A 72,089-nucleotide genomic window follows, 5' to 3' on the forward strand; every position below is an offset into this window, starting at 1 on the left:
CAGTTTTGGTCCGTGAGGCAGACACACTGTCTACTTTTAAGACTAGTCTTAAAACTTTCCTTTTTGACAAAGTTTATAGTTCATGTTACCCTGAGCTACCTCTATAGTTATGCTGCTATAGGCTTAGGCTACTGGAGGACATCAGGGCCTATTTTTCTCACTCTACTGATTTCTACTGTTCTCCAGTTTTGCATTGCATTACATTGAAATGACTGTTGTCATTTCACCTTTAAACTTTTTGCTCAATCTCTTTTTTCTATATAGCAGGTACACCTGGTCTGACGTTCTGTTAACTGTGACATCATCCAGGGAAGACAGATCACCCGCTATTACTATCTAATGTAGAATAGATTACTGGATCAATGTGTGCTTCTGTGCTTTTTTGTCTGTCTTGTTGTGTCTCTGCTCTGTCTTCTGTAACCCCAGTCGGTCGAGGCAGATGACCATTCATACTAGGTTTTAGGTTTACATAGGTTTTTTCTCCCTGATAATGGGTGGTTTTTCTTTCCACTGTCGCTTCATACTTGCTCAGTATGAGGGATTGCTGCAAAGCCATGGGACAATGCAGACGACTCACTGTAGCTCTACGCTTCCTCCAGAGTGAATGCTGCTTGTCGGGACTTTGAAGCAATCAACTGGTCCCTTATATAGGAATTTTTTGATCAATCTGTATAATATGATTGAGTTTTGACTTTGTAAAGTGCCTCGAGATGACATGTTTCATGAATTGGCAGCTATATATATAAAAAAAAAATAATTGAACTGAATGAATAGATAGAAGAAAGTCTTTAGAAGTCCCTGTTTGGGTTGAAACATCCATGAAAAGGACACAGCAAACATGAAGCAAGAATGAGCTCTAGTCGAATAGACCAAAATGAAACATTTAGGCACTGTGGTGGCAGCATCATGCTGTGGTGATGTTTTTCCTAAGCAGGGACATGGAAGCTGGTTAAATGGGAAGGTGGAAAAGACGTAAATATAGAACCATAATTGAAGCAAAACCTGTTAAAGTCAACAAAAGACTTAAGAGCGGGTTGGAGGTTTACCCTTCCAGCAGGAAACACCCCTAAACATACAGCCAGAGCTACATTGGCATGGTTTAGATCAAAGCCTATTTTGAGTTCAGACCAAATCAAAGTGAGAGTTTGTGCGAGACTTGAAAATGCTGCCTGGGCAGACTGACAGACGCAAGGCTGTTATACAGTCGACACCCTTGACAAAATCTCTATCAATCTGGAGTGAAGCTTAAAAGGATAGGTTTCAAACATCCATGTAAGCAAGCAAATGTGTACCAAACGATTACAATCATACACAAGATAGAATAGTTCTCACCGATCCAACAAGCAACTGTAGCATCATATCTCCTGTGCTGGCACTAGTCCACCAGGACTGTTGTGGCAGACCCTTGACACACAAATAATAAACACTTTTGCACAGAGATCAGAAATAACAACCTAGATAAAATGCTAAAAGAGGAGCTTTTGATGAGTGTCTCACCTTTGTAATCCAAAATGTCTTCTGTAAAAGCCAGCATGGAGGGGAACACACTGCTGATACAAAGTCCCAGCACACAGGTTCCATGAAAGAAACACATGGACTGGTGTAGAAGATCAGCAGCAGGCTGTGAACCAGAATGACCCCACCTGACAAAACAGGCAGAGAAAATTCACCGTTATGAATGCTATGGTGCCTAAGGTCTCGTTAGTGTCTTCAAAACGATGGGCAGGAGGAAGTGATGGTTTTGGTTATCAACAAAGGACCCTCTTCATGGATTATTCAGACAATATATACAGGTTTACAGCCAGCAGACATGTCCTAAGCAATGAGGCAAAATACATGGCTGTCTCCATCTGTTAACTCTAACCAACATTACATAACCAACCAACCAACATAGCCCATGACACAAAGTGCGACCATTGTTTTTGACTTGACCATGCAGTGAAGAAAAATTATGCTATCAAAGAGGTGCTGATTTTTATGTTGCTTAGGATGCTTTTTGCTTGTTTATTTTTACAAGCCCAATGGCTCCAATATGTTGAGGTAGAGGGACCATGTGGTTGTTTGAAGGATTCTGACTGGTTGACATTGCTTATAACTTTGCTGTACACTGCTCCCTATCTATTTGACATGTTTAAAACAACACTAATAGTGCATTTGTGTGGGTTCATGCGGATGAAAACTTTTCTGATTCTGTGCGTACGGTCCTATTTTAAAAATGACATGGGTGAGATATTTGTTTTTATGAATATTTGGTTACGTGTGTACAAGGCGTTAGATACAATGCTCTCTGGAGAAAATCAAGTAAAAATACATTTATTGAAACCAAATCTTAGCTGTTTGTATGCATGCTTGTATTAGCACCAGTTGTAGGGAACAGATAATTGCAGGGCTAGCATTTTGTTCTATGCATTAGTGTTACCGCTAAGTTTAGAATTGTTTGCAAACTGGTCAGCATCCATTTTATTGGGTTTTAGTAACTAAGCACAATAACGTTCACAACAAGATATTCATGTGCCTTTTATGTCACTGTCCTGGCTCTCAACACAGACTTCTCTAAGCAGTAACAGTGAAGGCTCCACAAAAAACATTGTTAATAGCGGTGCTGTTTTCGTCTTACTTTTTTGTTATTATGATGCAGTTGTGGGGGAGGAAGCTGGTCAGACCTGGTTGACCCAAACATATTGTGAGGGTTTGCTGGGAACATCTGGCAGAGTCCCCCGTGAGACGGAGCTTAACTCCCACCTCCGGGAGAGCTTTGAACACGTCCCAATGGAGGTGGGGGACATTGAGTCCTGAGTGGACCATGTTCCTCGCCTCTATTGTGATGGTGGCTAATCGAAGCTGTGGCCACAAGGTTGTCGGTGCATGTCGCGGCGGCAACTCTCGAACACCCTGGTGGACACCAGCGGTGAGGGAAGCTGTCAAGCTGAAGAAAGAGTCCTATCGGGCTTTATTGGCCTGTGGGACTCCAAAAGCAGCTGATGTGTACAGACAGTCAAACCGGCAGGCGGCTCGGCTGGTCACTGAGGCAAAAACTCGGGTGTGGGAAGAGTTCGGAGAGGCCATGGAGAAAGACTTCAATGCGGCTTTAAAGCAATTCTGGTCCACTATCCGGCGTCTCAGAAGGGGGAAAGCAGTGCAGTACCAACACTGTTTATAGTGGGGGTGGTGTGCCGCTGACCTCGACTCGGGACATCATGTGTACCGACACATGATGTCCCGAGTCGAGGTCAGCGGCACACCACCCCCACTATAAACAGTGTTGGTACTGCACTGCTGGGGCGGTATACTTCGAAGACCTCCTTAATCCCACCAACATGAGGAAGCAGAGCCTGGGGACTCTGGGTAGGGTTCTCCCATCTCTGGTGCTGAAGTCACTGAGATGGTTAAAAAAGCTCCTCGGTGGCAAGGCCCCGGGGGGTGGATGAGATTCACCCTGAGCACCTTAAGGCTCTGGATGTTGTGGGGCTGTGTTGGTTAATGCAACTCTGCAACATTGCGTGGCCATTGGGGGCAGTTGCCCTGGATTGGCAGACTGGGGTGGTGGTGCCCCTGTTTATAAAGGGGGACCGGAGGGCGTTGTTGTGCAATTATACACTGTTTAATGTTATTTAATGTTTATTAAATAACCCTCTGTCTGTTAAGTATTGTCTGGTGATGATCAGCTCTTAAGCTGATATCAAGACAATGGTTGAAAGGGATGAATTCGAGCACTAGCGATCTTTTAACAGCAAAACCTGCACACACATAGAATAAAGGAGTGACAACTTCTTTTTCAAGTTGAAGAATTTAATAACAGAAATAAAATGAACATCCAGAAAACATCACTATGTAATGCTGTTTATCCGAATTAACACAATATTTCGATTAGTAAATTCTTGCTACTAGGCTAGTGAAACTTAACTAAACTACCAAGCAAAATGAAGATGAAAAGAAGCTAAGCTAAGAAACTATTTTCATGCAAAAACAAACAAAAGACAAACAAGAGTGGTTGATTATGATCAGAATAACTTCAGTGAATCCTGGTTCACTGCAGGTATGACTCCTAAAGCATGGAATGGAGTTAAAAAAAAACATTTGGCATGTATTTCAATCCATTCACAATGCAAAGCCCAAGTTAAACAAAACATTATTTGTTGAAATAATATTCTGAGGACCGGTTTGTCCTGTAAAATCATTTAAACCCTTACGACCGAGTTTGTTAATGCGATTCTCCCTCCGGGCGTCTGGGGTCACTGTAAGCAACTCGGTGGCTAAGAGGTTACAACATAAAGTTATCAAAATTACCTTGAAAACCACCATTAATATACCATATTGATGCAGGAATAAGGCTCATAACACTATCGGAGGATGGCGGAGCAGAAACAGTTACGCTTTATGCTTTAAAATGTACTCCTTTTGAAAGGTCCGAAACCGGATGTTAGCAAGGCTAATAGCAGTTTGGCTAGCGCGAGCTACCGGTTAGCCCTTTTGTTCTAAACACCATGGTTTACAAACATTTCCCAATAAACCTTTTAACTTCACCCTGCCCTAACCTGTCATTTGTCCTCTGTCAGTTCTGTTCAGTTTTGGCCATTCACGGACGGAGCGTTGAAGAAGGAAGTGGTTGGCTAGCGTTAGCGGGCTAGCGCTTGGCTCTGCTGCCACGTGGTCGGGTTGGAGGCCTGGTATCCAGGAGACAGTCTTTGACGCCGTTGCAGTCCGATTTAAGCAGATTTCTCCTCGTGACCATCCAACATGGGTTCTGCTGTTGGCTCTCAGCAGAATCTGGGGTTCTCTTCCCTGTGTGCTAAGGAGAAATGCAACAAAACTGTTTTTGGCATGCAGGATCCTTCTTCCTGCATCTGATTCTCAGGTTAAGACAGCAAACTTAACCTGATCTGCCCGGACATGTTCTCCGGGCGACGAGGGGCTCTCTCCAGATGCTGGATGTGCGTCAGTCAGGCCTGTGCAGGGCCCATGGTCCGAAGCAGCTCTTTCCTTGTCTGAGCAGGAGGCGATCTGTGCAGTCTGAGAAGTGAAGAGCTGAAGAGAAGAGAGCTGAAGAAGAGAGAGTCTGTGTCTGTGCTGTGTCTTTTATCTGTAAGGAGGGGTCACAGCTGACCTCCTGCTGAGAGAGGCCCTGAGGAGGAGAGAGAGGGGAAGAGAGGCCGTCCTTCCGGCCATGTCTGCAGGAGGACAGCGTTCCTGTTACCTTCCCCATATTACAGTTCAGAATTCAATCAGAATTCATCATGGCGTTATTGCATAACAGCGTGTTCCACCTACAAAGGAATAACACTCTTAAGCCTCCCTGGTAAGGTCTATTCCGGGGTTCTGGAAAGGAGGGTCCGTCGGATAGTCAAATCTCGGATTCAGGAAGAGCAGTGTGGTCTTCTTCCTGGCCGTGGAACACTGAATCAGCTCTACACCCTCAGCAGGATCCTGGAGGGTGCGTGGGAATTTGCCCAACCAATCTAAATGTGTTTTGTGGATCTGGAGAAGGCATTCGACCGTGTCCCTCGGGGGTTCCTGTGGAGGGTACTCCGGGAGTATGGAGTACCGGGTATGGAGTACCCTCTAAGAAGGGGTGTTAGGTCTCTGTATGACTGGTGTCATAGCCTGGTCCACATTGCCGGCAATAAATCTGACTCATTTCCAGTGAGAATTGGACTCTGCCAAGGATGCCCTCTGTCACCGACTCTGTTCATAACTTTTATGGACAGAATTTCTAGGCGCAGCCAAAGTGTTTCGTCCGGGGATCCGTTTTGGTGGCCTTAGGATCGCGTCTCTGGTATTCGCAGATGACGTGGTTCTATTGCCATCATCACGGCATGATCTACTGCTCTCACTGGAGCGTTTCGCAGCCGAGGATGAGAATCAGTGCCTCCAAATTCAAGACCATGGTCTTGAGCCAGAAAAGGGTAGAGTGCCTTCTCTAGGTTGGGGAGGATGTACTGCCCTTAGTGGAGGAGTTTAAGTATCTTGGGGTCTTGTTCATGAATGAGGGGAAGACGGAGCGGGAGATCGACAGGTGTATTGGTGCTGCGTCTGCTATGAAGCGGGTGCTGTACCGGTCCATTGTGGTGAACAGAGAGCTAAGCAAAAAGGCAAAGTTTTCGATTTACCGGTCAATCTATGTTCCTACCCTCATCTATGGTCATGAGCTTTGGGTCATGACCGAAAGAACGAGGTCCCGGATACAAGTGGCCGAAATGAGTTTTCTCCGTAGTGTGTCTGGGCTCTCCCTTAGAAATAGGGTGAAGGAGACTAGACTAAAACAAAGGGCCCTGTGTTGCCATGCAGCAACACAAAAGCTCAGCTACAACACTTTCATACAAAACACTACGCGGCACTCCCTGTGTGCCCTATGGTACTCCTCGACGAACGTTTAACCAGGATGTATAAAATAGGAAAAACTTGTTGTAGCGATGTAGTTTCTTGTAGCAATGATGAAACCAATGTTCATCTATGCTTTCAATTATAAAATAGTAGACATTAAATATATATGATATTATTGATGTTATAACAAGATGTAACCCAAAACGTCATGACTTATTGCACATTTGTAAAATAATGACCATTTCTAGAGGGCAAAAGGAACCCCCAGAAATGCTCAGCACTGTACTCCAGGCTTCTAGCTGTGTTGCCAGGTCCATTTATTATCAGTGACTTTGGGCATGATCATTTATACTGTTTATAAATTAGAGGTAATACAGCTGGTTGCTTGCAGCTCCCGCAAAATTTGGCAACACTGGCTTCCAAAAGCCAGGAAATATCAGGGCTCAGACGTACCAAAACGCTGGCGCACAACTAATGCACCGGAAACGCCAGGGGGAAGAACAGGCATACTTACGCCAGAGGGAAAGACAGGCGTACGAAAATGCCAGAGGGAAGGACAGGCATGCGAAAACGCCAGGGGAAATGCCGGGGTGCAAGGGAAACGCCGGGCGCATAAAACGAGAACATCTAAAACACCAGGGACCAGAGGGCGTCCTAACACGCCAGGGACCGGAGGGTGTCCTAACACGCCAGGGACCAGAGAACTATCAAAAACCGAGGGAGACAGAAAAAAATCCAAAAGGCTGGGAACCAAAGGGCGTCCAACACGCCGGGAAACCGAGTAAATCTAAACGCCAGGGTAACGGAGGGGGTCTAATACGCCAGGGAACAGAGACAATGCCAGGAATCAGAGGGCGTCTAATACGTCAGGAAAAGAAAAATCTAAACACCATAGCAACTAGGAGGACTCAGGAGAACTAGAACAACTGGGAAACAAGGGGAAGCCAGAACAAACAGAAACTACGGAGAGCTAGGACGGAGCAGGACGGGGTCTTTCAGCGGCCAGTGGAGCAGGACGGGGTCTTTCGGCGGCCGGTGGAGCAGGACGGGGTCTTTTGGCGGAGCAGAGCTATGCACACCCACGCAGGCTTGGGCCGCAGCATGTGCAGCGGGATCTCCTGAGGCGGCCGGTGAAGCTGGAGTGTGTGCACCCACGCAGACTTGGGTCATGGCGTGCACAGCTGGAACTTCTGAGGCGGCCGGCGAGGTGGTGTGCACCCGGTCCTCGTAGGCTGCGGGACTCTCGTCAGCGGGAACAGGGGCGGACCAACACGTCCCTGTCCCCGTAGAAAAAGTCCCACAGCTGATCTTCATGGAGGTGGGGTGCTCTATCCAGAAAGGAAGGTGACATCGGCCGCAGTTGGTGTGGTTACAGCAGAAGAGCCAGGCTGCATCTCGGAAGAGATCCTGCGCCGGCGAGCCCAGCGTTTGCGTCAGGAGGACCCCGGCGGCAGAGTTGAGGCTGGTGCGGTCAGTGAGGTGGCGGGAGCTGCGGTGGAGACAGTAGCAGCAGGTGCATCAGCAGGTGCAGCAGCAGCGGTGGGAGAGGCAGGTACTGCAGTAGCGGTGAAGAAGGCAGTGGAGGTGGACAGACTAGTGGGCGGAGGTCTAGGTGGTGGCAGCCTGTGGAGAGACTGGGCGCGGGCTGTTGCTTGGATCCATTCCATTCTCTTCTTTCAACACCCAGAGTGGACAGAAGCGGGATTTTGTCTCCCCACTGGTTCCACAGAATCTCCACCGCTTTCAGCCGAGCCCATGGCGGATCAAAGGCGGCACAAATATCCAGCACCCTCCTGAGCTCCATAAACAGAGACTCAAGGCTCAGCGTGTGTGTCGGGTTCATCTCTGGCCGGTCTGTAATGTCATGTATTGTCTTCATGAACCCGGACACAACCACACACACTGAGCACTGTTAGAGATTTTTTTAAAGAAGGTGAGTTGTGGAGGATGAGAACCTGAGTCTTTACTGGGCTGGAGCAGGTGGAGAGCTGTAGAGCTGCAGGTGCTGTGCTGCAGGAACCAGGAAGCCTCCAGAGCAGGTGAGAAAACGCAGGGGTAGCAGGAGAACCAGCAGCTCAAAACAGAGGTCACTTGGAGCACTGGAAAGCTTGAGGTTGCAAGAGAGTCAGCAGCACATCAGGGAGAACCAGCAACATAGCAGAAAGCTTACATGGTACACTGGGGCAGAAGGTTCAGGGTGCAGTAGGCAGGATTGCACCCTGACACTAACATTCTTTCTTTAAATTAAAATCTTAGAATTTACATATGCAGCAATATCAACAACATAAAACAGTTTATACAGTGCAGTCATGACCTTTAACAAGCCAGCACAAAACTTGATGTCCTTTGTGAAATTGTAGACTATGTATGTTGACATAGCGTTGTATCTGATATGGAGGTTCAGTTTGAGTTGTTGCTAACGTCAGCTCAAACAGACAGCTTTTACCACTCCAAGCATTTTTTTAGCCTCCAACAAGCTGACAATGATTTGACATGTTTCTGCCACAACGATAACTTGACAGAATCTCACTTAATAAAATGTCCAAGCTATTTTAAGTTTACTGAAGCACACACCTGTACCGTATAGTCTTTGTGCCTTGGAACAATCCACCACCGAAATGTCACTGTGTGACTGGCTGACATCTGCTCATTAATGAGTGACTCAGCCACTATCCAGGTTTTCAGCAGTTATGAGAAGAAAACAGATATGGCTGGGACAGGTGTCTTCTTAATAAGATGCTGAGCCTGTATGTATACACTGTTTAGCTCAAATATCACATCCTGTGACACCTAATTCCAGTATTTACATTCCCACCCACTTCAAATATTTGAGTTTAAGTAGCCTGCCAGACCTTTGCCGGACTTCATATTAGCTTTGTGAAGTCAAAAGTTACTTTGCTTCATTCCAGAGAGGATTTCAATGTGTGGTCATACCAGGCAAATTGAGAGCAGCAGAGGTGCTGTGTATTTGTAGGAGAGGAAGATGAAAGATAGTCTTCCTGCTGTGACTGAGGCCCAAAATACGCTGTCCAGACAGCCTGCTGTCTTGTGGCCCATCAGCAGAGGAGGGGAGACCGCGTAGGTGTAGACAAAACCAGCATAGGAGCCCTACAGGAAAAGAAACACAACAACACAGTGTAAACAAGAGTCTCGATTAATTTCCACAATACCTGATGACACACAAAAAAAAAGCCATGTACACAAAAATGTTAACGTGGAATAATAGAGACAGTAAATTACAATTTGTTATTCTACAATTTTCGACCCACCTTGAATTTTCTCACATTACATTCAGAAACTTCAATGTATCTCCTTGGGATACACAGTTGCCCTTATTTTTCAAGTAGACCAAAATAGAATCACCCTGAACACCCCATCCATATATATATATATATATATATATATATATGCAGTGTGCGATTTGGAAAAAAAAACAGAGGGGCGGATCATTTCAAATGTTTTGTTAATGAATAACAGTTTTATTAATAATGGTTAGCTAGCGAGATCCAGTAGGTTAAACTATTGTTTTTAAACTTGCGCGATCTACTGTCGGGATTCGGGAGTGGGTATTAGATTACTTAAACTGCTTTGAGCAGAAAACGTAATAATACTCTTTAAAAACAAACAAAAAATTAAATTTACAATTGTGAAAGACACAAGACATGTTTTAATATAAATTTTGAAAAATCCATAATGTTCAGGGGTTAAAGAAAAAATTATCAATTTGACTGAAAGTCAGCCCATATATTCCTGGGCCGTGGATGTCATGCCACCTTAGTAACCTGATTTGCTTATTGTGCAATGTCCTCTTTAACCAAATCTGGTAGTTCCATTGACAATTCCTGTATCTCTCCCACCTTCCAGCTTCAGAGCCTTGGCGCCATCCTGGACAGCCCTGTCCATAATCTCCTTCACTTTCCACATCCATAACATCACCTGGTTAACTTTAATATTTGCAGCATCAAGCAAGTTCTTCATGCGCACTTTTGCCAAACTGTTCCACAGTCCACTCACCTTTCCACTTTACAATTTCAAAACCCTCCATAAACTGCAGCTAATTCAAAAGACAGCAGCTTGCATCATTACATCATCTACTTCACACCTGTACATTAACTCCACTGTCACATTCAATATAAATCAATCCTATAATCATACAAGGCCAACAACAGCCATGGACAAAGAGGGACACAAAACCAACACTATCATGAGATCATACATTTTAATTTGGCACAGATTGCACATTACAATAATCAGTCTCTGCTTTGCCCGTTATTGCTTACCAATTAATTATCACAACTCATGAGTTTATAAAAAAGGCATTAACTTTTTTTTAAGTTTAATAAAACAGTTATATTTTAGCCCAATGACATGTCCAGGATGGATTCTGTGTCCCCACCTCTCGCTTACTGACTGCTGGAGAGTCAGCAGCTCCTCCACGACCCTGTGTTACGTCAAGCCGCGTTTCCCCATCAGATACGGCATGACGTAACACCTGTATGGAAAAGCAGGTATAGAAAATCCATGGATGGGAGGTTAAATTTTTAAAAGGTTTAGTAAAATTGCTTAAAGTTTATCAGAAATTTTTTTTAACTTGCTTTTAAAGATGAACATTTTTTACTTCTGTGTTAAGGTAAATGTTGTTGAAGGTAATCTTGGTGTGTTTTTGGGTTGGAGTAAAATTAGTCCATAGGAGGCTTTTTCACGTTTCTGGTGCAACTTCTAGTGTCGCTTCACATCGCTCTCCACTCCACTATAAAAATAACAAATAACTACAAAAAACTCTCTGAGAATCGCCTTTCTCTGGTCTCACACAGTTAGAACCCATTCTCCAGTCCATGTTGTAGCTGCAGTTTATTTGTTTTATTTTTGATGTAGTTCACTTAATAATCTGTATGCATCCAAATCCTTGTGTTTTAATTTAACGAGTGTCCTGGTTCAGCGGCTCATGAGGTGAATGCTGCTGCTCACTGTCTGACAGCTGCTCTGAATGCAGCTCTGCCTTCTTTGTTACAGAAAAGTGCAGGTGGAATAATATTTATGATTTTTTTTTTACTTTTTCCGAATCAGACCCAGTCAAAGCGGGACATTGGTTCACATTCCGAGCCTTCTTCTTCAAAAAAAAAAAAAAAAAAGCGTGTCATGCTAAATTAGCCGAGCTAGAGCGTTTTAAATAAAACATGACAGTGAATCATGGGGAGATCCCTGGTTAGTCGCTGGTTAGCTAAATTAATGGACGCGAGGGAATGAACGCTGATAGGTGACATGGCCACAGGTGGGATTAATTCATTAATTAACTGCTGGAGCAGATTGACATGCTTACCGAGGGAAGTCGTTGTCAGCTGTTCTATCCGCTGAACTTTCTGACCTGGTGGTTCACATACATCCAAAGACAACCTTTGACCACCACTACTCTCATTCATGTCATCCGTGGTCAGTTTGAGATGGTCTTCCAAAAGTTAAAATGATGAACGATAAACCTCAGACTGGCAGCTCTCTGCTTTGCAAAGACCCGCCCTACTCTCTGTCTGATTGGCTAATGTCCCGGCTCTGCCAGGATTAATTTGTTAGTGCAGCTTTTGTTTAAAACCTTGAATAAAAAAATCTACACGGAACATCTTCCGCTCATTTTCCAAATGACAGAAATCTATTGTAGCGATGGAGAACTTTAACCCCTAATAATATTACTTATTCAGATCAGAGGGGGGGGGGGGGGGTAAATCCCCCCCCTCCAGTATATATATATATATATATATATATATATATATATATATATATATATATATATATATATATAGTGAGAGAGTGAGATTTGAATCATTTCCACTTTATTTATTTATAAAGAGGTTGTCTTTCAAACAAGCCTATGTAAATGTGGATTTTTAAATGTCCTCACTATAATTCCGTCGGTAATGAAAACAATTGCTCCGCCTAGGGCATGAATGACGAAGAAAGTAGCAGGTTGACCTCGGAGAATTTCAGGCCTACAGCAGTCGAAGACTCCCCCATGTCCTGCAGGGAGAGGGATGCTCAGATCTGTTGTCTTGAAATGGACAGTTCACAATCACAAACACATTTATGATTCCGATATGTCACCTTGAACATCGTCCTTGGCTGACGTGGAACTGTCAAGTTCCTTGTCCAGCAGAGGGGGGCTGCTCCTGGAGCAGGACACCAGTCTTTCATGGAACACCAATGCAAGGACCGCTGTTGGCACAGGGAGCTGCCCCCCAACAAAAAAACATCCTTGTTTAATGTACATAGTGAGGCTCGAATTTTAACTTCCATAGACTTCCATTCATCTTCAAGCCTTTCTATGGCCTAACCCTCACCCTAGCCCTAACCTTTACTGGTTCATACCTAACCCTAACCTAAGCCTAATTGACACCTTGGTCCTAACCCGAAGCCCAGAAAAAAAGTGAGAACATTTTTGCAAAAAATGTTGTGGCTCAGCTGTAAGTACCAGAACACACACACACACACACACACACACACACACACACACACACACACACACACACACACACACACAAGACAGCTGTTTACTTTGGTAACTAGCAACACTTCCTGTCACCTGATATCACTTATTAACTCCCTCTCACAGAAGTAGAATCCATACTGTCTTTTCTTGTCTTCTGCACAAAGCAGATCCTGTTCAAGCGGAAAAGGACATAAAATATAACTGTCTGGGAGGTAACTATCTGCTTTATCTGGCTGTTGTTCAAAATTGACACAAGGACACAGCTCTGAACAATACAGCAGAAGGACTCCAACGTTTTGAAGTAATTTATACTCTTGCTTGGGTGAGCTTTTAGTGCAACGGCATGTCTTTCATCTGTGTAAATCTGTGTAAATGATATATAGCTAACACAAAGCTCCAATGTCTTTAGCATATCCTGAGAATTGTGTTCCTCAGAGTTGTTTTTAAGTCTAACCAGCCACTTGCACAGCTATAATAAAGGCTTAATGTAATGATCCAGAGACTGAGGATTTCAGCCAAACAAGCAGAATGTGTGATAATTAGATTTATTAAAGGCTGACCGAAAAAAAAAAAAAACAGCAAACAGGCAGGTTCAGAAGTCTAACTTGTCCAAAATGGTTCACAGATGAACAGACTCTCAAGCAGGGATCAGGCAAAACTCTAAGTCCAATAGTCAGAACCAGGTCAGGCAAAAACAGACTAGCAGTCCAAAAACAGGCAGGAACAAACAGAACAGGAACAGGCTGGCTCAGAAATCCGTGAGACAAACAGGTCAGGATCAACAGGCAACTGAAAGCGCTGGATACGACTCACCGACTGGCACACAAAAAGGTCTGGCACTGATGTCTGGCTTGAACGTTGGTTAAATACTGGCATGTGCAGGTGGATCAGGTAAAAGGTAACGAGAAACCGGGCGGAGCAAAGCAGGTGTGTGCAATAGGAAATCAAACCATGCATCAGTGAGAGATCCAGACAGAACTCAAAGACGGAGAAAGAACATAAACAATAACAGAAATTGAACAAGAGCAAATCCAAAACAGAAAACTAAACAGTGCACAAGCTAACAAGAATCCAGACAAAACAAAACCCAAAACAGAACCTGATGCAGGAGAAAGGACTAATTGATCAAATAATAAACATAAAACCAAGACAGAACCCAGACTATTACACTCAATGTAATTATCCATTTTGCCCTTTAGTGCTTCAGCAAACTTAGACTAAGCCGACTGTGTTGCTGGTACGGCATTCAACGAAACAGAGCCTACTGTACCGGGGGAAGAAAAGATAAAGAGAAATCTTGAACTTTAATCCTCTTGGTGAAAAAGTCAATCATTGCTGTTCTGTTTCTTAACTTAATGATGACTTTTGTCTTTGAACAATTTAATGAATTGCAGTATGAATCCAGTACTCTTGTGTGCAGCACGTTCACCAGATCCAGACCATAAAAAGAGACAATACACGTTGTGGGGCTCACGAGACCAGACAGGATGTTGCTACATTTTTGGGAAACCTGAGAAATCTCTTTTTTTCCCCCACAAATAAAGCAATGGTTTCACAAATGACAAGCTTATTTTTTAAGGAATCAGTAATCAGTGGAGAATTCAGTCCAGGTTTGAATATTCCATATACCAAAGTTTTAGTCCTTGTCTGATAAATCAATTCTAATACCAGAAAGCCATGAAAATACCCAATTTGTCTTCCTAAAAATTAAATAAAGGTTTCATTAAATGAGCAATACACAAAATGTCATTATTGTAGATAGAAAGAACTAAAAAATAGTTTTGTGAAGAACTACAGGCATCTTTTTAGATATGGTATGATGTCACACACCATCTCTCTGTATTGCTCTCTTGTTTACAAAGCCAGGCCTGATCATCTGTTTTCACCCGGAGACAATCAGGCCCCATTATTAGCACAAAAAACGGTCTTTGGAAAAGAAGTGTTATGATAAAGAGAGACAAAACAATGATTAACATTGGCCTCACATTTCCAAGGTGGAGACCATTTCCAGAGCAGAAGCAGCTCCAGTTTGACTCGGAGCTAGCTTTTCTCCTCCATACAGGTGGACAGCATGAAGTCAAATGTTTGTTTTTGCTGGTGTTACAGTCTTGTTAGACTGGAGCCAGATGGGTCTCGATATTCACAAATGCACAAATAAATCCACACACACACAGGACAAGATCCACGCAAGCACAGGCCCGATTCATGCAAGCACAAAAAAATCCACACGTGCACAAAAAAATCCACACGTGCACAAAAATATCCACACGTGCACAACAAAATCCACACGTGCACAAAAATATCCACACGTGCACAACAAAATCCACACGTGCACAACAAAATCCACACGTGCACAAAAAAATCCACACATGCACAAAACAATCCACACACACACAGAACAAGACCCACACATCCACAGCTCTAGGCTTTAAACTTCACAGCATTTGTGTGTGGATTTTTGAGACTGTCCTGCCGTCTTGGGATTCACACAAGCATTTTTTTTAAACAGAGAGTGGTTTGCAACCAATCAGAAGCCTCCCTTGTATAAGCCAATCACTGGAAAGTACTCCACGTGGGCTGACTTACTCATAAGCCAATCACATTCAACCTGTTCAGGAAGCGCGTAGTATGAACACAATGTGCTCTCAGGCTTCAGCGGGCAGCAGCCGTTTGTCTCCCTCTCTCTCCGCAGGTGTTTGCACATGAGCGGAGGCGCCCAGCTGCAGGTGTCCGCTCCCCCCCCCGGCCTTAGAGCCGACGTCAAAAAACGCTTCTCTGCTCCCTTCAAGTCGCTCCGGATCCGCCCGCAGCGCTCCTTGGTCTCTGAGCTCCCAACATCTAACTCCGCGGGCCTCTTCCGTCTGATCTCCAGCCGGCCAGCAGTGATTCCCTCCGAGCTCTCATCGGCCTCGCCGTACAGACAAAAACTTTTGTCTTTACAAAACTTTGTAAAGACAAAAGTTGCGATTTTTCTTCAATAGCTCCCTGGTCATGTGACTCATTAAATATTTCACTGACTCCAAATCTGTGTGAAATTGTTATGTCAATGAAACTGTCCTTTGTTTCAACATCAAGGTTGTGCCTCATCTAGCTAATGTAGAACAATTTCACACAGTAGTGATGGGTCCGGCAACACCGATGCGTCGGCGCATGTGTCGGTCTCATAGAGCGAAACCCGTGTCGATGTGTGTATTGCTACGGAAAAGTCACGTGACCGATACAGGAACTGTTTCGGTCACGTGACCAATACAGCACCTGTTTCGAACTGACTGACGCGCCAAACTGTTTCTGTTCCCTCTAAGCTGCACGCGTGTGCATTCGCGCACAGTAGCGCGCACAGCAGAGCTATGCTGCGCAGTAAATAAAATCCAAGCTGAACTGTAAACAAAATAACAGTTAATAATGGTTAATTTTTAACTATTTTGCAACTCTGGTGTGATGGTGTTGTACCACAGTCTCGCTCTGTGAGCGCCAGGTGCTGATCGGAGCGCACCACTGATGGATGGGTTCTGCAACGCTTTTTTGGTTGGGCGGGTTGCGCTGTGCGTCTTTGTTCTACTTCTGAGCGTCGTTTCAGAAAAAAAAAAACGGCTGATCTACACTGAGTAGAAAGTTGCTACTCTGAGTAGTTCTTCCTCCCTTTGTCATACTCAGCATGTCCGATTTCAGAACAGATGATATCAGTCAGGTAACTAAACACAGCGCCCGATCAACCATTTGTAAAAAAATAAAAAAGCCAGTCCACAAGCATCCTCCTTCACATTATTTATTGACTGTATCAAAAAAACAAAAACAAATATATGTTTAATTCAAATGAAAATATAAAATAATACAATGCAACATACAATGATTTAAATTGTATTGTGTATGCTTGGTCATCAAATCAGTGTCAGTTAACTCTGTCAACCAGGTTGCCTGTAGGGATTTTTAAGGTCCAGCAGGTGTCAGTATTCAGTGACACAGTATCGGCACAGTATCGGCACAGAGTTGCAATGTGCCGAAACGTTTCATGACGCCTCATCGACCCATCACTATCACACAGATTTGGAGTCAGTGACCTGGAAGCTATTGAAGAAATATTTAATTATAAATAAATCTTAAAATATAAAAAGGCTTAAAATGGAATAAAAATGTGTGGCCCATCAGGCTAATATAGAACAATTTAACACAGGTTTTGAGTCAGTGAGTCACATGACCAGGGAGCTATTGAAGAAAAATCCCAACTTTTGTCTTACAAATATCTTTAAAAAATTAACAGATTAAAATGGAATAAAAACAGTGTGCCTTACAGATGTTATTTATTGGCATGATTTTATATTCGTTTTATCTTAGCTGATCCCAAGAGATGAAATTTATTGATTTTTATTTCTCAAGAGTGCTTAGTTCCCACAGCGTGTGAGAGGAGGGAGCAGCTGAGAGATGCTGGCTGAAATCGGGGTCCATCAGCCGGATCAACCGTGAGCGAGATGCCGCTGATTCCGCGGAGCTTTAATATCCAACTTTACCGCCCTATCCGCCAGAGGGCTGGCGGGACATGGGCGCCAGAGGCGAATCGTCAGAGCACAGGAGAAGCAGGTAACGGCGAGGCCGATGAGAGCTCGGAGGGAATCACTGCTGGCCGGCTGGAGATCAGACGGAAGAGGCCCGCGGAGTTAGATGTTGGGAGCTCAGAGACCAAGGAGCGCTGCGGGCGGATCCGAAGCGACTTGAAGGGAGCAGAGAAGCGTTTTTTGACGTCGGCTCTGAGGCCGGGGGGGGGGGGAGCGGACACCTGCAGCTGGGCGCCTCCGCTCATGTGCAAACACCTGCGGAGAGAGAGGGAGACAAACGGCTGCTGCGCGCTGAAGCCTGAGAGCACATTGGCCGTTTCTCAATATGCGTTCTTGAGCGTTCTCGTGTGCTCGTGTACTCGTGACACGTCATCAGCCTCAGCCCGAGCACTGTTCCAATGCTGAGAACGCGAAATCGAGAACGCGCCGAATTCCCCGGATGTTGTTCTCGCCCGCCCTCTTTATCGAGCATGCATCAGAGCAGACTTGTGCGTTCTTCAGACTGACCGCTTGCCCAGAATGCACCGCGGCCGCAGCTTGATTTGAGACAGCGCAAACAGAGCTCACAGCGGTAAGTTAAAAAATTCCCTTTTCTGCTGCTGTTGTTGTTCAAAAGTACGTTTTAAGATCGTTTGAGGCGAGAACATTATACTTTTAAGCTTCACTATGTGGCCTGTTTACAGAGTTAGTGCGTAATTAAAAAAAAGTAGTGTGCATAATACCGCTGGTTATGATTTATTTGTTTTGTGTTTATCTGACTGACGTGTGTTGCTTTATTAACTCAATACTTGCTGGAATAAATTGTAAATGTCTCCCTAGGACGGCAGCAGCATATAAAATAAATAAATAAATACATTCTATAAATGTTTTTCCTATCTAAGTGAGTTTCTTCTGAGTCAGGACACAAATAATTGAGAGGAGAAAGAGGGAAAGAAAATAATAGTAATAATAGTATATGAAAAAACAGACATTTATTTTATACAAATGTTTTATCTTTGGAACAGAATTAAGGTGTAATATATTCAACAAATTATTAACAGTTACTAACATGGTTTAAAACAACAAAATAACTCATTAAGATCTTATACAAACAGACAATGCCTATAAACTTACAATTAAAAATAGTTGGAATGGAAATTAATTTACGCATTATTTTATGGATTTTTCCAGGTGGTTAAAAAAGAAATGAAGCAGCATGTGAACATGACTCCAACTGATCTACATAAGGTCAGGTGTAGTCATGGTCACTTAAACATGCAGCCAGCTGGAGCAGCATTCTGTCTTCAGCCGCTGGATGGCCATGCTCCTCTGGATCAACCTCCTCGTCCTCCTCTGGATCAACCTCCTCGTCCTCCACGTCTAGCTGGTCACCTGCCTCTATACTAATATTGTGGAGGATGCAGCAGAGGGCGATTACTTTTGGGGCAAACGTGAGGCGGACCTCCAGCATCCTGAAGAAGATGGAACGCCACCGTGTCTTCAGACCATCAAAGGCACGCTCAATGATGTTTATCAGCCTTGGCATGGTGTCTGTTGTAGCGTGCCTCCACTTGACCTGTACCAAATATAAAATTAACTTGTAATTTAGGTAATATGCTGATATGTCTTTATCTTCTATCCAATTTATATAATCTATGTATCAATTGTGTGTCATTGCTGGCTCTATTTAAGGACAAGAAGGTAAGAGATCTTACTGGCAAGCTGTTTCCCTATAGGATGCACCACAGGCCAGTCAGTAGAGGGTCACCAGCACCTCTATCTCCTGTGGCCATCCATGGACCTTCTGGATGGGCAGCAGCTGAAGGAGGAGGACGATGGTGGCCCTTCTTAGCCTGAAGGCTGGTTTCAGGTCCCCTTCATTAAAAAAATATTTGGAGGATCGGCACAGAGGTGTTTATCCTCACATATTTTGTTTCTGTTTCTTCCTGTAAATAAAAAAAGCCAAATGTTACCATAATTGTTTTTTGTCACCTTTTCTATGCATAAAACTATAACTGTTTAACATGCAGATTATTATAGTTCTCAAGAAAGAAAAGGTAAAATGTATAGTAAATGTAACAAATGGCTTCCCTTCTCTGGTATTTTTACCATTTCACTGAAAAAATGGGCTGAACTAATTTATAGATTAATCACTGTAAAGGTGGACAGACATAAAAATGTTTTTTTTTCCTTCCTTAATGATCAATGCTGTGAAGGTCAGGAGGTGCAATAAAGTAGCTTAACCCTACTGTTATTAATGTTAAAACTGGGTCTTCATTTTTATTAATATAGGAAAAATAGTCACAATTTCAACCTGATCACGTTTTTAATATCATCGTCAATGGGTTTTTTTTAAGATAAAAGTAGGAAATAGGCTGTCAATCTTAAAATGCCTACCAGTTGGCAATAGATGGGTGAGCAAAGCCTGCCTTGTGAGCCTCCTCTGCTGCATCAATCTTCTCCTTGCTCGGATTTGCCTCCTCAGCTGCATCACCTCCTCTTCAGCCTGCTGGTAAAGCTGACCAACGACCGAAGCAACAGCAACATTGCTCGTATTCCTCATTTTGCTTCTACAAAGTGCTGATTTTTAAAGAAGATTAAATCGCCTCTATAACTAGAACAATTACAACTCCCCACAAAGAAATTCACGCTATTGCTGGTTTTATACCCACAGTTCTGTAATTATTTTAGATATTTTTTATACTTTTTAGAAATTAATTTAAATAAAAAACGTTTTCAATAAGATATGATGGTGTAGTGTATAAATAGTTTTGAACGTTAAAGGAATGCTCAAGCGCTGTGGGTGTGATGACGTCACGAGTATCCTTCTGTTCCAATGCACAATACGTGCTGCGTGCTCGCGTTCTCGTCAAGTCCGATCTTCCTGTGTTCTTACCGAGAACAGACTTGACGAGAACGCGAGTACGGACTCGCGTTCTCGTGAATTGAGAAACGGCCATTGTGTTCATACTACGCGCTTCCTGAACAGGTTGAATGTGATTGGCTTATGAGTAAGTCAGCCCACGTGGAGTACTTTCCAGTGATTGGCTTATACAAGGGAGGCTTCTGATTGGTTGCAAACCACTCTCTGTTTAAAAAAAATGCTTGTGTGAATCCCAAGACGGCAGGACAGTCTCAAAAATCCACACACAAATGCTGTGAGGTTTAAAGCCTAGAGCTGTGGATGTGTGGGTCTTGTTCTGTGTGTGTGGATTGTTTTGTGCACGTGTGGATTTTTTTGTGCATGTGTGGATTTTTTTGTGCTTGCATGAATCGGGCCTGTGCTTGCGTGGATCTTGTCCTGTGTGTGTGTGGATTTATTTGTGCATTTGTGAATATCGAGACCCATCTGGCTCCATACTAACATAGTTAGCATTGTTTAATGCAGCCTGGCAGGCTTGTGAGCTGCCCACCATGATCCTCGCATACATTCAGGGCATTCTCTTTTTGAGAAATGTAAATCTTCTTCAAACTCTAGGGTCACTTGTGGAGTACTACAGGGTTCAGTCCTTGTACCAATTCTCTTTACTATATATATGCTTCCGATTGGCAAAATTATCAGACAGCATGGGATTAATTTCCACTGTTATGCTGATGACACTGAGCTATATTTAAATCCTGATGAGCCCAATCAGTTACTTCGACTGCAGTCATGTCTTGATGACATTACAAGCTGGATGACTTTAAATTTCCTGCATTTAAATTCTGACAATACAGAAGTTGTAATCTTTGGACCAGAGTCCTCAAAAAATAAACTTCTTAATGAATCACTTAATCTGGATGGCATTAACTTGTAACCTGACTCCGCCAGATAGATTTGCTACGCATATCCATCTGGAAACCTTCCGTTGAAGTAATTTTGGGAAGGGGCGAAAATACTGGTTAGCTGATTGGCCTATGTTGGTGATAGACGGGCCAAATGAACCAATCAGATTCGTCGTCACTCTGTTACGAGCGACGACGAAAACACAACCACAGGCCAAGCTACTCTTGCTGCTGCAGGTAAAGGCTCGTTAGCTCAGCAAAGAAATACTCTGTAATGCCGATAAAACTTGCTCGATAGCCACGCTAACGCTAGTTTCATCGGCTGATGCCGCCATGTTCTTTAGACTGAACTGTCGCGCTTCTCGTTGCGTCACACCTCAACCCGTCTCAAAGCCAACGCTGATTGGACGTTCGTTTGGTGAACGGCTCCAAATTTTCTTTAACGGAGAGTAGCCAGACTGATCTGCGAGTGAAACCTTGAAAGCTCGCGAGATCAGGATGGTCTCACGAGGCTAATTAACTTGGCCTCTGGTAATAAAGTAAAAAATATTGGTGTTATTTTTGACCAAGACATGTCATTTAAATCCCATATTAAACAGGTTTCCAGAGTTTCCTTTTTTCACCTCAGGAATATTGCCAAAATTAGAAACATATTGGACATGTTTGACCAATCTGTATAATCTGACCCAATCTATATAATATGATTGAATTTGACTTTGTAAAGTGCCGTGAGATTACATGTTTCATGAATTGGCGCTACATAAATAAAATGTAATTGAATTGAAATTGAGAAAAACTGTAAAATAGAAACAGATAACTGGTCTGGTGCTTAGATTTTGGAGGTAGAGAGAGACATGCCTTTCCACACGTCTTGTTTTGGTCTACAGACCGAGCTCAGCAGCCCACCTAGTGGGGAAATTTCACTTAGTGCTCCCTTAAAGGGCTAGTTTGGATCTTTTGAAATGCAGTTCAGCAGAGGTATATTATATCCCTGCTGAACTGCATTTCAGCACAGATTATAATATATAATAAACTATTACAGATTATAATAATCTGTAATAGTTCCCTTAACAGCAGTAGGAAGATATCACTGTGAGCTTGTTGAAAAGTATAAAAGCGAACAAACTAAGTAGATCTCAAAGTTTTAGATGCCTTTAACCATTTAAAATAAGTCAAACTGAGCAGGTTCAGATCTGTAGGGTACAACAGTGTGTCAATACATATTAACAGTTTACAAGTTCCTGTGAGACTGTTGCTAACTTTGGTGCCCTTCTGTTGAGCTGAACAATGTCCGCGCTCCTGTTATTCACCAAATCAGATGATAAGGTGAATCAATAGAGTCTGTGTCTGCTCAGCTCGTTAGCTTCCACAACTCCAAGGATGTATTTAATTTCCCAACAAGCCCACATTGATACGACATCTTTCTACTATTAGTAAGGGAACTACAGCAATAAACTATACAGAAGGTCACTTCCAAACCTCTGAACTTCTATTTTAAAGGAGTTGGCCAGGTCAGGCTTGCAAGGTCGAAGTATTTTAGATGACTGCCGATCAAATGTAGTCCAGACTGTTTAAATAGCAATAATTAATCACACAACCCCCAACCCTGCAGTTTTATGGCAATCTCATCTTAAAGAGACAGTTTAGATTTTCTAAAGTGATATTCATTAATGTTATCAACAGTAATAGTCCCTTTACTGTTACAGAAAATAACTTGATAGCACTTCACTTCTGAAAAACAGGTTAACTCAGGTTAGTAAGACATATTGCATGTGTAACCTACAGTTGCTGCCAAACTGTATGACAGACATTAATGTTTGTCCAAAACTCGAGAAGTTTCTATTATTCAGAAACAAAGCTGTATGGCTCGTGAAATGGTTTGACCTGCTCAGCTTCACGCTTACAGCTGTAATATTACTTTCACTCGAATTCCCCTGCAGCACCTGCTACAGATAACATAACAGCTGGAACACTAAGGAACATCTGAGCCAACATCTACACACCCCACAAATGGTAACACAATGAGGGTAAACACACAATCCACTGACATGAACTAACATTCATAATGGCCATGATCCAGAAAGCATACGACACCCTGGTGACGACAACACCATCGGTGTATAGTGGGTACTGGGAGGTGTTGTGCAGCGCAGCCCCGTGCCCAGCCAGGGTGTTTCGCAGGTGCTCGAGGTCTGGGGATGATGAGTTGGCAGTCCAGTTGGCTGAAAGGACACAGCTGTCATCGGCCAGGAATGGATCAACCACGAGGGGGCTGACCAGTGCTCCAAGGCCTATGAAGAAATGCAAAGCCTAAAGAGAGACATGAAGGTGAAGATGAGAATGGGAAACAGAGTTCATACCCACTGAAACAGCAAACATTCATTTTAATGGGATTTGATGCCATAGATCAACACAATGTAGTGCACAATTACGAAGTATAAGAAAGACTTTACATGGGTTGCAGTATTTATACAAATTAAAATCCAAAATGTGTGGCACACATTTGTATCGAGCCCCCTGAATAAAATCCAGTGTAGCCTTTAAAACCTGCCTAACAGTCCAGTTACAGCTGTTCTGTTAAGGCCTCAGGGATCGCTAGAGGTATTTAATCAGCAGTTAATTTTCTTTGACTAACAGCTGGATGAAGATGAAGAAACATGGCAGACAGGTCAGGGATGAAGTTTTTAGGGGGTTTAAAATCTGAAAAATGTGTCGTGCCCATTTTAACAGTTCATAACTAAACTGGATCTGTGCTTTAAATAGAAAGAAATCCATTCTTTATTAATTTTAATTTAAGAGATCAAGAAAATCAATAATTAAGATTTGATCTTGTTCAAAGGCCTAAAATAAGCACTCCAAATAGTCAAAACTATGATACATATATTTCTATTTTTACCAAATAATATAGCAATTTAAAGCAGATTTTCACTCCAAAACAAAAATTGCTATACTTTCAGTGTTCACTTTCTAAAACCAAAATGTTATGCTGCTATTGCCTGCAATTGCCTTATAATTATAGCTTGAGAAGTCACAAAAGTGCCCTTTACACCAGCTGAATAAGGAGTTAATGGAGGCTAGCCTCTCGCAGCGCTGGCACAGCACTATGGTTAGAAATCGCCTCCTTACGAGTCAAGCAGTAAAAACCCCCGTGCCACTCAACACTGGCCACTGAGTGTGGCCTCTCACCTGGCTCCACTTAAGACAAAACAGAAAAATATTGTGTGACCTCAGAGTCGCTTTGGCTGCGGAACCTTCACTTTATGGCTCTAGTCAGCAGTTAAAAACCCACAAAGCTGTTCCATTAAATGTCATAGCTACAACTTTGTCATCAAAACAATAAATTTCTCAAAAATAATACATCCTCAGAACATCTAGAGTGGTGCAGAATGAAATTATAAATTTTTACTGAAAAATTAATATACAGTTTGTAAATAATAGTTTTATAAATTTTGACTGGTATATAAATATCTATTTTTTTTATGACGGCAATGCCGACACAAAAGGATTCTGCTCAAATAGGAATAGTAAGCTGAAGTCACGGGAGATGGAGCTCAGGCGTTGAAAATGGCTTCTTCTTGACGTTACATTTCCCAGATTCAAGCAGACCAAAAAAAGAAGCAAAATGAGGGTGAACGTCGGTCAAGCTTTTGAGCTTTGGTGCCGACTTAAGGAAGCAAAGGGTTTGCTAATGCTTATTGTTTGCTAAAGCTAACCTGTGGACCTGGCAACCAGCTGGCAAACAGTACAAGTATGAGTTGTGAAATTTCTTTGACTTGGGTTGCAGCTTTTTAATAAAGCGTGATGGCGGGTTTCAAAGCCTGACCAATTGAGAACTGGTAGTTTAGATTGGCCCAGTCAAAGTTCAAACCTACGTCCAATGAATAATTTCTGAGAAAAGTTAAGAGTTGTTGCTCTCTTTCTAATGTGACTGAGCTTTCTGTTGTTCACCAGCTGAACAGAGGGGCAGAATAGAAATGCACACCACATGTTTCAGATGTTAATTTGCAAACATTTTGAAAACTGTGCACAATTTTCTCCTTATTCCTGTCCATGCCCTCCTTTGTTTTGGTCTCTCACATAAATTGTGAGATACCAAACTAATGCAATTATCTGTACTTTCTACTCCTTACATTTTGAAAATAGTCTTGTTACTTCTATTGTATTTCAGCTTGTTTTCGTTATCTGAGGCCCTCATCAATTCCTGGAGCTAAGCTTAGACGTTCATTTACATTCCAATAATAACAAATAAGAGGTTATTGATAAATGTCTTTGAAGTTTGACTTTTTGCAACAATACTTATAGGCAACCACTCATCAGATTTTCTGCTGAATAAAAACTCATGTTGATGCTCAGTATTGCACCTATATGTTCCTTTAATATTTTTGCATTGATCTAAATGGTTGATTTTCAATGGACATACATGTGAGTGAAACAGCTTATTTCAACATTAACTTCATAATAATATACTATTAGTGATTTTTCTTTGGGGGGTTGTACATTATAGACATCTGTAGCAAGGGAGGTCTAAGCTTTTGTCCTTAATGGCATTTTTTACCTTAAGTTACTTTTACTTTAATACATTAAGTAGTTTTGAAACTGGTACTGAGACCTTTGTATTAAAATGATAGCCTCAAATAGTTTGTTTATTGCAACTTGAAAAGTGTCCAACAATAAATTGCTTTTGCCCCAGAAGAAGGCTTGAGAAGAAGGGGAAACAGGCACATTCACATCTGACCGACCTGCAGGAAGACGGCTGAGTCCTTCTGGTAGAGCTTCACCAGCTGCAGGTTCCCAATGGTGTCTATGACACCCATGGCTTTTCCAGCCACTCCCATAGCAATGGACAGCAGGATCACATGGTGGCACAGTGGTATGATGGTAAATACAAGTGAGATGATCAGAGTGGAGGTGAAGAGGGCTGACAAGGAGGACAGCAGGCTGAATAAAGAAGAAAAAGGCACAAAATGACATGCTAAGAAACATTTCTCCCCAGGTTACGTATCAACTTTGAGTCCTTTTTTTCTCCTATCAGTGGAAGGGGCCTGGTGATTTGTGTTTAACTGTGCCTCTACACTGGACAAGGCCACAGAAGAAGCTGTTGCTGCCAGTAACTATGTCAGCCTTGATAGTAATACTGGTCAGTGCCTCTCAGTTATTTATTCAATTTAACTGTTTCTTTCCCAGATGAAGCCACTAACTGAGCTATTGCTGCCATGTCCTGCTCCTTGTCCTTGATGTTTCTTGTCTGTAGAAAGCAGTTCAGGTGCTTCTGTTTTTTTCCTTCCTTTTACTTTGTCTGTTTTGTGTCTTTCAGCCTGTCGCTAGTCCCGACATTCATGTTTTCGGACTCTGGGAGGAAACTGGAGTGCTCCGAGAGAACCAACGCATGCACAGGGAGAACAGGGAGGATTTGCAACTCCATGCAGAATGACCCGAGGCCGGGATTCAAACCCAGGACCTTCTTGCTGCAAGGCAGCATTACGAACAACTGTGTCATTGTGTACCCCTGAAGTAAAAATAAACCATTAATTTCCACAGCTATGATACAAAATGCAGCCACTGCATTAGATTTTGAGGTCAGGCTTCGTTAGAAAACTTCCCACACTTGAATTTGGACATCAGACAGATCTCCAGTTCAACATCTAAGCTGAAGCTTCAAAATTACGATTTAGGAGGGATAAACAAATGCACCAGTATTACCATCTTAAATGTAGTGTCAGCTGACTTTACTAGCCATTGTTTTCATCATAGGTCCATCCAGAAGCGATTAGTATCTTAATGGTAAAATTAAAATTAGGAGATAATATGAATACTTCTCTAATCATGATAGAATTCTTGGCAAGATCATCACTCACCAGAGGATTTCTTCTCATTGGTATTCAGATAAGACGCAGTTCTACTACATCAACACAGAACCGCCACTGTCACGACCTGTCTTCAGGAGGTTACAGCCTGGGTGGACACCAATCTTCTCCGACTGAACACGTCAAAACAGAAGCTATTGTAGTTGGTACCATGCTTCAGATTCACTCCCCGTCTATTTTCCCTGCGGTCTTCTCTGACCACATCATTCATGTTTCCTCTACAGTCACTAATCTTGGTGTAAGATTTGACACTCACCTTATATTTGAAAGTCACATCAAACACCTCAGGAAGACCTCCTTTTTCCATCTCAAGAACATTTTCATACTACAGCCGTTACTCTCCTTTTCCGACGCTGAAAAACTTGTTAATGCTTTCATTTCCTCAAGACTAAACTACTGCAAAACAATTTTTTTACAGGATTCCATACAAACATATCCTAAGACTTCAGTAAGTACAAGCAGTGCTGCTCGTATCCTGATGAAGCAAAGAAAACATGAGAAGGTAGTAGGACATCATTAGTTGATTTCTGTCTTGAATTGTGTACTAAATGTGAAATTCTGGCCAGAAGTTGCAGCTACTGCAAAGGAAAACAGCAAAATCAGAAACTTCAAGAAAGGAAAACTGAAGATGCTTTTTTTTTCCAGCACGAGCAACAAATGTGAACATTTCAATAAGGGAGGCATTTCCAATATCCTGACATAGATGGAGAGGGATTTCACCCAAACATATGCTTTACTAATGGAAATATGACATCTTCTCTGAAGCGCTCCCTTCCTGGGATGTTTGTTGTCTTCCGCTTTATTGCTCTCTTTTATCATCTTAGCTGTTATTCATCCAGCTCCTCCAACAGACTCCAAACAGCTGACTTCAGTTAGCCTTATTCAAACCCAGCTCTGAACCTAAAACTCTCAGACCTCTCATGGATCATCAGTTACCAGTTGCACAATTAAACCCGTAACTTGTCATCTGGGTTTTAAGTTTTTGTCATGTTTTACTTACTGGAGTAAAACATGACAGATCGTACTGCCAGTGTGAACAGAACAGACTAGGAGTTACCTTGATACTCCACTACCTTGTATTTACCTATCTGGCTTATCACAGCCTTCCAGCTGCTCTGCCACCTCGATTTAATCTTCACTTTGTGTACTCAGTCATCAGTGCCAATGTTCTCCCTTTCCTCTTTTAACTTGTTCCTGATAAATTCTATCCAACATCAGTGAGATTCAGGTTGAACCTGCGGGAAAATAGCCAGATTAAAGGCTGCCTATCTGAAGTTACTACTGGCTGGCTCAATGAGTTTCAATGAAGCTCAAACATATTATTAATTGAAAAAAAAATTAAGACTGAAAACTCTGCAGACTTATACAAGATAATGTCAAGTAGAAACACTGCACTGCAAAATCGGAGCTAAAAATAAGTAAATTTTTCTGAAAATTAGTGTATCTGTCCTTGATTTGACTGTAGGGATTAAGGGGAAAGCATTAGGCTGGTTTAAATCTTATCTGTCAGACAGATTCCAGTTTGTTCATGTTAATAATAAATCTTCCTCAAACTCTAGCGTCACCTGTGGCGTACCACAGGGTTCAGTCCTTGGACCAATTCTCTTTACTATATATATGCTTCCGATTGGCAAAATTATCAGACAACATGGGATTAATTTCCACTGTTATGCTGATGACACTCAGCTATATTTATCCATAAATCCTGATGAATCCAATCAGTTACTTCGACTGCAGTCATGTCTTGATGACATCAAAAGCTGGATGACTTTAAATTTCCTGCATTTAAATTCTGACAAGACAGAAGTTGTAATCTTTGGGCCAGAGTCTTCAAAAAATAAAGTTCTTAATCAATCACTTAATCTGGATGGCATTAACTTGGCCTCTGGTAATAAAGTTAAAAATCTTGGTGTTGTTTTCGACCAAGACATGTCATTTAAGTCCCATATTAAACAGATTTCCAGAGTTTCCTTTTTTCACCTCCGGAATATCACCAAAATTAGAAACATTCTGTCCAGGAGTGATGCTGAAAAAGTAGTCCATGCATTTGTTACTTCAAGGCTGGACTATTGTAATTCTTTACTATCAGGAAGTCCACAAAATGCAGTTCGAAGTCTTCAGCTGATTCAAAATGCTGCGGCAAGAGTTCTGATGAAAATCAACAAGAGGGATCATATTTCTCCAATTTTAGCTTCCCTTCATTGGCTTCCTGTTAAATCAAGAATAGAATTTAAAATTCTCCTTCTAACGTATAAAGCCCTTAATAATCAAGCTCCATCATATATCAGAGCTCTGATTACCCCGTATGTTCCTAACAGAGCACTTCGCTCTCAGACTGCAGGTCTGCTGGTGGTTCCTAGAGTCTCTAAAAGTAGACTGGGAGGCAGATCCTTTAGCTATCAGGCTCCTCTCCTGTGGAACCAACTCCCAGTTTTGGTCCGTGAGGCAGACACCCTGTCTACTTTTAAGACTAGGCTTAAAACTTTTCTTTTTGACAAAAATTATAACTAGAGTGGCTCATGTTACTCTCAGCTACCTTTATAGTTTTACTGCTATAGGCTTAGGCTACTGGAGTATATCAGGATCTAATTTTCTCACTTTTTTGAGTTCTACTGTTCTTCAATTATACATTATGTGTTGTCATTTCTGCTTTAACTTTCTGTTCTCTCTCTTTTCTCTTCATAGTAGGTACACCTGGTCTGGCGTTCTGTTAACTGTGACATCATCCAGAGAAGACGGCTCACCCGCTACTACCATCTAATGTAGAACAGATTACTAGATCAATGTGTGCTTCTGTGCTTTTTTGTTTCTCTTGTTGTGTCTCTGTTCTGTCTTCTGTAACCCCAGTCGGTCGAGGCAGATGACCGTTCATACTGAGCCCGGTTCTGCCGGAGGTTTTTCCTTCCCGTTAATGGGTGGTTTTTCTTCCCACTGTCGCTTCATGCTTGCTCAGTATGAGGGATTGCAGCAAAGCCATGTACAATGCAGATGACTCTTCCTGTGGCTCTACGCTTCCCCAGGAGTGAATGCTGCTTGTCGGGACTTTGATGCAATCAACTGGTTTCCTTATATAGGACATTTTTGACCAATCTGTATAATCTGACCCAATCTGTATAATATGATTGAACTTGACTTTGTAAAGTGCCTTGAGATGACATGTTTCATGATTTGGCGCTATATAAATAAAATTGAATTGAATTGAATTGAATTGATTTGAGCAGGTAAATAAGGTGATCTGCCAATGGAATAAGATTTTTGCACTTAAAAAAGGAACAACTCATCTCCATCATCTTATTTCAAGTGCAGGATGTCTAATTATCTTATTTTAGGGGTAAAAATACTAATTCCATTGGCAGATAATCTTATTTACCTGCTCAAATCAAGGACAAAAACACTATGTTTAAAAACATTTTGCTTATTTTTAGATCCGTTTTTACAGTGTGGTGTTGTTCGGCTAAAAGGAGAAGGGTATAACTGCAGAGCGTAAGAACGCCCCCACTGTCGGAACGCCCACACTGTCGGAACGCCCCCACTGTCGGAACGCCCACACTGTCGGAACGCCCACACGCCAACGCTGATTGGTTCGTTGATTTGCCCACTTCAATACATATGTTTTTTCCCCTCCATCTCCTTCATTCAGCGGGACGGACGAAAAATGTCCGTCCCGCTGAAAAAATCCGTCCCAACGAAAAAAATCCCTATCGCAGGGTATTAGTTTTACCTAGGGACCACATGTGATTTGTAATAATAACGGCGTTGTATGCAGACAGATATTAACCGGCTCGCGGTGTCAGGAGAAAGCAACAGCGCGAGGACTATTATGACTATTATATGTAGTAGCCGATAGAATTCTGTCCTGTCAGGATAAGGGCTTCTACTGGAGAAACACCCCAAACGTTCAAAAATAAAGCTAAAAAAAAAAAAAAAAAAAAAAAAAAACTACTCACGAAATTTACCAGCGACTGTAGAAAAAAAAAAGAAAGCATACAGAGGCGGAGTTGACAGCGCTGCTTCTGTCACACAGCTGCAGCGCAGCGTATTGATTACATGTAATCACAGGTAAAAACCAGATCCGAGCGAGTAGGCGATTGGACATTTTGCTGCATGGAGCCAGGCAAAGTCGGAAAAAAAAATCCGCTTCCTAGCATAAAGCCTGAAAAAGAAGGACAAATATGCGTGTGGGGCATTCAAAATCCGGACTGTCACCTGCCTCACAACAGACGAAATTTTCGGATGCTTTTGTGTAACTGCAATATTTTTCAATGTATGGTTTGTTTAATAAAAAACAAGTGTCCTAGTGTCCTTTTATTTGCGCACCCATAAGCGGAGCAAAAATCGGGCATCCTCGGACGGAGCTCTGGAAGTTTGCTTACTTTCAATACAAATTCGAAATAATTTATTAAGTTAGACAATCATTTAATTCAATCAATTGGTCCTATGTAGCCCCTAAAGGGGTGACGTTTTCAGTCAGTTGATTTATCTGGAAAACGGGTGAGAATTCACCGGATTCAGTGTCTGAAAACATAAAGTACATTTTCCTGAATTGACTTGTATTGTGTCTGACTGCACCTTGGTCTGACCTAAGATGGCCGCTCTGTCGGAACGCCCCCAGTCGGAACGCCCCCAGTCGGAACGCCCCCAGTCGGAACGCCCCCACCAGTCGGAACGCCCCCACAGCTCTGCAGTTACTCCTTACTGGCTAAAAGACACTGCACTATGTATAGCAATGACCTGCTGTGAAACTGGAAACTATTAATATCTGCGGACAAAGTGTTCTGTCCCGCTAAAAGAACATTTTAAGTTTGCCAAGGATTGCTCAGGGTTTGTCTCTAGGTGTCAGTTAGCAAAAGACAGAGTACACACAGAATGAGAAGCATCCCCACAGCATGATGTAGCCAACACCTTGCTTCACAAGGCCAATGGTGTGTAAAACTTCTGAGACCTTCACAGAGCAGCTTTACTTATTACAGAGTGTCTACATCTACTAATGTAGATGAATAAGAGGGATGTTATTGTTAAAGCTCACAAAAAAGGAATGCTCTATTACACCAGCACTGAGCTGGTACTGTGTTTGATAGACAAAATTCTTCCATTAGGTCACTTTGACTGTTGGTGATAACTCTTATGAGTTCTGGGTGACATATGTGTAGACTGCAAGGATAAACAACTAACCAAGCCAACGACCTGACCCCATACTGGTCTGTGGTTGGATAAAATGTTTCACATACACAACAATTGTTTAGAGTCCTTGATATGTGCCTGTTTGTATTCCAATTTTGGGAGATCTGGATGTAAGACGATTTGTATGATTTTCCATACGCAGTAAAGATCTCTAGGGTCCGCTGGACAAGGTCTGGACTGTTTGTCTGAATTATCATTAATAATAGATTTTGAAGAAGAGATTTTTGTTTCCCTCCGCTTTTCTAATATTAATTAGAGAATATATCAAGCCAACTATTTGCACTTGATTTTATTTAGTGGTGTCAGAGTAAAGGAGACTATTTTCATAGGCACACCACACTTTTCAGATTTTCTTTTTGGTTGAAAGCCATCTATCATTTTCTGTCCACCTCACATTTCTAACCCACTTTGTGTTTCTCTAGCCCATAAAATCCAAAATGGAATGCATTGAAGCTTGTGGATATAATGCGAGGAACATAAAAAAAGGTTCAGTGAACATTGTTGCAGTTTAGAATATTCTAGTAAGCCAGAATGGCTAAAAACCCAGGCATGATACACTGGGAAGTTGAAAGATCCTTTTCACTATTGTGCTTTTCCGGGATGCCTGATAGGCATTCCAAAACAGTCAGGGTCCGACATTAACGAGCACCTAATTGCTTCATTTAAATTCCATTCTTTGAGAGCATCAAACATCTTTGTGCCCACATCCTGAACTGTGAAGCTGTTGACGTCTAATTCTTGGTAGGAACCTTCCATCCCATAATAATACATCATAGCCATTAATTAAGTTTTGTCTCTTTCCATTTTGTTGTTTATGCGCACATTTGTTTCTGCTCAGTGCGGATATCACACCGTGGAGGGCAGGTGTCATTTGAATGCTGGAGATTTGCCAGTCAAATGAATTCAGTCCAACTGTCTGTGTGTATTATTTTATATCAAACATACTTTTTTTTTTACTCATTTGACATTCTCAGTTGACAATTTGTATTTCTCTGCTCCCCAAACTTAAACGGGAAAGAAAACTCAGAGTTTCTCTGTCCCCTCTGCTTGGAAAGCCTCCTGTCAGAGCTGGTTTCACTGAAATGGAAACCCTACATATAACATTTAAAAAACTAAAATTGTTACTTTTTAAAACTTATATTGTTTCTCTAACATTAGGCCCTGCATTTTATTTGACATATTGCTCACACTTTACATTCTTTAATGGCTGTATGTCTTGTCCACTCTTTCTTGGCCAGGTCATCCATGTGAAAGAGGCCTTCATCTCTTTGGGTCATTGATCTGATTAAATAAGGGTTTAATAATAAAAATTAAAATAATACTTTCTTTACCAAACTCTTTGCATTTAAATAAAATGTTTACAGTCGTTTAGAAGGGTTTTCATTGTCTGATATCTGTTTTTAAAACAATCTACACAATTAAATTGTTTCATTTTTTCATTTTGTTTCACATACCTAAAAGTTGTTTTTGCCTAAATGCCATACCGTTATTACGGATTGTTACTTGATTTCTTTCAAATGTTATAGAACACATTTGAAAATATATATTCCTGCATACAAAGATACAATAAGAATACTTACATTAAAACACAGTATTTCACTAAATTATGAGATTATATTTTAGATTTAAACATGCGTAAAATTCACTTCGGCACAAGCTGCCAACATCATGCAGTGGGGATCCTAAAATATTACAATTACTCTAACAGGACCAAACGTCCAGGATCTACATCTAAAACAGGAGAAGCTAATTTCTCTCACGTTTTACTGAAAAATCCTCCCACGCTGCTGCCCACCAGCAGGAAGAACTGCTGCGAGAAGAAGACCCAGGTGATCTGCTGCAAGGTGCACTGGGTCTGACAGCGCAGGTCCAGGATGGTGGGTCCCAGAAAGGCGACGCACAAACCGACGCTGAAGAACACGCTCCAGTAGGTGAGGGTTTGCTGCAAGTGACGCCTGAACAGCGACCAGATGTGCTCGTCTAGCCGCTTCATGTCGCTTCCTGGCAGGAGACGGCTCTCCTCGGGGCTGGCTGCTGGTTGTCTCCGAAGCGAACACGGAGAGAAAACACAAGTTAATAAGTGGAGCGAAAGGAACTCTTTGGAGTCAGTTATCTCATTGACGGATGCGACGCTGATTGGTTCATTTTGTCTGGAAGTTCAGCCCCTTTCTTAATAATAGGGTCTGCTCCTTAGGGCACAGCCGGTGGCTGGTCCAGCTGCAAGTGAGGACGAGCCCAGGAGGAGTTTCCCCTCTCAAACGGGTGTAGCTGTAGGACCACAGAGTGATGCCAGGGCCGTGTATTATTATTATTATTATTATTATTAATTATTATTATTATTATTATTATTATTATTATTATTATTATTATTATTATTATTATTATTATTATTATTATTATTATTATTATTATATATATATCTGCCTCGTTATATTTACATAATGCATAAAGAAAAATAAAATCAGCAGTGCAAGAGTCTGTTCCGATCATCCGGCCCTTACCACAGACTACTGCAGCCCATTGGTTATCATCCCTGACAGTCTAAAGGGCTAGGCCAATCATAAAGTAGAAAAACACCTTCACGCTCCATTTGGAACTTTGTGCAGCGGTGTTCACAGTAGTTATGGATAAGAAACGCAAGGGAGGCGCAGAGAAACTGCATGAAAAAAAGAAACGAGTTCTTCAAACGGACGCTGCGAAATGTGTCAAACTGACTGACATGTTCCCAACAGCAGGCCTTTCATCTGCTCCAGTGTCTGATGTAAAATATGGTGGTGGTGGTGGTTGTAGTCAGTAACGTGCGGTAGGGTTCATAGCTGGTGAGGCACTGACGTCATCAGAGTCAGATTTACAAATATATACACTCTACAGAGTAGACTCGCTGCAAAGTGCTGAAGGAGACTGATTGAGCCAAATAAATTCACCAAGATACATGGAAAAATATTGATTCTTTGATGAAAAAAAAATGTAATTTGATTGGTAACAGTTTATGAGTTATGATGGATTTCTGCATTTGTAACACATATTAAAACTATAACCCACATTATGCACATTTTATCACAAAAACAAAACATGAATAAGTGTCGCTGTCTTACCTCTACTTATAATTTAAGTCCCTGCGGCGCTCTTTCTGAACAAAAATATCATCATTTTCCGGTAAAAGTTCTCTTTATCTTCTTCAGTTTTAAAAGTCTCTCAGTCTCAATGGAGCTCACTGCCAGGGAGGAAAGCCTTCCCTGATCAGTCCTGTTCCAGCTGTATGTTTAGAGTCTTTTTAGTGCTTTACTTGTTTAGCAAAACTCGCTAATAAAACATCAATAACTTGTTTTGACTCTACTATTTGGGGATCACGAGCGGTGCCCCTTGTGCGCCCCCTGCCTAGCGGCCAAGGAAACGCGGCCTCATCTACAACCAGTTCTTTGCTGTTTATGATCGGCCAGCACCACGAAAACATGTTATCTGCACACAGTTTGATGACCAAAACACAATTCGTAATCCACATATATTATATTGTGGAAAATCAGTTCATAACTGTTTGAACAATTGAATTTATGATCTAGAGACAGGAAGATGCATTCACAGAATGGAAGTCAGCGCAGTTAACATGGGATTGCGCAATCCCAGGGGAGGCCAAGCTCGCTGCGGCCTCACCGGCTTCGCTATGAAGCGCCACCAAGGATTTACATGAAAAATAGCGAAAAGTCTGCAATTTTAAAGAAAATATGATAAAAAATTAGGAAATTAGATAAATAAAATACTTATTACAAATGACAGAGTAAATCAAAATTTATACTATGTTATTATTAGTGCTGTCAGTTAAACGCGTTATTAACGGCGTTAACGTAAACCCATTTTAACGCCGACAATTTTTTTGTCGCAGTTAATCGCGCGTCAAAACACACACCGTTCCCTAATGTTTTTCTCCCCGCCGCACTCTCCGGACTGTGTTTCTTTTACCCTCGGCGCTTTCCGTAGTTTCAAGAGGGCTAGAAAACTGTAGCAAAACAGACCCGGGCTGCGCTCACTGTTGTTTCTTTTACCCTCGGACACATGCGACTTTGGGCTTCTTTTTTCTAAAAGTGCTTCTAAATTTCATGAGATACGGGTTGCGGTTTTTTTGGGCAGGTTTCTGAAAGTGAAATCACTTATTTGGGCTCTAAAATACACTACATTTGAGTGTATCCAGCTGAAATATACCTCCGCCATAGGAGCCGATGGTGGTAAAGGCAGACAGAGCAACTCTGCACATATTTTCTGCAGTTTACGGTGCAATAACCGGTGATAACTGCTGAAAGTAGTGGTGCAGATCACCATTTTAAGCAGAGATTGGTTCTGAAGATGAGCTTTTACACGTTGATAACATTGCAGAAACCCAACCCATAAACCGTACTTTAATGCTTATTAATATGTTTTCTCTGTATTTGACAAACTAAGGCTGAATTACGTTGCCAAACGAAGGACTTGGAGTTACTAATCAGTTCCTAAACAGTCTCTTTCAAGGGTATTAAGCTCCTGTCCAGTTGCATGCAAAGTGTAAGACTGGAATGACCTGGAAATTTAAAACCTTTTTCCAGGCTTAAACTCTATGAATATGGATAGAAACAGCAAGCAAAAATATTCAAAGAAATTATTGTTGTTGGTGTGAAAGCTCAGAATTAGATGTGTGTGTGTGAGAGAGTGAAGAAATGAACAAAACTTATGACTTTATTGAAATGTACAATTTTTATCAATGTTTATGCATAATACCATGTCTATCTTTGTTTAAGAGGCAAAAAAAATATATCTGCATGAAAACAGGTATTTTACACATTTGTTTATACACTGTGTAAACATCAGGGCGTCATGATTAGTCATTTAGCCATTATAGTCCAGAGTTTAACATTTGGCACCAGGATGTTTTCATTCCAATTCTCAAAAGTGCTTGAAAAATAACAAAATAAAAATATTTTTTGTACAAGCATGTATTTTATTAGTGTCATTTATTGCAAAATTGCATATTAAAATGCCCAAACAGGCTATTACACTTTCAGAAATAAAAGGATAAAATATGCGATTAATTTGCGATTAATCTCGAGTTAACTATCAACAATATGCGATTAATCGCAATTAAAATTTTTAATCGTTTGATAGCACTAGTTATTATATATTTTCTTTCTTTCCATGATGACAAGTGAGGCCTTTCTCTGGTTCGTTTTGTCATTGGCATCCTTTTTTACACAGTGAGTGCACAGTAGTCCAATGTTACCCTACAGTATCTGGAAGACTGAATAGATCTGATGAGCAACTTACAATAACTTATTATGATGATGTAACGTGATAATATGTGTGATTGACCGTGACACCTCTCTTTCTCTCTCTCTCTCTGATCTAAGAATTGTTGCTGTGCTGTGGTGGAGTTTACATTTTACAGTGTTAATAAATTAAGATTTTGGAAGTATTTTAAGTGTCCACTCTCACTAATTTCCATTAACCTGGCCTTAAGGTATTGCACAGTTGGTATTGCACAGTTGGGGTCCGTTCTTCGTACGTCGCTAACTCAGTTAGCAGGATTTCATTGTTGACGATTTGGCATGATCTCGGATCGTTTGGTTCTTCGAAAGACATCCTGCACTTGTCATAGCAACATGTGCGCCAGCTTAAGCCTGCTCCAGAGCAGGCTTATTTCATGTAAACAAGATTAGATCACTACTGTATAAACAAAGGGGATAGGGAAGTCTGCCGTAGCCATGTCCATTTTTACGACAGCAACCTGTTGCGGAAGGTGCAAGAATAAATTGCAGAGTTTTTCAAATTAATCGCGTATTGCGCAATAGACAGGATCCTTTAACGCAGCGCGACAGTGTAATTGTAGAGATTTTTCTTGGTGGCTGTTATAAACAGACAAACACATCATTTAACAGTGGCTTTTAAAGAGGAAAAAGTGGTGTTAGAGCCATGAATAGAAAATATTTAAGTTATTTGTATGATGGTTTGCTTTTTATTTTTATCATATCCAGTAAGATTTGTCCAGGCCATTTTATTGTGAAGTTTAGTTTTACTTTGAAAGGCTTGCTTCCTGTCGAGCCGTATATTGTATTAGAAAAAAACTATGGATGGATTATCTAGCCACGGAGCAATACAGTTTTACCGTGTAAACTGTGGATGACTTGGAAAAGGAAAATTTTCATTTTTTATGGATAAAGATTTTTTTTTTTTGTTAAAATTCCCAGTTTGCACATGTCCTTTACTTCCCGTGTCTAAGGAATGACACTGAAATTTGGATCTCTTGACATAACAAGTGCCTTTTTAAAATAAAGTATAATAATTTAAGGCTACCATTTTGTAGAATATTCTTGTATTTCACTTTTTTCCCCATGTTCTAGTGGGTACCGTGGAGGCTCTGATATAAAAGAACAAAGTTAATATCAAATTATTAAAATGCAAAAATTCATACTGTAGAAAGTGATAGAAATATCTACCATGGACAGTATTTACGCATTAATTTGTCTGCTGCTTTTTGCCAGCCCTCTCTCCTGGCTTTAACAGACTTTGATTTAATTAATGACTCAAATTTAGCATAACCTTCCATTAAAAGCTCATGTTCTGCTTGGGAGAAAAACTGTGGGCGTTCTTTGGCCATGCTGAACAGCCAATAGCAGCACTGCTGATCAATGTTTCTACTATCGATACATTTCCCCTTTTAAACAAACGCATGAACGCGCAGTTGTCTCAGATAACTCAATCCAGCGATACTAATCGTAAACAACAGGTGTGTTGGAAGAACCCAATTAGCCGGATCATGATTAGCCGGATGAAATCATCTTGGATGTGTCATTTGATCTTGGATGTTTTAAGCAACGTACGAAGAACGGACCCTTGGTATACACATTCAGTACACAAAAAAAATGTGGTGGGCCAGTCTAATCCAAAATGCCAGGGCCGATTTTTTGTCCCAGTCCACCCCTGAGTGACGCTGAGGACATAATTGATACTAACGAAAAATAAAAGCCATGACAGAACTGAGTAGGAACCGTGGTGGATTCGCTGACTTCTTTTCATTCGTTTGGACTTTTTTTTCCAGACATTTTAAACTTGTTATGTTATCAGCCTGTCAGAGCAGGCTTTGGTTTATGCTTGATTTGATTCACAAGCTTCCCTTCAAACAATAGGAATAAGCAAGCAAACAAAAACAAAAAACAACAACAAAAAATTAACTACAGACAACTCTAGCCTAGGGGTCCGTACTTCGTACGTTGCTTAAAACATCCGAGATCAAATGACACATCCAAGATGATTTCATCCGGCTAATCATGATCCGGCTAACTGGGTTCTTCGAACACACCTGTTGTTTACGATTAGTATGGCTGGATTGAGTTATCTGAGACAACTGCGCGTTCATGCGTTTGTTTAAAAGGGGAAATTTATCGATAGTAGAAACAGTGATCAGCAGCGCTGCTATTGGCTGTTCAGCATGGCCAAAGAACGCCCACAGTTTTGCTCCCAAGCAGAACAAGAGCTTTTAATGGAAGATTATGCCGAATTTGAGTCATTAATTAAAACACCTCAAAATCTGTTAAAGCCAGGAGAGAGGGCTGGCAAAAAGCAGCAGACAAATTAATGCGTAAATACTGTCCATGGTAGATGTTTATATCACTTTCTACAGTATGAATTTTTGCATTTTAATAATCTCATATTTACTCTGTTCTTTTATATCAGAGCCTCCACGGGACCCACTAGAATATGGGGACAAGTAAGAGTGAAATACAAGAATATTCTACAAAATGGTAGCCTTTAATTATTACACTTTATTTTAAAAAGGCACTTGTTATGTCAAGAGATCCAAATTTCAGTGTCATTCCTTAGAGACGGGAAGTAAAGGACATGCGCAAACTGGGAATTTTAACAAAAAAAAAAATCTTTATCCATAAAAAATGAAAATCTTCCTTTTCCAAGTCATCCACAGTTTACATGGTAAAACTGTATTGCTCCGTGGCTAGATAATCCATCCATAGTTTTTTCTAATACAATATACGGCTCGACAGGAAGCAAGCCTTTCAAAGTAAACTAAACTTCACAATAAAATGGCCCGAACAAAACTTCTTGCTGAATATGATAAAAATAAAAAGCAAACTATCATACAAATAACTTAAATATTTTAGATTTATGGCTCCAACATCACTTTTTCCTCTTTAAAACCCACTGTTAAATGATGTGTTTGTCTGTTTATAACAGCCACCAAGAAAAATCTCTCTACAATTACACTGTTGCGCTGCGCTAAAGGATCCTGTCTGTTGCGCAATACGCGATTAATTCGAAAAACTCTGCAAATTATTCTTGCACCTTCCGCAAAAGGTTGCTGTTGTAAAAATGCTTATACAGCCGTGATCTAATCTTGTTTACATGAAATAAGCCGTGAGGTGCGTTCCCCAAACTGCCCCAGACCCCGCTTTACACGTGGTCCCCAGGCGCTGCCTTGAGATCTGTTGAAAAAAGATTTACACTGGGCGAGTGGAGGGAAAGAAAAAAAGACAGGTGCTGCACAATTTGTGTTTCCACACAAAATGTGAAGCATCCGACAAAAAAACCTCATTTGCACAAAAAGCACAATCAATGACGAGACACATATATGCAAAAGGTAAACATTTGAGTTCTGGTCGGGTAAAGTCATCTGTATTTGTGAGCATATGTGTGTCTGGGTGCATGTTGTGTGGAAATCTGTATGTCCATGAAGGCCGTCCTCCGGCAGGCAAGTGTCCTTGATGGAAAGTCTTATCACTCTGCCGTTCCGGCTTGACTCCTCCACAGATGTCCGCAGAAATGTGGGGTAGCAGGGAATTTGTGCGATGTCGCCATAACAACCAGGGAGAATTTGATAGCGGGGAGTCCGATTTGAAGAAAACAGAATTTGTTATGAGAAACAAGCTGACACCAAGTTTTCTGTCAGCCTTAAAAGCTTTTCGCCGCTGGCCCCAGGATCCAATATTCCAATAATCCAAACGATGGGCTAGTAACTGTGATATTTTTATTCTTGGCCTAATCCTGCTTCGCTACTAAAGGCCCATTTTTACCCCGGTTTAAGATTTGACAATAAAATAAGGAATCATTGATCAGAGGTAGAACGGTTTAAATACATATTTAATTCATAGAAATTAAATATGGAGACAGAGTTACATACCATTACAAGATGTTGTTCTCACCGGTGGATAAGTCTGTCTGTCTGAAGTAAGTTTTACCAAGACATTCCTTTTATCAACTTTAAACTCCTCCTGCATGGCTCAGAGGGAGGATGACTGACCCCCTCTCCTGCTGACCACCCCCTCAGGGCAATAAAACTCCATGTTTATCTTACGCTGGAGCAGGAAAGGACAGACCCCCCTCTGCTTTCCTCAGTAATCCCAACTAAGATATATTTTTAATTCTCAACAACGTTCACACTTCCAGGTTTTATCCCACCTCACCTCTGTACCACAACCGCGGTCAGCTTATCAAGCCGTCCGTTCTGTTCATTCAACGACCTCGTGATCGCGTCGACTGCCGCTGGCAGTCTCATCAGGGCCATATTTACCGCCAGCAGCTTTTGAAGGTGTTGATACATTAAATATCCTCCAAGGCCAAAAATGAGGAATCCAAGTATCATAAATCCGAATAAGTAGACATCTTCGACATCCTCAACAGAAAGAATTGAGAGGCAGAGCGTGGACCATTTCTGCCACGGGTCCAAGATGTATCCCGCAAAAAAAGTTCCGTCGGTACAGGCACGCTCCCCGGTCCTTTGCTTTCCAGTTGAAAAAATTTGATCAATAGCGTTGAGAGACCAGCTGACGAGATCCATAATCCATAATAATAAAAACAGAAAGAGTAATGGAATAAAATAAAGTTTTAGATGCAGCTCACTGGTGGATTGTGCTTTTTTTTTTTTTTTAGAACTGGCTTGTGGGTACTACATGTGGTCCTCGGGAGCTACTTGGTGCCCACAGGCATCGTGTTGGTCACATATGAATCTTAATTATATTTTAGTGGAAACTATTTAACAAGGCTAGCATAAAAATGTGCGTCAAACGTCACAATGGCACAAAATTTAGCTCAGATGTGATAAGCTTTTTTATTTATTTGGTAACCAGTCCACCTTACATGGTTTTGAATTTTTACATATAAGTCTGAAGGGTAAATAAATAAAAAAATTAAAAACTCTGCCCAATGTTTACCAAAGCTGACAGCTATCTAGCTAAAATGTTATTGTAAAAAGCAACTTGGCCATATCAAATATATCATTGTAAATTATTTCTTTTCTGTTTCTTTTATTTAGTGGAATAATAATTGCATAGTGGTCAATCATCTAACTGTTACAGCTGTAAGAAAAAGAACAGCTAAATGAACGATAAGATGGCTACCAGAGACAACAGACCTGGTCAGATGATTTAAAATCGGCTACATTAAAAAACATCCTCAGAGCAGATTCTGCAGGTTTACGTTCTCTTGTTTGTGTGTTTCTACAAGTAATTTTAAAGTCCAATCAAAATGGTTTCTGGTTTAAGGTAATTATAATGTGCTAAGAACATATTTTCCATTTGTAATCCTATATGGTTATTCTTTTGTTGTCTTCTTATTATTTTCAGCTACATTTTTTGTGGTTAGTTTCTATTAGTTTTAACTGTGTGTGCAGTTCTAGTCATAAATTTCCTTACACTCATCATTGACATAAATGTCACTTTAATTTGGGGCTGTTACAGATTCTGTCTGTGTTAGCGTTACACTGGTTTCACTGGGATTCCAGCACCTTCCAATTTAGGATGAACATGAGCTATTTTATCAATTTAGAGCATCCTTATCACTGTAAAAATGACAACTCAAAATTGTTCATCTTACTAAGATTTTTGCATTCACTGACAATAAAATTGCCAGTTGGAACTTGAACTGTCTGTTATGAGCCAGTTGAACTCACTTTCATAAGTTTCTGATGAAAAGTTCATCTTATTCTATAAATTAAGTTGATTTTACTTTGAAGTTGTAGTTGACACCCAGTCAGAGCGAGGTCAACTTATCTGCGCATGCTCATTTCGAATTTGTCATGGCAACCGGCTGCAACGGGGTTTCCATGGATTTTCCTAGGAGCTCCCTTCGAAAGTTTGCATGCGCCATCTTTTCACTTTGCTGGCGGTAACTTTCCCTGACGACTCGTCGAAGAGAACACTAATGTTCCTTCTAACGGGTAAGTTAATCATACTTTTCTATATGCCTTTTATATTTATATTAGATTCCATTGCGGGAGACAAAATCGATAAATCATAACCAGTCGAGGCGTTTATGCCAATACAAATGCCCACACTAGCTAATCGGTTAGCTTATTCTGAACAGCTGAGCTCAATATAATTATTGTCCACATATTAATTGCAAAATGTGTGATGCTGTTATGTTTGTTATACTCGATGTATGATGGAGTTGCTTTATGCACGTCTGCTTTGCTCATTGACTTGAAAACGAAACACCGGCGGTGGTTATCAGGGCAGTCAAAAGTAGCCGGTCAACGGCGGCAAATCGCCGTCTATAGCAGCTCTTGCCGCCGTGACCAATGCATTTACTTGTTCTTAAATTAATGATATCAAAACGTTTTAATATACCTCTTGTGGGGAAAAAACTGTTGTTTGGCAGATTCGTTTACAAAATTACGGATGTTATGAACAACATTAAATCCAAAGTTTTTATCCGAGGTACGGCTGATTTATTTGTTGTGGTCTCTTGTAATTATATGTGAATTATGTGCGCCGTTTGGGAGTAATTTCGATAAAACTTGCTGTATAAGCGAAAGAGCCCGAACATTCCTCAATCGGGCTGCTCCGGAATGTGACGTCACAAACATAACTAGTACCGTGCATCCGGCTGCTAACACTATGACTTTCGCTACGATTTATTAAATTTAATTAATAACTCTTACTCTACGTAAAAAAAATTAATAAAAAATGTCTGCTACATCTACAAACTCCACCTCAAGTATCGGCGACTCTGATAACGAATATATATACGAAGAAACGGAGTTTGAACAAGGTGAACCTGAGGAGACTATAGCTAACGCTAGCGCCCATGCTTCATTGTAAGTACCCCTAAAAATCCTCGCTCGTGAAATGTGAATTGCATAAAACACTTTTGTCACTGCCGGCAATCCAGTCCTTTCGCGTTTCTTTTACGAATTTATCCCATTTCTTTCGGACCTTTTGATCCATCGGCCAAGTATGTAGCGCTACTTTCTGGCCTGCACTAGACCGCGGTGAAGTTGGCTTGACACGGACATTGAAGCTCCGCGGAGTCAGCGGAGCACTCTTGGGAAACAAAAATCAAATCAGATTTGTTGATGGTCCCACTGCGTATGGGAGAAGGGAGCAGCTGAGAGACGCTGGCCGAAATCAGAGTCCTTCAACCGGATCAACCGTGAGCTAGATCCCGCTGACTCCGCGGAGCTTGAATGTCCAATGTCAAGCCAACTTCACCGCGGTCTGCACTACAGCCACCAACTACGCACATAGAAGGCATTTTATTGTGAACTTAGTTCGGCGATTTATTTAAAAAGCGCTTGCTCAAAGTAGACGTGGATCAGCAGATTTGGTGTGTGAAAGAATATACTGGAAAACATCCATATATCCTTGTTCGCCGTACCGGTTGTACAACGTAAACAATGTGTGTTTCTATGCAAGTTCGCTTCACGCATTCTCGGTGTTCTTGAACTGACGTCACACGTCGGAAATGGCCGATCGTAAACGGAGGCAGCACTCAAACGCGGAATACCATAATCGGTGTAAAAATACGCAATATTTCATATTTAAACTTGATTTGAACACTTTTGATACATGAATATTCAAAGTTTACGTTGTTCTGGAAGTTATTCAACGGTTTTCAGGATTTTTTTTTTCAGTCTAAGAGTTAGACTCTAACTCATACAGTAATGTATTTATCCAGAAACCGTGTGGGCTTTCTTACAATACTAAATGCTCTAAAATTGTATTTCTGATATTTTTTGATTATGCACATCTGTTAGCTTTTTATTCAGAAAAATCTATCCATCCATCCATCCATCCATTTTCCGAACCGCTTTATCCCTCATGGGGTCGCGGGGGGTGCTGGTGCCTATCTCCAGCGTTCACTGGGCGAGAGGCGGGGTACACCCTGGACAGGTCCAGAAAAATCTATATTACATATAATATTACAGCAGCAAATTATCAAAGTTTTTCAAGGGATGCATTTTGTGTTCGTCTCTAGAATCCTCGCGATGATATATCGTGTGTGCCTGTATTTTTATCATAAAAATTCGACTTTGTTCGTGAAGAAATGTTACGATCGTTTTTAGAACAGAACTGTGAATAATATTAAGATGACTAGACTTCACCTAATCTGATCTGTTTTATGTGGTGCTAGTAATTCAAATTCAACTAATTTTATGCAAATGGAGATTACCTTACCTTGTTAAAACATGATGATAACATCATGTGAAAAAATAATGTTTTAATAATAATAATAATAATAATAATAATAATAATAATAAAAGGTTGTTTTTGAAGAATTGATTATTCACTTCTTTTTTGCCTTTTATTCAATTTGAAACATGTACTCTGACTCTATTGTTTAAATAATCACCTGTCTTGAAGGCTTCCACAATACATCACGGAGACTCTATTTTTCAAAATTCTCCCCATTCGGGCACCTACCTGATAGTGTGTGGCCTGCTACTGTAAAAAAGTTTGACTGCCCTGGGTTATAGTTTGTGTTGTTCCTCGCGACCATGCGCTGCAACCAGGGTAGTTTAAGCTAGCTCTAACGTGCTACAACTGTGATGCATAACTACGTTTGATACAGTAATTAACTAGATATAGCTTCTAGCATGCGATCTTTGTGTGTTTAGCTCTGAAACTCAAAAGAATTAATGTTAGCGGTTGCGAAGTATGTCCCCGTGGTAATTTTCTTCTCTTATTTTTGTCCTAGGTTTTCTATGAAGTGTTGCTTCTGCAGCTTTGCTAGCACCAGTCAAGAGCGTCTGCTCAGGCACCATCGACTCAGGCACATAAGAGGAGCTTACTGGCCGTGTGTTTACAGTGACTGTGTATGCACTTTTAAAACACCTGGTGCCTTAAAGTCACATTTGACTAGATCACATTGTAGGACAACCAAAATACAAGAGAAATTCACCTTTTTTTGTAATCTATGTGAATTCCGGGAAATCTGCACACAGCAGTCTTTCTTCACTCACCTTGCACGCCATTTGAAAAGACACGAGACTGTGTGTTGCCCCTTCTTGAGATGTAATTTTAAAACAAACAATCTAAAGACTTTTAGTTCACACAAAAGTAGGAAACACAAGCATGGTGAAATCAGAACCTGTTTAAGAGCAGACTTAGAAAATGAGCCTGTGTCCACTGTAACAGATGCCTCTGACCAACCATTAGATATCTGTAGTGAGGAAGATACACTTCCAAGTAGTTCTGGAAATGCAGGTGTCCAAGAAAAGGAGGAGTATGTAGATGCTGAGACTCTAGAACACAGGGCTGCTGGATTTTTTCTATGTATGCAAACTGAATTACATGTTAGTAGACATGCTGTACAGAAAATAGTTGAGGGGTTTAATGACATTTTACATCTTTCAAAATCCCACTCTCAACAAGGTATCAAAGCAGTGCTTGCTGAACATGGCGTTGAATTAGATGATAGTGTTCTCAATAAGATTAATGATGCTGTCTTGGAAACATCCATTAATTGTGAGCACTGAAGGAAAGGGTGCATTGGCCACTGATCACAGGAGGAATGTTTTTTTTAAAGAGAAGTTCCCTGTAATTCAGCCTACTGAGTATACATATAAAGGAACCCATAAACAAACATTTGTTTATGTTTCAATCATCCAGGTTCTTGAAACGTTGTTGAGACAGCCAGATTGTGTGGAGAAGTTGGTGTTTAGTCAGAGGGACAACCCAGGTCAATTTTGCTCTTTTCGAGACGGACAGTACTACAAAGACAATGATCTTCTGGGTGTGCAAGATGCAAGTATCTCTATAGGACTTTACATTGATGACTTGGAACTGTGTAATCCTTTGGGATCTTCAAGAAAAATCCATAAAATTACAGCTGTTTATTGGATTTTGTTAAATTTACCAAGCAAGTTTCGCTCTACTCTCCCCCTAATTCAACTGGCTTGTCTTGGAAAAACTGTCGATGTCAGACAATTTGGGTATGATGCCTTTCTTTATCCTTTGATTAAGGATCTTGGATTTCTTGAAAAGTCAGGAGTGTACATTGAGGCCCTAGATACATTTTTAAAGGGAACCGTGTTCTGTGTCTGTGCTGATAACCTTGGTGCACATAGCTTAGCAGGTTTTCAGGAAGCTTTCAATGTCGAAAATTTTTGCAGATTTTGTTGCATCAGTCGAGACCAAATTGGAAATTGTGAGCCAAGGAACTTTCCACTAAGAACTGTGACACAGCATAATTCTTTTGTAGAACAACTCAAGTTGAGTGATAAGCCTAAGCCATGTGTGAATGGAGTTAAATCATCCTGTGCTTTAAGTAAGTTGTCTTTCTTCCACCCAGTTACTGGATTTCCCCCTGATCTTTTGCATGATCTATTTGAAGGTGTTGTCGCAGTGGAGTTATGTTTGTGTTTGAAAGACTTGATTAGAAAAGGTTTCATTACATTTGATGGACTGAATAACCGCATAAAACAGTTTCCATACAAATTCTCTGATTTGGTCAACAAGCCACAGCCAATTACAAAAAAGAGCCTGGCATCTGGAAAGGTAAACGGTAACGGACATGAAAACTGGGCACTTTTACGTTTGCTGCCTCTTTTGATCGGGAACTATATACCTGAGCAAGAGCCGTCATGGGAAATTTTAATGGACCTTAAAGAGATTGTGGAGATTTCAGTGTCTACTACGTTATCAGAGGGAACATTATGTTACTTGGGGAATAAATTGTCTGACCATCGACAGTTACTCACTGGCACCTTTCCTGAATTTAAGTTGAAACCAAAACATCACTTCATTGATCATTATGTGCATCTCACACGGTGCTTTGGGCCATTAGTGGATCTGTGGACATTTAGGTTTGAATCTAAGCATAGTTTTTTCAAACAGGCAATCAATGATGCTCACTGTTTTAAGAATGTACTACTCACCCTTTCCACTAAGCATCAACAGCTCATGGCATATCTTCTTGACACACAGCAGTTGTTCAAGCCAAAATTGCATGTTGGTAGTGTAGATAGAGTGAAAATATCATCTTTAGATGAAAAGCTCAGGACAACACTAGAAAAGAAGTACCCAAACGAAGATGACGTGTCTCTTGCCAAAGAAGTACATTTGTATGGGACCCAGTATGTGAGGGACATGATAGTGTCTGCAGGTGAATGCAGTGGACTGCCAGAATTCTTTAGAATACTACACATATTGGTGGACAAGTGGTGGAAAGTGTATTTTGTCACCGCAAGGTTATCATCTTGGTACATGGAACATTATCGGTCTTACCAACTCATTGATAACTGTTACTCAGATTTTGAGATTCTGGATCCAGAGACTTTGAATGATTACCACCCATTGGCTGCATACCAAGTTGCTAGAACTTTGATGGTGACCCCAAGGACTTGGCTACTGCAGTAACTTGAAATGGTAAGCACCTTTGTTTGTATGTTTTCATAATTTTATCATGTGTTGATGACTTTTTAAGTGTTCAAGTCATGGCCAAAAGTATTGGCACCCCTCCAGATGTGTTGGTTTTCGAGTAAAACTTTTGAAGGTGTTTTTTTATGGAATAACCAAACCAGGATATTTTCAATAGCTCAACAGAACTGAAATAACAATTGGTTGCCTCAAATTCAACACAAAATATCACCAAAATGCTGTGGGAAGTGAATGCAGCAAAAGTATTGGCACTCTCAATTGTGTCTTTGCAGTGTCTTTTGCTTTTGTTACAATCTACCGCTAAGGTTATGTGTTGTCAGACGTCAGCTGTGGTAGCATTCCTGAGAAGTATAAGCCCATTTCTAAAGGATAATAACCACGATTCTACTTGAATAAAACCTCATACTGTATAAACCAACATAGATGTATAGTGAGTAAACTGGAGATTTTTGTCAAATAGAAAATATGGCTTATATTTCTCAGGGGTGCTACCACAGCTGATGTCTGACTACCCATAATCTTAGCACTGGATTTTAACAATGAAAAGTCTAAAAAAGACACTTGTTGTGAAACGTGCCAATACTTTTGAGTGTGCAGTATTCACTTACCGCAGTATTTTGGTGATATTTTGTGACCATTTGGGGAAACCAATTGTTTCAGTTGAATTGAGCTTTTTTTTTTTTTTTTAATCAAAAAACCTTCAAAAGTGTGCGAATTGAGCTTAAAAACCAACGCTTCCAATACTTTTGGCCATGATTGTATATGGTTTCATTTTAAAGAGTCGTGCAAATATCTTCTTCTTTTGTCCTCACAGGCTTTGTTGCTTCTGGTCCACATAAATCCCAAACTCGTCCGTAAGATTCGGCTGACCAAAGCTCCTGAGACTATAGAGGAACTGTATAATGAACTGTGTCAAAAACTTGAACTTGTGGGTGAATTCTGTATACAGTATGAAGACTCTGACTTTGGCCAGGCAGTTTGCAACCTGATTGACATAGCAGAGTTACCTTCAGAAAAGGCTGTCTTGCATATTCTGTGGAGCAATGAGAACCTGCCATCACCACCACCTCCAACACCAACTCGGTCGTCCTCCATCTCTTCCCTTGACACAGCCAGCATTGGATCTCCAGACTCAATCCACAGCTTATCTTCAGTTGTGCGGACATATAGGAGGAACGTTTCACAGTGGCCCACTCCGTTCCCGATACCAGAATTCTCATATGATGTTGAACTGATACTCCGCAAGGGGAATGAAACGTTCGAAATATCAGGGAAGAGTTTACATGTAACCAGAGATGTGAAAACAGAGATTCTGGACAAGTTGGCACAAGAAATATTTACTGTGAAAGCCTACCCTGACAAGCATGGGTTTGAGTCTGTTGCTGCTGAACTTGTCAACAAACATCCCTGCCTCAAAGAGCCTGGTGGTGGTACTGGATATGCTGGATGGACAATCAGCATAAAGTACAAGATGGGGAACTACAGAACAAAACTACGTCAAGCTGGATGTAATGAGGTTGGTGTCAACAGGAGAACAAGAAGGGAGGTGGTGGATGATCATGGTGTCAACAGGCGAAGAAGAGATGACGATGGGGATGATGATCCGGAGAGAAGGTTTTCCTTGAAAAAACCAAAGCGAGGTGAGGTCAACCATGTCCCAGATCATCCTGAAAGCTACACTGAGGATGACTTGGAAGACCTGAGGTCTTCCCTGGTTGAAGCCATGAAGAAGAAAAACAAGGACATGGAGTTCATCAGCCAGAAGATGGACATCACATTCTCCTTTAGGAGAATGGAGATTGTAGAGATGGAACCCATGGTCTCAGAAGTGCTGGAGAGGTGGCCCGGTCTATTTCTTAAAGAACAGGTAAGGCATCTTTTTTTTCTTGAATTTGGTGCATTTGTTTACATTTGTGTTATGGCTTTTCCATTATAGTATCATGGCTGAGAGTTTGTAGTCTTAATTAGAATAATGAAATCACATAATCAGCTTGTTGTATTTGTATTGCATTTGTTTCATTCAGATTTGTCAGGAGTTCACTCGTGTGACCACCAAGGACCTGATGGGAACATTTAAAACTGCCCTTGAGATGTTCACCCCTCGTCTGCTGAAATTGTATCGTGCCAGGAAGGGTGCCTTTCGAGAGATGGAAACCCTTTTGGAAATGCTTGACAAACAGGTTGTTATATTGACTACAAGGCCTTTTGTTCAGTTTGTCCACTAATGTTTAAACCATTAATCAAGAAGAATTATTTTGCATCAGCTACATTGGTGAGAGAGTTCCATGTTGATTGACTATTTGATACATTAATATTTAAAGTATACGTTCACTGTGTTGCCTTTTGATCCCCCTTTCTCGGTTGATGAATTATTGTGTTTGACACAGAAATTTTGAGTTTTGGTCCAGCCTTGAGCTTTTGGCTGATTTAGCCATGAAGCCATCATGCTTCAGGATGGCTAGCTACGGGCATTCACAAACCTGTCCTTAAATCAACCCAAACATTGGTTTTCAAAGACGTGCAACTCACTGAGCAGTTAGTGGTGTTCGTTGAGGGTTCGCAAACACTCTATTTCATCCAAGACAACCCAGAAAGTGGGCTCAAAATGCAAAATAGTGAACTTATCCTTAAAAGATAAAAAGAAACACAAACCAACAAATCCTGCAAATATTTTATCTGCCTACATGCGCAATTGTAGATATGGGAATACGAATGGAAAACGTACAAGCACAAGTGAACATGCACGAGTGTATTTCACAGAGCTAAACAAAAGTATTTATTTATCTTCCAAAACAGACATCTGACATCACAAGTCATCGCAGACAGACAGCTGTGGAAGGTCTTCCCATATTTCTGCGGGACAATACTGAGAAGCTTTTCTCTAGATGCCTGGTAAGTGCAGCTTGGAAGACCTTCAGTTTTTAGGAATGCGTTATATAGCAAAGAGGCCATACACAAATAGAGATCACACTTTATTGACTAGTTTTCTACAGGACATTATTTCAGTGGTGTTTTTGTTTTGTCAGGCAACTGATGCAGATGACGAGCAGACAAAAGGCATCAAGATCGGTGTCCTCACAGTGCTTGATGATGATGACGCAGTCATTAATATTGCCGTCGTGTTGGAGGAAACCATTGTCCTCAACGACATCCCAGACACCCCGACTGCGCTTGCGTTTCTTTTTGGCCTGCTTTATGCCCTCAACATGGAGTTCCCAAAAGACAGCAGGTATACCTTTGAAACTATCCAGCACATTTTCATGGAAATGTCCACCAATTGCTCACAGCGTGTCCGGAGCTTCAAGACCAAGCTGTTAAACCAGTGATTAATTTGCCATGGGGAAGATTTCTCTTATGTCTTCATTTATTATGTTTGGATATTTTGCAAGTCTTCACATAGACCACCTTATAATTTGTATGTTCTTTTGATTTCCCCAACTTATTGACATGTGCCTTATTTGTTCTGGACACAAGCTTTATTTAGACTAAAAACAAATATTTTGTTTGCTACTATACTGATCAATACTGAAGTCACTTCAGTATTGATCAGTAGTAGCAAACTGTTCACCATTACTGTTATAGCAGCATGTTTGCATTTTTGGCTATATTTAAAGTGAGGTTCAGATAATTTGCCATTTTCAGCTGTAGATTTACACACTTGTGAATACTTAGGCACTGGTTAATGTTCAGAACATTATAGCCAGTATCGAAAATTTCATTTATACGAGCCATTACTTGGATATTGTTCACTGCTCTGATGTGTAGTGCCTGCTAAGAATGAGCCATCCTCTGGCAGCTTTAAAATGTGAGTAAATGTGTGTCTGTGATTTAAAAAAACACCTTAGTGATAAGCTGATTTAACTTTTTCTGTATATACATATAACATACTTTCCTTGTTTTGCAACTGCACTCCATATGTAGATTATTTTCATACATTTAATAAAGTGTTTTTGATAAAACAAAAAAAAGGCACTGGTTACCTGTCATAACTGTCAAGAGACTTCAGTATTGATCAGTAGTAGCAAACTCTTCACCATTACTGTTATAGCAGCATGTTTGCATTTTTGGCTATGTTTAAAGTGAGGTTCAGATATTTTCCCATTTTCAGCTGTAGATTTACAGACTGGTGAACACATAGGCACTGGTTACCTGTCATCTCTGGCTATATTGCATTATTTGTAAGGTCTTAACAGGAGTTGGAAAGTAAAAAAATATATACTGAAACCTGATTTGCTTTAAGCATAAGATTGCTTGTTTACATTATGGAATTGTAAACCTGTTTTTGCCAATGTGGTTCAAATAAACATGCAAAATTTAACTGGTTTCCTGTCAGTGGATGATTTAATGGGGGGGGGGGGGGGGGTACATTTAAACTCAAAAATGTAAGTTATTACAGGGGATGGTAATCTGCATTTCAAATACATTTTTACAGATAATCTGAACTTAAAATAATAAGTTTTTACAGACTTAAAATAATAAGTTTTTACAGACTTGAAAGTTCCAGTAACTTGAATTAAAAAAACTTAGTTGGCAGAACTTGAAAAACTTAGCTGACACAACTTAATAAGTGTAGTTCTACCAAACTTAAAAGATTAAGTTGATACCTTCAACTCAAAAATTCTGTGCAGTCGGTTGCCTTAAAATTTTGAGTTGAACTAACTTTTTCTTTTTTACAGTGATCAATTCTCCTTTATCTGAGTATGGCATCTTGGGCTGGATTGTCAAAACCTGAACACATCCTTAGCGGAGGGCCTTTATCCAAATACTATGGAGACTGCGTGTTTAATAAAAACTTTGAGATAAAATCCAATTCAATCACTAAATGCTTGTAAACAAAATGAATCATTGGAGTTGTGTGTGGTATTATCACACTTTTTTTCCTTTGTGAAATGCCTTGAGACGACATATGTTGTGAATGGGCGCCATATAAATAAAATTAATTTAATTAAATTCAAAGGACATCAAAGTTGGTTTTGGAAAGATTACATGGAGCTTCTTGAACAGCTTGACCTGAATCCTGTTGAAAATGTCACAGATCATTCTGTTGTCTGTGGCACCAACCAGTAGAATAAATTCTACAAATTTGACCAAGAAGAAATTCAATTCAATTCAATTCAATTCAATTCAATTTTATTTATATAGCGCCAAATCATGAAACATGTCATCTCAAGGCACTTTACAAAGTCAAGTTCAATCATATTATACAGATTGGGTCAGATTATACAGATTGGTCAAAAATGTCCTATATAAGGAAACCAGTTGATTGCATCAAAGTCCCGACAAGCAGCATTCACTCCTGGGGAACCGTAGAGCCACAGGAAGAGTCATCTGCATTGTACATGGCTTTGCTGCAATCCCTCATACTGAGCAAGCATGAAGCGACAGTGGGAAGAAAAACCACCCATTAACGGGAAGGAAAAACCTCCGGCAGAACCGGGCTCAGTATGAACGGTCATCTGCCTCGACCGACTGGGGTTACAGAAGACAGAACAGAGACACAACAAGAGAAACAAAAAAGCGCAGAAGCATACATTGATCCAGTAATCTGTTCTACATTAGATGGTAGTAGCGGGTGAGCCGTCTTCTCTGGATGATGTCACAGTTAACAGAACGCCAGACCAGGTGTACCTACTATGAAGATAAAAGAGAGAGAACAGAAAGTTAAAGCAGAAATGACAACACATAATGCATAATTGAAGAACAGTAGAACTCAATATAGTGAGAAAATTAGATCCTGATATACTCCAGTAACCTAAGCCTATAGCAGTAAAACTATAAAGGTAGCTGAGAGTAACATGAGTCACTAGTTATAATAATGTATATGTAATATATAAATGTCCAACCAGAATTACAACAGAAGCCTGTTAAAAAGATATGGTCCCCCCCCCCCCCCCCCAAAAAAAAAATAAACTAAAATAAACGGTGTATGGTGCATTTATTTAAATATAAGTGCGAGTGTATTTATAGATTTGAGTTTCCATAGATGATTGTGAATCTGCCTTCATTAGATAAAATCTACAGTTAATTTAAACTGATAAAAATATTCTCTTGCTTTTAAAATTTATTTAGGTTGCCCATTTAATGATCATTTCGTCCTAAAAAAATAAATAAAAATACCTTAAATTAATACCAATATCATGTAAATGATGATTTAATAGAAACATTTGATGAAAACTGTGCAATGTAACTGAAAAGGATAATTAATGCTTCTCAAAGATTTATCAAAAGATTCCAATATAGCTGTTCTACCTTCTGTCCCAGTTATATGTTTTTGCTGTACTTGGTGAGGCAGTGGGACGATTTTCACACAAGATCTAGACAAATAAGACTAAAAGGCGTGCTCCTACACTTGGAGCCAGTGTAGTAATGTCTTACATGTCTTACATGGTACCATCTTTTAGTAGCTCTTGGTTCCTGCCTGTCTTCTCATCCTGTGCACATTTTGGGATGCAGGTTGAAGAACAGGTTGGTACTCTCCAACAAAAAAAAAGAAAAAAAAATAACACAAACAAACCCAAACCTGTGCATTTGCCAAGAGTAAACAAGTTTGCATTACTCACCCACGGTTGTCCAACAGTAACATCTTCTGTTCATTTGTATTACTGCAGCTTTTTATGAACAAAATTATCCTGTTTTAGGAGAAACTGCAACAACTCTGCCTATCATGACGTCATTTAACATGCAACAGTTAAACACAACAAACAGGAAGAAATACACAACAATAGATGGGTTGTTTCCGTAATATTAATGTTTTATTCATCCAATATTAAATTTTTCGATCGGTTTTAGGCCTGTTGGCAGTCACAGTACATTCAATTTCTCATTGTAACAGAATAGACAAATCACACAAAATATCACATCTTATTCAAAATCTAAAACAAATCTTTTATAAAACATTTAGACATCTGTCATTTTTTTCTATTTTATTTTCATAATATATCCATCTATAAATGTGTATATATAGATATATTATCTCTTTTCCAGGGCAGTATTTAAAATAGCTTCATTTAACACAACTAAACGCACAGTAACGTATTACTGTCATAGAAGGAAGGGGAGAGGGGAGGCTTGGAAGTGTAACATCCCTGGCTATAGACGCCTCTGAAGTTCCAGCAGGTTTATCTCTCCCTTTTGGATTCCTTCCTTTCCCTCACCAACAGGTGGGCAGACCTGTGGGGGGTAGAAACCACTCTCTCCTAGTTGAACTGTAGAGGTAGCAAAGTGTCTCTGACACAGAACCTTCCTTAGTGGTATGAATCATGGTGTCAATACTTTGTGCCAAGGACTATGCCGGGGTTTAGTTTTTGGCTCAGAACCACTTGAACATACCAGTCTGCAATTGAGTGTTTTCTCCTTTACTGGTTTATTCAGATTTTTTTTGTCACACTTAAATACTTATCATGAAACAAATTTTAATGACAGACAAAGATACCCTGAACAAATACAGATGCATCTTTCCTGTAATGGCTCCATTTATTATGGGAAAAGGCTTTCCACAAGAACCGGGAAGAGTGCTGGTGAAGATTCTCAGTCATCCAGGTCATGGTCATTCCAAAAAAAGGTAAAAAACAAAGCAACTGGACTTGTTTTCCGTAGTTGAAGATGTTTCACTTCCTCTCCAGGAAGCTTTCTCAATTCAAAAAGTCTGGACTAATGTGGAGAAACCAAACAACCTCTCCACAGACGCATGGCTCAACACAGGAGAGCTACCTCCTCAGGACAAGACTCTGCTGTCCACCTGCACCTAAAGGACAAAGGGCACTCTTTTGAGGACCAAAATGTTCACATTTTGGACAAAGAAGACAGATGGTTTGAAAGGGGTGTGAAGGAAGCCATCTACGTTAAGAGAGAAAAAACAACTTTGAACAGAGGAGGAGGCCTTAGGTTTCAACTCTCAAAAACTTACACCACAGCCATAGGATCATAGGCCAACCATCACCTTAACTCTCACCCTCATTCGGGGGATCAAAACATTGTTCCTTTAAAGCCGGGCGTACACTGTACGAGTTTTTCCCCTTTTCGGGCCGATTCTTCAGTCGTGCGAGCATTTTTTGAATCGGGACGAATTTCAGCTTGATCGTAGAGGGGGGGAGGAGGGGGGACCGGCTTCTCACGACTACCTCCCGATCAGGAATCGGACGATCGGTGAAAATCAAACATGTTTGAAATTCAGTCGGCTGTCGTGAGGTTTTCGTGAGCGCATCCTGCTGTTCAAGCAGAGCTACGAGGGGGCGCCCTCCCCTCCTCTCCTCTCCGTCCCCGCCAGCGGAGGGAGGGAAGCGGGCGTCCCTGAAGCAACCTCCGGCCGGTGTTGGGGAGGGCGAGCCGTCAGGTCCCCGCAACGCGCTGGCCGCCTGTTTCGGCACTCCTCCGCGGTCCGCGCAACGCGCTGGCCGCCTGTTTCGGCACTCCTCCGCTTGCTGGGGGGGGGGGGGGGGGGTGGTTGCGGGCCAGGCGATGCATCTCGTCTCTCCTCTCTCTCCCCTCCATTCCCCCGACGCCCGGTGCCTCCTGCGGGCCTCGCCAGAGCTGGGCTCGAACCCCTGCTCTGGGTCTCTGTCACCTACCGTCACTCGCCTGCCTCTGCCACCACAGCGAGCGGTCCCAGAGGGGACACGACGTACAGTGTGAGCAGTCCGGTCTCGTCCGAGCGTCGCGCCGCACAGATCGTGAGCGGTGAACTTTTTAAACCCCGCGGTTCCGTCGCACAGTTTCAGATGTATATAAGTACCACGACTGAAAAACTCGTACAGTGTACGCCCGGCTTAAGCCAAACCAATAACGACCCTAACGACTCCTCGTTACAGGGGAGTGGACCAGTTTCAGTCCAATCTGCTGTCTTAATGGCTTTAACGACCGCCCATTACTAAGGGATGGTCCTGTTTCTGTTGAATTTGCATGTTATCTAAGCCATTACAAGGCCTTTGTTTGCCAATTGTATAAAGCTTGTTACTCCACATTACTTCAGACTTTTTGAATTGAGAAAGCTTCCTGGAGAGGAAGCGAAACGTTTTGAACTACGGAAAACAAGTCCAGTTGCTTTGTTTTTTTTTTACCTTTTTTTGGAATAACCAGGAAGAGTAACAGCCCCTAAAATTAAGAACTGGTTGTGCCACTCCTTCTGGCAACAATCCTGGATGAGTCGCTGACACGCTCTCAGTTGCTGGCGTATCAGCAACTCCTGGGAAGGTTCACCAGTGATCCATGACTTCTTCATGTATTCCTAATGGCTCTCTTCACTGGCACCCCAAGGCCTTATGAATGGCTTTGTAGCCCTTTCCAAACCAGTAAGGGTATCACATCACCTCCTGTTGTGCATGGTGGGTCTGTTTGATCTCTCAGATTATTTTTACTTGAGTACATTTTTTAACAAAATTGACTTTTAGGAGTAGCTTTGCTACACTGTACTTTTTATTTTTACTTCAGTTCAAGTATCGCTACTCTTACTTGAGTAATATTTCTGGCTACTCTACCTACTGTGAGTAACTTCACAAATAAAGAACAGACTTGTTCTACAAAAAATGTACCAGACAGACAAAATTCTAGAGTTCATTTTAAAGTGAGACTCATTGTATCCCATTGAGGTATTTGAAGATCGAATAAACATACAGTAAACAGTGGACATTGTCATTGGAAGTACTTTGCACTGTTCAAACAAACTGTATACATTGACTGCTGTAAATATTGCCTTCAAGTTTAATGTTTCTTCTGCCTGAATTTGTTGTTTTGTAACTATGTTATTCTTTGTATTTTTTTTTATTTGTGCTTAAAATACCAGAATTTGCACATAACCTTATATTTTTGTCTGTCTGATTACATCATTTTTAAATATTAAGGCATCAGTTGTTATGATTAGTTATTCAGTACTTAAGTAGCCTTCTTACTGAATACATTTTTACTCTTATTTGAGTAATTACTTGGCCGATTACTTTTAAACATGATTTACTTTTATTTGAGTAAAAATATGTTGAAGCAGTGTTACTCTTACTTGAGTACTATTTCTGGCTACTCTACCCACCTCTGACACACAAGCATGTTAAAACACTACTTTTTTGTTGCCAATCTTTACGCTTGGGAACCCTTCATGTTACACACATTTTTTCTTGGTTTGTTTCAGGGTCACTTGGTGTTAGCTCTGGAACTACCATGGCTAACCACCCTGTGTCTTTTGTGATTTCTCCGTCGGAGTATACTCCTCTCTCTTCCACTGTGTTGTTTATTCCTCTGCTTCCTGTATTGTTAATAGTAAAGTAATAAATGTAGTTTTTAGTAGTTTTGGAGGCAAAGCTGTCTGAATTATAGGCCATGGGGTAGTTCCCCATTGCATTCCTCCAGCAGAGCCAGGTACATAAGAAGCCTAGTCTATACCAGCCTAGGCCCGTTCCTCTTTCACTCTATCTGCAATTCTTACAGATTTTCCCTGCTTAGCGACACACTTGCTGAGAAGTCGACTCTGGTCTCTCACAGCTCCACAGTCGGAAACATACCCTAAGAAACACCGGCAACCAGTCAAATGTTTACTAGGGGCTAGAACTGTCATGATTTTAGGTTCTGTCTTAAGTTTGAATTATGGAATAGTTTGAGTTTTGTTGTGGTTTGATTTTGTTCTTTGTTTTATACTATCTGTTGGGGTTCTGTAAGCTTTTAGCTCAGTTCTGTTCACCTGCCAGCTCACCTCCAGTCACTAGCCAATCAGTTCAGTTCAGTTTCCACCTGTCACTTGTAATTAGTCTTCACTCCCATTCACCTGCTCACTCCACTATATAGTTCTGCCTCGGTCTTCAGTTCTCTGCCAGATCATTAACGAGCCACGGTGAGTTTTGTTCCAGCGTTCCTTTCTTGTGTGACCTGTTGATGCAAACCCGATTGCCTTTGATTCTGAGCCAGCCTGTTCCCTGATCTGTTTTTCCTGCCCTGTCTGACTGATTTACCGGTTTACCGACTAGTTTCTGTCCCATGGTTATCCGAGCTTGCTTTGCCCTGTCTGTACCTCTGCCTATTTTGGACTGCTTTTTGTTGTACCGGATTTTGGACTGCCCTTTTGACTATTGAGCCCGCCTGTCCCTGTTTTCATTATTAAAATCCTGTTTTTTGCCTTAACCTCACTTGTTTGGTTTGAATACTGGGTTTGCCTGATTCACGTTCCTAACAAGAACGGGCAACATCAGAGCTTACCTGAAAGTGCTGTCTCAGTCCTCATCTGTTTAGTGGTTTCTCTCCCAGGTGAAGCCACCAAAGGAGTCACTGCAGCCATTAAGGCTCTAATTTTGCTTTCACCTACAAATGGTCTCCAGGATCACAGCTTCTGTCATTGTTTTTGTGTGTACACTCTATCCCCTAAGGCCCCAGACTTCGCAGTAGATGGCTGCTTAAACTGGGCCAGGTTCTGCTGGAGCTTTCTTCCTATTAAAGGGGTGTTTTTTGTTCTGCTGTCGCTACATGGATGCTCAGTATGAGGGATTGCTGATGGGCTGACTTGCTGCAATTGACTGTCCACTGTCGCTACATGCTCATTCAGGAGAAGTAATTACTGCAATGTATTTCTGTACATAAATTATGTTTTTCTGTTTATTTTTTGTGTTTTAGTAAAGTACCTTTACAGGATTTGTTGTGATTTGTTGCTATATAAATGAACTTAATTGAATTGACAGATGTCTGTGTCTCTGTTTCTCATCTGCTCTTGAATATTTCTAGATGGAGGTCCTGATGTGTTGAGTCTTTAGATCTTTTACTCTACTTCCTGTTGTCAGAAAGGTTGTATTTATGTGTTTTACCGATTCACACAGGCTGGCAGCCATCAGGCCTGGTTTGGCTAATGAAATGAAACCCAAACATGTTGTTGACAATGGTCAATAACAGGCCAAAGATTTTCTTCCACACAGCGCCTAACCTTCACAGGTTAGTTTCAAAGCATTTTTGGATTGGATTTTGTTAGTTTTTAGTCAGACAAAATATTTTTGATGATCTAAAACATTAAGTATGACAAAAATCAGAGGAAAAGTATAAAGGGCTATTCATTTTTCTGTTCATTCTCCTATTACTTGTTATATTCTTTCACGTTTCCTCAAACAAATATCTTCAAAGAAGCCCCTTTTCTCTCTCACTTGTGTCATATGACCGTTGATCAAATAATCTTACACAAGCCATCAAAAACTTAACAAGGTATTACTTGAAGTCACTTGCAGACTCATGCCAAATATTTCTTCTGTTCTGACTGACTGATAAAATGTCATGGTTGTTTACTTTCCAAACATGAGAGACTGCAGACGGATTGTTTCCTTTACAGCAGGGGTTACCAAACTTTTTTAGCCGCGCACCCCCTCCCATGTCGCAGACGGGTTGATGCACCCCCAAGATTAAAAAAAATAATAATATTTTTATTATATATATATATATATATATATATATATATATATATATATATATATATATATATATATATATATATATATATATATATGAAATACGTTCATGCTGCCACACGTTCTCATTCATTACTTGGTTAGCTAGCAGCTGCTCTTTCAGGTAAATAGCTAGATGAAGTAGGTTAGACTATTGTTTTTAAACTTGCGCCATCTACTGTCTGGGCTCGGGAGTGGGTATTAGTTTACTTTAAACCGCTTCAAGCAGAAAACATATTAATACTCTTTAAAAACAGACAACAAAAAATTTAATTAACAAATGTGAAGGACACAAGACATGTATTTATATTAGGGCTGTCAAACGATTAAAATTTTTTATTTGAATTGATTAATCACATAATGTCGATAGTTAACTTGAGATTAATTGCAAATTAATTGCATGTTTTATCCTATTATTTCTGAAAGTGTAATAGCTTATTTTGGGCATTTTAATGTGCAATTTTGCAATAAATGACACTAATAAAATACATGCTTGTACAAAAAAAATGTATTTTGTTATTTTTCAAGCACTTTTGAGAATTGGAATGAAAACATCTATTGCCAAATGGCTAAATGACGAATCATGACGCCCTGATGTTTACACAATGTGTAATAAATACCATGCCAATATATTTTTTTGGCTCTTAAACAAAGATAGACATGGTATTAGGCATATACATATAAATTAGTACAAATTTTACATTTCAATAAAGTCATAAGTTTTATTGTTCGTTTTTTTCACTCTCTCTCTCACACATCTAATTCTGAGCTTTCACACCAACAACAATATTTTTGCTTGCTGTTTATATCCATATTCATACAGTTTAAGCCTGGAAAAAGGTTTTAAATTTCCAGGTCATTCCAGTCTTACACCTTGCTTGCAACTGGGCAGGAGCTTAGTACCCCAAATGAGACTGTTTAGCAACTGTTTAGTAACTCCAGGTCCTTCGTTTGGCAACATAATTCAGCCTTAGTTTGTCAAATACAGAGAAAACAAATGAATAAGCATTAAAGTACGGTTTATGGGTTGGGTTTCTGCAATGTTATCAGAATCACAAACAGAGAGGGGGTAAATCCCACCCCCTCGGCAAATCGCATCCAGTATATATACTGGGTGCGATTTCACAGCGGTTACCTTCAGCAGGTAAACACGCCCACGGCAACACACCTCGGCTCCACAAGCCCGTTTCTGTCTGAATATGGAATATGCGCTAAAACTGCCTCGTTAAAATGAACTGCACGGTGCAGTCTGCACCTGTCTGAATCTGAAGTATTTTAAATCTGTGTGTGGGTATAATCATTAAATCGCGTCTAAACTAATCCCCCCCAGCAGCTGCAGCGCAGTGACATACCGCGTCAGTGTTTGTACACCACCTAGTGGAAGCTAGGGGGTGCACTTTGGGAAATCCTGCTTTACAGGAATTAAAAGGAACTACTTCAGGAGTGGTTGAATGGAGTACGAATGAGGAGTCATTATATAAAGCTTGCAGTGGACACCACACCACTCAGGGGAAACCTAGATAGAAGAATCTGTGAGGATTTCTCATGGAGGAGTCAAGCTAAATACAGGGAATTCACAGCTTCTGAAGCTCCTTAAACTGTGTAACCTGAACACAGTATAAGGAATGCTTTTTACGTATGCCAAGCGCATAGGGGAGGTTTCTTTTTTGCTCAGTAGTTTGACTCGTATTTTGTCATCTATTACATTTCAGAGAATAATGGCAAGGAAGAACATGACTTTTCTCACTGCTGAGGAGTTGCTGGATATGTTAGCAGCGGATGGCAGAGCATGCTTTCTCTTGTCGACAAGGAGGACTTACTGTATCCAGATTGGGATACCAGTGATCCTGATCATGAAAGTCCACCACCAGAAAAGTCTGTAGCCAATTGTGCTAAGCCCTAGTTATTCATTCTGTGTAAAATTACGAACATGTCTACCTCGTTATTATTATTATTATTATTATTATTATTATTATTATCTATAGTTTATGTTCAAACTTGTTTAAACTGTTTAATATGAAATTAAAGATTTTACTTGTCTGACACTAGGGCGACACAATTATTGAATTTGTTCCTTATCCCCCTGTCAGCTTGAAGCTGTGTTCTTGCTTAAACTGCTTTTCCTCCATTCTAATCCTGCAACAGTGACCGTGAGACAGGGAAGATGTGTAACTAAATTCAAAATTAACTTCCCCTTTACTTGAGACATACTGTGCCTTGCAAAAGTATTTACAACCTTTAAATTTGAAGCATTTAGTCACGTGGTTACAACCAGAAACTTTGATGAGATTTCACCAAATCAAAAGTAGAGCAGATTTGCAAAGTGGAGGAAGAAGAACCGACTTGTCTGCGGATTATTTAGCTTGACTGCTCGATGAAAATACTTCCCGGGAGGATGAACCTCCATGCTGCTGTTTTCCAGTCCTTCCTGCAACTAGATTGAGCCTGTATTGTCATACTGCAAATTATAGCCACACTGTTATATAGTGAATAGCAACAAATGCCTTTTATAACATCCACCTTTTCTCTAATTAAAAGTCTCTTTTGAATTCCTTTAAGATCATTTTGTATAAGGACAACAGTACAGTGATTTCCCAGAGGAAGCATCCTGAAATCTGTCTAATTGGCATATTTAGATGCGATATAGGGCTCTTTTTTGAATGAAGAATATCATAAAGACTTTCTGATGCCATTTAAAATTGGTGAATTGTCCTCAAAAAGCCATAGAGGACCAATAATATCTGGCCAACAGCTTTTGTTCTAGCGTCTCCACAAATAAAATCATTCTGAAGAAACTGACCCAGATGTCTTCCTTTGTGCCTGTTTTGCAAAGTTCCAGAGTTAGCCTTTTGTGATATTCTCTGCAAGAAAAAAGTAGCTTTTCACTATCTGCTTGTTCTTTTCCAAAAGGTTTTTTTTCTAGCAGCCAAATAACATCAATGAAACAGGAGCTTAAGTTTCTTTTGTTTGTTCTTTTACGTGTTTTAGCTAACTTAATTGTTTCCCTATGTATGTTTGGAAATGAGAGGGTGGGTATTCCATTAGTTTTCAACGTTTTTGCAGCTAGATAGCGCTAGATACGACATACTGCTCCTTTAGACATCATCAGGAAACGGTGTTTATAAGAGATGATCGGCTTATTACTTCAGCTGCACATTTTCAACAAACCTACATCAGTTTCTCACCTTAGGAATAACTTTAAGTTCAAAAGGTATATACAATATAATTTAATACACTAGGACTCAAAAACATGCAAAATGTTGGCATTTTGGAGTCTCTTAATTTAAAATCCTGCTTCTATCTACCAGATGTTTTAATCTAATGAATCTTATGTAACTTTAGCTAAAAGCTGCTTGGGACACAGCTGTGAACTCTATCAGGAGAGGTGGGGATTCCGGTTCAATGCACATTGCCTCTAAAAGGCAGCTGAATAACACCTTTTCCCGCTTTACTGGTTAGGGAACAAGGAGTTTCAGAAGGTCAGCAGGTCATAATTAGGAACGGTGTAAGGAAGGATACACAAAAGGGAAGGAAGCAGGCTGTAGAGGACACTTTTGGTTTGTGCAAACAGGAGACTAAAGAGGAAGTATTTACAGACACAAGAGTAAAGGTCTCCCAAAACACCGGCTACACTAGATCAATTAGAGACTCTTCACAAGCCAACACTTCATGCACAGCTTACTAAGGCAACTTCAAAGGACTGGAATGAAATTCAACTGTTAACACTGGAAAGGTGAAAGGGACCACACCCTGCCTCAAAGCACAGGGGGTTCTGAAGAAAGGCATGTTTCTCCGCATGTACGGGTTTTATCAGTTGAGATTCATATTTACAATAAAGTCAGGTTTCATGGCAAGGTGGAAGTTTGTCAGTGGAGGTAAAATGTAAAGCTACCAGTTTAATGTTGGGACTGCTAGTGTGCCCATATGTGCAACTTCAGGGCTACAGTGACTTGACAAATTTCAAACTGAACTACGGAGGATTCCCTTAACTGTGGTGCCATATCTACACAAAATCATGTAACTGGATTGTATCTGAGTTGGCTTCTTTTCCACAGGTTCCTTCTGCCTTTCTTTGCTATCAAAGAGTTTAGTCAACCCCCCCCCCCCCCAGGTTACACGGACAGAAGCTGAATCTTAAAATGAAGGACAATCACATAACACACCATCATCATTATAGCTTTGATTACTTCATATTTATAAGCTTTATTGAAACACCTTGACACTTTTCAGTTAGACATTAGTTTTTTTTTCAGTGGGACAAAATGTTACCTGGTGGCCTAAAGACTTCCTCTGGAAATTAGACCTTTTCTTTTTTAAACCTTACCAGTCATAAGTTTGGACCCACCTTCTCATTCAGTGGGTTGTCTTAATTTTCCCTACTACCTCTGGGAACTACTCGAAGAAAAGCTAGAAAACCATTTCGGGGGGTAGTGGGGTAGTTCTATATACCTTGAGTCATGGTTTAGATGTCTTCACTGTAGAAAAATAGGGGAAAGCCATTGAATGGCAAAGTTCAGTCCACAGCTTTGACTGGTAGTGTCTGAGCAGCATTTCGCCTTTTTCCAAAATAAACCTGGTGCCTGGAGTGTTTGAATATGTGAAATCTTACTGAAGAAAAGAAAACAACCCTTAAAGGTAGCTGATCCTGTCAAGTAGTTATCTTCCTTTTTAATGTCAGATAAGAGGGCAAACAGAGACATGTATTTATTTATCTTCTATGTTTTGAAACAATTTTTCTATCTATCCTAGGAAAAACGTATGTTGGTAATTAGCGTATAAATAAATCTATAAACTGATTGAAAAAAATAAATAAATAGCATTCCACAAAATCTCCAGATGCTTTTAAAGAGGAGCAGTTACCTGCAGGGGGCAACTCTTTGTTTAGTACACATACAGGTGAGTATTTCCTGGGAGCTAAAGCTAAGCTTTAATTTAAATATGTTATTCAGGTATGATGTTTTTGAGACTGGAGTAATGTAAGGATCCTAGAAGTCAGTTTTGGTCTTGGCTCCACTCAGAGTAGCCATTGTGACCCCCCCCCCCAGGAATTTATACAGCATTAAGATGCTAAGATTGGTATCCATGCAGGTCAGTTAATAGCTTTGTAAAACCTCTCTGTCAGAATCTCTGTTTGCGGGTTGGTTTGTTCTGCCTGATCGGGAAGGCGCCTTTGGCTCAGCTCCTCTACGTTGGGACAGCGGCAGGACACTGCTAAACTGTTGTGCTAAACTTTTTTTTTTTTCACAGCTCTAGTGGCTCGCTTTTTATGACAGTAGGCAGGAAGGGGGTGGAAGAGGGGCCGGAAAATGACCCGGATTCAAACCCAGGTCAACGTCGAGGACTAAAGGCCTCCGTATATGGGTTGCGCTACCCGCTTACCACGAGCGCGCCCAGCGGTAAACTTTTTTACTCCAACATGATACACTGAAATGGGGGACGTTTCCGCCGACAGCTTTTGCCGTGCACAGGTCATACAAATCGGGAACGTCTGGTCACGTCTGTTTTACGCGATCCCTCTGGGCAGTGGAAGAGCAGGTAAGTCTTGCGCATGTGCAGTTACTCAAAGGGAACTTAAAGTAACTTCAGGGAAAAAAAAAAATCGCCCCACTGCCTTTTTTCACCCAGGAACCAAGACATTTTCTTCAGCAATGCACTGATGATAATTTTGTGCTCCATTTTTGACATTTGCTAGTTGTAAAGTTTTGACCTGACACTACTGATTTTGCCTAATTCTGATTGAAATCCCCAGACTATAACACTGAAAGCAATGGGAACAGAGTTCTAACCTCTTTGCCGTGAGCGGTCTTTGTGGGCTGTATGTGACTGAGACCAGCTGGTGTAAAACAGAGTTAACTTAATTAAAATCACAGACAAAACGATGGCATCGTTGGGATTTTAAACTGCCTTTAGCATCTTATATCAGTGATAAGCCCAGCTAGCATTACTAAAGCTGCAGGCTCTGTGGTGTATTACGTAGAGAATGGAGACGTGTACACCAGGTTCTGTGCGGACTCTCTCAGGTCCGTCGGATTTAATTTTTAAACAACCTCACTGCTACAAAAAAAGCCAACATTTTCCTCACACATCCCGAGGGCTGGATCAGGCACGACACGTTCAGTGACCCAGAAAAAGATTTGGGATTTGATTTTTTGACTTGCAGATTATTGGTTAAAGCTGACCAAGCAGAAAGTTGGCTGATTCTGGTCATGTGCCAACATCTTGCTGCATGTCTAGTTGTATTAGATCTTTATTAACAAGAAAAATATATGTACATATTTCTGGCTTTGTACTAGTTCTAACTTGACAATTAAGCTTTGCAGTATTAAAAAAAAAAACTGCAACATTTCCTTGCTTAATTAATCTTTTTAAATCCTTTTTCACAATTAGTTTTGCTTTTGTGGAATAGAGCCCTAAGACTTTGGTTCATCGTTTGTTTTGGCTAAAGATAGTTGGACATCTTTAGCCAAAAACAAGGATTTACCAGTTTATTTCTTCTTCTATATAGAAACAATTAAGTCCTGTGATTTTATGCTTTCTGTTTGTTTGTTAATGTATGAATAGAAACAATTTAGCTTTGAATGTTAGTGATTAAGCTTCTTCCAGTGAAACAGTCTAATCATGGTCTTACTTAGCTTATTTCTTTGTTAATGTAATGTTTTTCTTTTCCTATGTAAATATTTCCCTCTGTAATGTTTTTCTGTCCCTGTACAGCACTTTGAATTGTCTTGTTCCTGAAAAGTGCTATATAAATAAACTTGCTCTGCCTTGACATAATCTCAAAAAAACATTTTAAATAAACAAGCTCAACAATGGTATTTGTGCTAGCAATTAATATAAATAGTTCATACTAATAGACATAGAAAAATACATTCATTCAACACAAATGTCAGTGATTTCAAGAGAATCCCTGTTTTGTTCCAACGTTAGTGCCACAAATTTCTTTTCCTTTACAATCAAACTGACTTACCTGTAAACCACAGGCAGTACATTTGTCCACAGTTAGTTTACAGATGGATATTTGAAACTGTCAGGCCACAATTTAGCTTGTGTTTTCACTGAATGTCCCTATAATGCTGCTTACAACAATGCTGGTTGAGCAGCAGTCACTAGGTGATCAACACTGCGCTGCAGAGGAAGGCCTGAGGGCAGCAGAAGCCCAGCGGTCAGAGAGCAGAAAGAAAGGCAGAGGCAGAACCTGTGGAAGATGTGGTGAAGAGAACCGAAAAATTGGCTTAGGCATATTTGGCGTTATCCCCGCACCCAGAGAACCGTAACATGCTCGTTTGTTTCAGTTTCCAGTACATTCTCGAGGCATGTTTTAGAATTTAGGTGGCTTTTTAAGAATAGCAACAATGATGTTTTCAAACTGCTTGAAAATCTTACATAAGATAAACTTTATTGAAATATTTTTTAGTTCTTGCATTAACTACGTTTTCCCTTAGTTCGATTCTTTTTAAACCACCTCCAGAATTAGATTGCTCCTAAAAACCTGGGTGGTGTTGTTGTTGCAGCCCCCGGACCCTTGCCCCATGTGTGGTGGTATCAGAGAGGCGGGGGCTAGGTATTTTGAAGCGCCTTCTTTGTTCAGAGGAATTAAAGGGGGAAAACAAATATCTCTGATATGTGCAATCATGTTCTGGCAGCACGTGCAGTGTTTGTTATAAGTGCAAAAGTGTTTCAACGTATCCGTGCCTGTGAGCGTGATTGTGTGTATGTGTGTGCGGAAGGAGAGCGAATAAGGTCTTCTTAAGTGCAGAACAAGTTTATCTTCAGAGAGACTTTGGCCTTTATGTTCAGCTGCCATGGAAAGGTGTGAGCAAGCTGTCCTTATGATTGTGTGTGTGTGTGTGTTGGGGATGCTTGCTTCAATATGTTAAGCTTTGTTGGCCTTGGTGGTCTGGATTTGAAAGGCAGCTCCTCTCCATTCACATCTTCCCTCCTCTCCTCTGCGATCTCTAGAAGATGCTTTGTCTTCGATTCCTTTCCTCGGCCCTGGAGAGGATATATTAAAGTTAATACAATCAAAATAGATCTTTATGACTTTTCAAGACTCTTCACTATGCATGTGGGTGGCATTCCAAAACGATTCAATATGCCCCTTGCATAGTTTCACATTGTGCTACAGTTCAACCACATCCGTGTTTATTGCATTGTTGTGTATTATAATTCATTCAGGCCATGAACATCATTGGTGGCAGAAGAAACTATTACCATACTGCTGGTGCACAAATTGGAAACTCCTGACTGGGGGCTTTACAGATCTAAGACCTCCTACTTTTGTGTTAAAGATCTTAGTTCGAACCTCGTCCTGTCCACAGCTCCTCTGGTCAGCAGAGGAGCCGTTGCTGCTGTAATACAGCTCAGTGTGCAAATCTGGAAAATCTATGTAGAGTGCCGAAAAGCAGATGTGCACACAATTTTTTTTTTTAAGAAGTACTGTACGAAATAAAAAACGAACTCGCTGGTAAAGCTATTTAGAGATATTTCAGTGGACTGGCAAGACTATGTGAGTGTTCACATCAAGGTGTGTCTCGTTTGTCAGGACTCAGTCAGCAGAGCCGTGCATTTTCTGCCGGTTCTGCTTTCTCCACAGGTGTTCACAGTGACTGGTGGGCGGGGCGCACACACCTGAGGCTGGTTCAGCAGGCGCCTGATCGCGCTATAAGAACAGCGTACGGACAGCAGGAGGATGCCAGAGTGTTAACCATCGTGGCTTCCCTTCGTGAATCCAAATCGCCTCCTTGGTGGACCCGCTCCCGTGCCTTCAATTATCTGAAGCTACTTTGTTCTGCCGGCTCCAAGGCTGTGGATCTCCAAGCCCACCTGGTTCCTCCTGCGGCCCCGGATCCTGGATCATTGGCGCTGTTCGGACCGACCTCTAGGCCCAGTCCCGCACGGTCTTTTGGGCACCTGCTTCCAGCCTCGACGTGCTCGCTGAGTCCGCTCTGTCCCTCTTCCAATCTTGGTGCTGTGTCCGGTGGGTAAGCTTACTATCTCAGTTAGTTCCCCCGCTGTTTTGACCATCCACCTCCTAATCGATCTCCTTTCCCTTCCGGTGACCAGACGGGTCTCACCCCCGTCACTCCCTTCGTCGTTCCCTTAGGCAAGCGTTTCCCCTAAGTCCTCTAATAAACTGTCGAAACTGATCCTAGTTGTCGAGTGTTTCTGCATCAGGGCCAAAACATGACACCGTTTTACTACAGCTTTATTTTCAGTTGTTTACCTTAATAGTTTTTGTTAATTAGGCGTGATGCTGACGCTTGGTGTAGTAGTACCACTTATTCCACCTGTCCACCCACCTCAGTGGCTCAGTGATGCAGCATAGAGGGCAGGAGCTGTGTGTGGTTTATTGGTAAAACAATAAACAAATAAAATGTCCTCCCAGCCTCATCTTTAAATCTGATCGTTTTCAGTCTGCCATAGTAACTGAAAGTCCAGGTAGCTGTATGTATAAATCATTTACGGGCAATAGCGATAGATTATTTGTTTGACGAGGTAATCATTAAAGCTCCGTTTAAAAACGGCAATCCAAATAACTCCACAGAAGAGCGGAGCTCAGCCTTTCAGGTGCAGCGGACTCTGATGTAAAAATCATCCATCCCCATTTTAATTTTTACGATATTGTGAGGCATTTCCTGCCTCAGAACATCCCACCTCCTGTACATCATTTGAGGAAAATGAAAGTTGTGGGGGGTGGATAAAGTTTTGAAATGTTCCACATAAAACGTAAGTCCACTACCTGAGCCCATGTTCCCAGTACTCAGCTTTGATTATGTATCTAAAAAAATATTTTTTAGCTCATACATCATTTCTTTAAAAACATACCTGAAACGTTTCCGTTTGTCTTGGAACTGGTTTACCAGTGTTCTCGTAGAGTTTATGAATTCAGATTCAGTTTATTTTACATTTGCTGTCTGGCTCCTGAGATCACATTGAGTTGTTTATGGTGCATAAACAGCTGCTTTCTGCCCCAGCCACTAATTCTTGATTGGACTACGATCTGGGCTTTGGCTTGGCCACTTCAGAACCTTTACCTTGTTGCTTTCACCCCAAGTTGAAATATGTTCTTGCAAACTATCTGGGCCCATCCTCCTGGATGTGATCATATTTTTCTGCATTAATGTCTCCTTCTACCTTTAAAGCTCCTCCTGGCTGAGGGATTCCCCAGAGCATAATGCTGCCATCTCCATGCTTCATCATAGAGATACTGTGTTTGTGATGTTTAGCAGTGTTTGCTAAGCCTAGTGCATATTCTGAGGGCCCAAAAGCCAGATTTTCCATTCATCAGAACAAAGACCAGTGTTCTAGTTGACCTGGGAAGTGGCCCGCATGCCTCGAGGAGATTTCATGGTGTTGACTTTCTGAGCTTTTCTCAACAGTTGCCTTCTCTTTTTGGCTGATCTCTCATTTGAATTTTCCTGGGGAAGAATCCAGGTAACAGTTGTTTTAAGAGCTTTCTCTCCCATCTGTGCAGCTGAGTTTCTTAAACTCCCTAAGAGATGTGGAGGGTGGCATCCTTCACCGGTCCTCTTTTTGCTGGTCTATTGTTTGAGATGCTGGTCAGCTCTTGGCAGGTTTACACAAGTGCCATACTCCTCCTATTCTTCATGATTGATTTAACTGAACTGTGAGGTGGAACTCTTTTGCAGCCACATATTATATTTATCAACTGTCTTTCTCTTTTCTGCTCAGTGTACTTTTGTCATCCTGGGATGAAGAGACTCAACTTGTCTTCTATGGCAGATGAAAAAGGAGGCTTTATTCTACAATCAGATGACACATCACACCATTTCCATTTCACTACTCATGATACTGGAAATCTACTGAATTAGCTCAGCCACTTAAACAGATGAATATTTATTCAAACACTAAGTCTTCACCGATCCGTCTGTGGTGAAGAAAGAGCTGAACCGAAAGAT

At 40.9% G+C, this 72,089-nt stretch overlaps 2 protein-coding genes across 3 annotated transcripts; one reads left to right on the plus strand and one right to left on the minus strand.

Annotated features, from left to right (window-relative positions):
• Positions 1-6,014: 6,014 nt before the first annotated feature.
• On the minus strand, positions 6,015-34,417 carry LOC118562355 (major facilitator superfamily domain-containing protein 4A-like). 2 transcript variants are annotated; one of them, XM_036134668.1, is made up of 6 exons: positions 33,899-34,417; positions 25,833-26,031; positions 23,152-23,403; positions 12,415-12,541; positions 12,286-12,330; positions 6,015-9,429 (listed from the first exon to the last, which is right to left on the minus strand). In XM_036134668.1, the coding sequence occupies exons 1-6, from the start codon at positions 34,129-34,131 to the stop codon at positions 9,239-9,241; spliced, it is 1,047 nt and encodes a 348-aa protein (XP_035990561.1). In that variant the 5' UTR covers positions 34,132-34,417; the 3' UTR covers positions 6,015-9,238. The 2 variants fall into 2 exon arrangements, with proteins under 2 accessions (XP_035990561.1, XP_035990560.1); XM_036134667.1 differs by having other exon boundaries at positions 12,215-12,330; positions 33,899-34,413.
• Positions 34,418-49,557: 15,140 nt separating this feature from the next.
• Positions 49,558-52,095, plus strand: LOC118556383. Its single transcript, XM_036134663.1, has 4 exons — positions 49,558-50,636; positions 50,794-50,949; positions 51,566-51,661; positions 51,796-52,095. Exons 1-4 carry the CDS (start codon positions 50,241-50,243, stop codon positions 52,093-52,095), a joined length of 948 nt encoding a protein of 315 aa, XP_035990556.1. The 5' UTR covers positions 49,558-50,240.
• Positions 52,096-72,089: the final 19,994 nt, after the last annotated feature.

Source organism: Fundulus heteroclitus, unplaced genomic scaffold (genome assembly GCF_011125445.2).
Source record: "Fundulus heteroclitus isolate FHET01 unplaced genomic scaffold, MU-UCD_Fhet_4.1 scaffold_88, whole genome shotgun sequence".
NCBI lineage: Eukaryota > Metazoa > Chordata > Actinopteri > Cyprinodontiformes > Fundulidae > Fundulus > Fundulus heteroclitus.

What these genes read in the sequence shown, in the direction of transcription:
- LOC118562355 (XM_036134667.1), bottom strand. Translation starts at nt 34,131, where the DNA reads ATGAAGCGGCTAGACGAGCACATCTGGTCGCTGTTCAGGCGTCACTTG. An exon ending in GGAGGATTTTTCAGTAAAAC is followed by an intron (nt 26,032 to 33,898) that starts GTGAGAGAAATT and finishes TTCTTTATTCAG; the next exon opens with CCTGCTGTCCTCCTTGTCAG. An exon ending in TCATTACCGACGGAATTATA is followed by an intron (nt 9,430 to 12,214) that starts GTGAGGACATTT and finishes CTTTTCCTGTAG; the next exon opens with GGCTCCTATGCTGGTTTTGT.
- LOC118556383 (XM_036134663.1), top strand. Translation starts at nt 50,241, where the DNA reads ATGGGGAACTACAGAACAAAACTACGTCAAGCTGGATGTAATGAGGTT. An exon ending in GTCTATTTCTTAAAGAACAG is followed by an intron (nt 50,637 to 50,793) that starts GTAAGGCATCTT and finishes TGTTTCATTCAG; the next exon opens with ATTTGTCAGGAGTTCACTCG. An exon ending in AGCTTTTCTCTAGATGCCTG is followed by an intron (nt 51,662 to 51,795) that starts GTAAGTGCAGCT and finishes TTGTTTTGTCAG; the next exon opens with GCAACTGATGCAGATGACGA.